The 68,903-nt window shown below is 43.5% G+C and overlaps 6 protein-coding genes and 1 long non-coding RNA gene across 10 annotated transcripts; 3 read left to right on the top strand and 4 right to left on the bottom strand.

Annotated features, from left to right (window-relative positions):
* Nucleotides 1-562: 562 nt before the first annotated feature.
* Nucleotides 563-6,767, bottom strand: LOC115130926 (RDS/peripherin-like protein xRDS35). The gene is made up of 6 exons (XM_029662512.2): nucleotides 5,913-6,767; nucleotides 3,239-3,481; nucleotides 2,751-2,938; nucleotides 2,214-2,460; nucleotides 1,910-2,071; nucleotides 563-1,368 (listed from the first exon to the last, which is right to left on the bottom strand). Exons 1-6 carry the CDS (start codon nucleotides 6,060-6,062, stop codon nucleotides 1,306-1,308), a joined length of 1,053 nt encoding a protein of 350 aa, XP_029518372.1. The 5' UTR covers nucleotides 6,063-6,767; the 3' UTR covers nucleotides 563-1,305.
* Nucleotides 6,768-8,185: 1,418 nt separating this feature from the next.
* Nucleotides 8,186-14,240, bottom strand: LOC115130928 (uncharacterized). Its single transcript, XM_029662514.2, has 7 exons — nucleotides 13,658-14,240; nucleotides 11,947-13,519; nucleotides 10,388-10,416; nucleotides 9,907-10,035; nucleotides 9,707-9,773; nucleotides 9,059-9,166; nucleotides 8,186-8,851 (listed from the first exon to the last, which is right to left on the bottom strand). Exons 1-7 carry the CDS (start codon nucleotides 13,951-13,953, stop codon nucleotides 8,186-8,188), a joined length of 2,868 nt encoding a protein of 955 aa, XP_029518374.2. The 5' UTR covers nucleotides 13,954-14,240.
* A 6,373-nt stretch (nucleotides 14,241-20,613) lies between these two features.
* Nucleotides 20,614-24,292, top strand: LOC115130929 (uncharacterized). Its single transcript, XR_010464149.1, has 2 exons — nucleotides 20,614-23,341; nucleotides 23,493-24,292. It is a non-coding gene; the product is annotated as an uncharacterized LOC115130929 (long non-coding RNA).
* Nucleotides 24,293-27,936: 3,644 nt separating this feature from the next.
* Nucleotides 27,937-46,969, top strand: scyl1 (SCY1-like, kinase-like 1). Of its 2 annotated transcripts, none has more exons than XM_029662517.2 (18): nucleotides 27,937-28,318; nucleotides 29,670-29,810; nucleotides 30,143-30,265; nucleotides 30,832-31,052; nucleotides 31,422-31,512; nucleotides 31,671-31,826; nucleotides 31,991-32,149; nucleotides 37,697-37,804; nucleotides 37,923-38,036; nucleotides 38,213-38,368; nucleotides 39,056-39,244; nucleotides 40,589-40,664; nucleotides 41,787-41,993; nucleotides 42,195-42,340; nucleotides 43,939-44,034; nucleotides 44,364-44,666; nucleotides 44,871-44,949; nucleotides 45,092-46,969. In XM_029662517.2, the coding sequence occupies exons 1-18, from the start codon at nucleotides 28,211-28,213 to the stop codon at nucleotides 45,214-45,216; spliced, it is 2,598 nt and encodes an 865-aa protein (XP_029518377.1). In that variant the 5' UTR covers nucleotides 27,937-28,210; the 3' UTR covers nucleotides 45,217-46,969. The 2 variants fall into 2 exon arrangements, with proteins under 2 accessions (XP_029518377.1, XP_029518376.1); XM_029662516.2 differs by having other exon boundaries at nucleotides 27,938-28,318; nucleotides 45,089-46,969.
* A 258-nt stretch (nucleotides 46,970-47,227) lies between these two features.
* On the bottom strand, nucleotides 47,228-51,382 carry LOC115130932 (phospholipase A and acyltransferase 4-like). 2 transcript variants are annotated; one of them, XM_065019852.1, is made up of 6 exons: nucleotides 51,262-51,382; nucleotides 50,857-50,972; nucleotides 50,398-50,506; nucleotides 50,114-50,250; nucleotides 49,692-49,823; nucleotides 47,228-49,472 (listed from the first exon to the last, which is right to left on the bottom strand). In XM_065019852.1, the coding sequence occupies exons 2-6, from the start codon at nucleotides 50,869-50,871 to the stop codon at nucleotides 49,338-49,340; spliced, it is 528 nt and encodes a 175-aa protein (XP_064875924.1). In that variant the 5' UTR covers nucleotides 50,872-50,972; nucleotides 51,262-51,382; the 3' UTR covers nucleotides 47,228-49,337. The 2 variants fall into 2 exon arrangements, with proteins under 2 accessions (XP_064875924.1, XP_064875923.1); XM_065019851.1 differs by having other exon boundaries at nucleotides 50,857-50,931; nucleotides 51,262-51,381.
* Nucleotides 51,383-58,341: 6,959 nt separating this feature from the next.
* Nucleotides 58,342-62,348, bottom strand: LOC115130933 (phospholipase A and acyltransferase 3-like). 2 transcript variants are annotated; one of them, XM_029662520.2, is made up of 6 exons: nucleotides 62,245-62,348; nucleotides 61,831-61,905; nucleotides 61,372-61,480; nucleotides 61,088-61,224; nucleotides 60,666-60,797; nucleotides 58,342-60,430 (listed from the first exon to the last, which is right to left on the bottom strand). In XM_029662520.2, the coding sequence occupies exons 2-6, from the start codon at nucleotides 61,843-61,845 to the stop codon at nucleotides 60,305-60,307; spliced, it is 519 nt and encodes a 172-aa protein (XP_029518380.1). In that variant the 5' UTR covers nucleotides 61,846-61,905; nucleotides 62,245-62,348; the 3' UTR covers nucleotides 58,342-60,304. The 2 variants fall into 2 exon arrangements, with proteins under 2 accessions (XP_029518380.1, XP_029518381.1); XM_029662521.2 differs by having other exon boundaries at nucleotides 61,831-61,946; nucleotides 62,245-62,320.
* A 96-nt stretch (nucleotides 62,349-62,444) lies between these two features.
* ints5 (integrator complex subunit 5) lies at nucleotides 62,445-66,213 on the top strand. Its single transcript, XM_029662515.2, has 2 exons — nucleotides 62,445-62,695; nucleotides 62,969-66,213. The coding sequence occupies exons 1-2, from the start codon at nucleotides 62,616-62,618 to the stop codon at nucleotides 65,931-65,933; spliced, it is 3,045 nt and encodes a 1,014-aa protein (XP_029518375.2). The 5' UTR covers nucleotides 62,445-62,615; the 3' UTR covers nucleotides 65,934-66,213.
* The last annotated feature ends 2,690 nt before the right edge of the window (nucleotides 66,214-68,903 follow it).

Genomic DNA, 68,903 nt, shown 5'->3' with positions numbered 1-68,903 from the left:
AACATCCTACTTGTAAAATAAAGCTGTTGAATGAACATTGTCGTAAAACACAGATCAGAGTGAATTAACCATTTGACAAAGAAACAACAATAAACAGCCACTACAAATTAAAACATGTTTGCTATGTGTAAGATAGTGCACGTTTATAATACAAGCGACATTTATTTTTTGTTTGTTGTCAAAACACAATGGAAAATGTAATTACAACTTTCTACAGGACCACACTTTGACGTGAACTTTCTCCTAACCCTGTCCATTGTTGAGGTATGTTTGATAGTCATACATCCCGAGTGTTCCTGTTGCTGTGCAGAGAACTGTTGTAGCAGTAGCATATGGATTAGCTATATAGGATTATGAAGGTGTTATGAGAGCTGGCAGCCCAGATTACATTATACAGTCACTCCTCTCCATACCGTCATAAACCTACAGTAGCCTAGGCCTACTGTATCACTGGCATCACTTTCAGTCATTACACACACCATCATCCTATACCTCTGGGTGAACTGAAATAACCCAATTCAGTTGAATGTTTATCTAGTACAAAAAGACTCAACTCCGCAAATCCATTAAAAGCAACTAACTTTAATATATTCAATGCCAGATGCCAACTTCACATGTTACTTAGCAGTGCGTTAACAAACTCTATAGCCAGGCCAGTATCCAATTGACTGTAGGCCTTCTTCACACTGGGTGAATGTTTGTATTATTACGTTATTACCTGTGTGATTTAGATTTTGTCTGATCCAAATCAAAGATCAGAACATCAGTTTATGTGATTTTTCATTTACTCGTGTACCAGTATGTGAATATTGTTTTTGAATATTTACAAAATGTATGTGTGTGTTCTTGGGTGCTTTTCAGTAGTTTGACTTTGTTTGTTCTTGACCACATGAACCATCACCCTCCCCCGCAATACTTGATGTATTGTCCATCAGGAGCAACAGGACACAACATTGTCTCAAAGATTATCATTCCAAATTCTGTCCATTTTTTTTTTAAACTATGGATTGTTAGATCTTGTCATGTCTAGTCTGTGCGGAGCATGATAAAATAAGATTAATGATAAAATAAGATTAATGATAAAATAAGATTAATGATAAAATAAGATTCCCTATGTATTTTAGTGCTCATCCATTGTTGCAGTATAAATCAAGCCAAAAAGATCAGTGCCTGTCAAACCCAACACAGAGCGCTATAGCTAGCCAAACATTAGCCTGGTCACAGGCAAGACCATCATGAGGTCACATGACAATACAGCCTCACTCCCCTTCTCAAACCCATATATTGTTACATATTATCTTTCATCTAGCTGGACGTGGCTGCCTTCTCGCCGTCCGCCCCAGCTTCTGCCTCGTCACCTGCCTCCACCTGTATTGATAAAGAGACGGGACACGTTAGTGAGATACAACCAAATGCATTACCCAAAGCATTGCGGGTACTGTAGTACATCATACAACACTGACATAAATGTTTTGTGTAGGACAGGTACAGATGTAGGATCTTCATTTTATTACTCTTTTGTTGCTGAGAATTTTCCTGCACGGCAGGAAATGCAAACTTGTGGTGTATTTGAGTTTTAAAAAGGCTTCTCAAGTTTGTAATTTCCACTTTGAAATTTCAGACTTGATTTGCACTAACGAAAAATGTATCAACCCCTACAAAAAATGTCCATTAATTATAATCTACATAATCATTTACATTTCCTGTTGCTGCAGGATTATTCTCCTGCTGTAGCAAACTGGCTCAAATTTAGATCCTAAATCTGTATGATTGGTCAGTCAGATCCAATAGGGGCATTTTTTTCATCTCTGTTTATTCTCCATCTATCTGCAACATTTAGAGCGTTCCACATCCCTGAGCACACCCCTGACATGTTTCACAGAGCATTATGGGTACTGTAGTTCACTACCTGTCCGAACTGCAGCAGTTTGAACACAGTGGTCTTGACATCCATCAGGGTCTCCTTAACCCCCTTCGCCAGGATGTAGCCCTCGCTGTCAGCTTCGGGGTTCTCCGGGTCCACGCCCTCCAGAGACGTGTGCAGGTACCGCAGGCTCACCAACACTGATATCTGTGGAGATGATGTTACAGGGGTCAAGGTTCAACTCAAAGCCAAGGTTACAAAATGTATATCTAAAGCCACCTTATCACAGGGGTAGAGGTTGATGGTAACAAAATCACCAATGAAAACTACTGTTTGTGCATATGTATACCTGCACGGAGATGACCGACAGAATCCCGGGGCCGATGGTGTTCATGAGGCCCATGTAGTAGTCGACCAGCGCCTGTCTGCAGCCGCGGGTGTACAGGTTCAGCTCCTCACTCTGGTGCTCATAGTTGTAGTGGGCAGTGTTGTCAGTCAGGTGGTTCTGGAGACAGGGCCGAGGGGAGCCGGGGTTACAGCAGCTGAAGGGGACTCCATCCATCAGGTAACGACCGTCCACGTTGCTACGCACACGACTGGAGAGGAGTAAACGGTTTGATTGAGCGTTTTCCTTGTACATTTTTACCTTACATAAATGACACTGGCTTTAATGATGGATGACACGTCTATGAGATGGCACTTGGAGACATGGTGTATGGAAATCACATGTGAGTCATCATCACCTCAGATAAGTCAGACAACTATGGTTCGTGGGCTTCACCTCTCCTCTCCACCCCCCTCTCTCTCACTCCAACTCCATTCCCCTCTCTCCCCCTTCCATCCCACTCTCTCCCCCCTCCATTCCTCCCCCTCCACCATCTCTCACTCTTTGACTTCTTTAGAGGTGAAGTCCAGGTATCTGTTGCTGATCCACTGCACCTCGAACCAGTCCCTGTAGTTGGTGTTGCCGCAGCAATGCAGTTCCATTTGCAGCCTGTCGATGGTCTCCTTCTGGAAACAGCGGCCCGGGACGTCCGTGTCCCGATAGAACCGGATACCGTTCCTCAGGCCCACCTGGGATTGGACAGAGATGATGTCATAAAAATACCAGGAAGTACTCATGGGAGCCAAGGCTTGTTCTCAATTAATCTTTCCTGGATTCCTCAGTTCTTATGTCCTTGCCTTCTTCTCAAAACGAATTGAAGAGGGTTGGGGGGACCGTGACCTTTTCCTCCAATACGGTTGTGGCGCAGGCGAGGAGATAGGATGCGAGGAATCACAGAAAGACTAATTGAGATAGGACCCGAGTGTTGTCATTATGTTATTCGGCATTTACTGTCTCATCCTTCTTCATCCCATCTCAGAGGCCCTTACCTTGAGTGACTCCTCGAGGTGTCCCTGCAGGGCATAGCTGAGCACCACAGCAGACAGCAACCAGACACACACCATCCAGGCCAGGCCATACCAGGGCAGCAGGAAGGGCTTCCAGGGAGGGAATCGGGCAGAGTCCAGGGAGTCCTGACACACCCGCCCAGCAAACAGGTTGATCCCCATGGTTACCAAGCCCACCAGCATCAAGATGTTAGGCACCACGTGGATCTCTGTGTTGTCCATCACCTGGAGGGTCAAAGGTCAAACCTAGGGTCACTTTACTATACCAGTTATAACAAAGGCAATATACTAGTTACAACGCAGTAATAAACTACATCTAAACAATCTATCTATGTTACATTACAGAGCTAAGCACCAGAAGATATGTTCTGCCATGTACCATTCCATGATGATGTTTCCATTTATGTACGTTCATCTAAGGCAATATGAGTCAGAGTCAGCACCCTACATAACTACTTCTAGTCCACTTCAGTACTATGACACTGTAGGTAAAGTGCAATCAACTACATCATTTGTCTGTTTTTTCTGTTGTATTGGTGTTATTGAGTTCAGGAATGTTGTTGTTCTTTTTCAGTAACATTCATGTAACATGTAACAACTTGTCAGATCCAGAAAATCAATGAGCGTTGAAGCTCGGCTTTGTCACCAGCGGAGGCACCGAAAAACGATGTTTCCTTTTTGAAAAGCCCCAGATTGAAGCCACCCGTAGTCAATGGTTCATTGGAGATACACTGTACCGGTGCACCCTACATATCTGAGTGATAGGTTACGGCTTCCAAAATGTCACAAGTGTGAAGCTTCAACCAACCCCTCTCCCTCCCCCTCCCTCCCTTCATACATACAATCCATACACAGCATGAGTCATGAACACAGCCACATACATACACACAACTACACACCAATATGCCCCCCCCACACACACACACCAATACACCCCCTTCCCCCCCACACAATGCCATACAACACTCCTTCCGTGGCCTCCAACTGCTCTTAAACGCTAGTAAAACCAAATGCATGCTTTTCAACAGATCGCTGCCTGCACCCGCATGCCCGACTAGCATCACCACCCTGGATGGTTCCGACCTTGAATATGTGGACATCTATAAGTACCTAGGTGTCTGGCTAGACTGCAAACTCTCCTTCCAGACTCATATCAAACATCTCCAATCGAAAATCAAATCAAGAGTCGGCTTTCTATTCCGCAACAAAGCCTCCTTCACTCACGCCGCCAAGCTTACCCTAGTAAAACTGACTATCCTACCGATCCTCGACTTCGGCGATGTCATCTACAAAATGGCTTCCAACACTCTACTCAGCAAACTGGATGCAGTCTATCACAGTGCAATCCGTTTTGTCACTAAAGCACCTTATACCACCCACCACTGCGACTTGTATGCTCTAGTCGGCTGGCCCTCGCTACATATTTGTCGCCAGACCCACTGGCTCCAGGTCATCTACAAGTCCATGCTAGGTAAAGCTCCACCTTATCTCAGTTCACTGGTCACGATGGCAACACCCATCCGTAGCACGCGCTCCAGCAGGTGTATCTCACTGATCATCCCTAAAGCCAACACCTCATTTGGCCGCCTTTCGTTCCAGTACTCTGCTGCCTGTGACTGGAACGAATTGCAAAAATCGCTGAAGTTGGAGACTTTTATCTCCCTCACCAACTTCAGACATCAGCTATCTGAGCAGCTAACCGATCGTTGCAGCTGTACATAGTCTATTGGTAAATAGCCCACCCATTTTCACCTACCTCATCCCCATACTGTTTTTATTTATTTACTTTTCTGCTCTTTTGCACACCAATATCTCTACCTGTACACAACCATCTGATCATTTATCACTCCAGTGTTAATCTGCAAAATTGTAATTATTCGCCTACCTCCTCATGCCTTTTGCACACATTGTATATAGACTCCCCCTTTTTTTCTACTGTGTTATTGACTTGTTATTTGTTTACTCCATGTGTAACTCTGTGTTGTCTGTTCACACTGCTATGCTTTATCTTGGCCAGGTCGCAGTTGCAAATGAGAACTTGTTCTCAACTGGCCTACCTGGTTAAATAAAGGTGAAATAAAAAATAAAACACACAGCCACACACTAATACGCCCCCCTTCCCCCCCACACACAGCCACACACCAATACGCCCCCTGCCCCCACACACAGCCACACTAATACGCCCCCCTTCCCCCCACACACAGCCACACACCAATACACCCCCCCTTCCCCACACATACACACAAAGCTTGTCCGAATTCAAGCCAACTGCATAATGACAGCCGAGTGTGAATGAAGCTTTGATAGGTGAAGGTGTGTGAGACGGACGCCACACTAAGAGATAACACAGTGGAACCAGCCAGGATAGACCACAGAAACAGTAGTGACACAGACAGTTGTGTGTGAATGAAGCTTTGATAGGTGAAGGTGTGTGAGACGGACGCCACACTAAGAGATAACACAGTGGAACCAGCCAGGATAGACCACAGAAACAGTAGTGACACAGACAGTTGTGTGTGGTGTGTGTGCCGAGTGCCAGAAACATGTGTGTGTGTGCCGTGTGAAATACAACAGTTGTGTGTGTAATTTGCCATGTGTGAACAGGTGTGTGTGTGTTATAGTTTGTGTGTGTGTGTGTTATAGTTCCAGCCAGTACCTCTGCCCTGCGGAGCAGCTCGGTCTTGAGGTACACTCCCAGGGAGAAGGTGAAGGCCCCAGCCAGCACGGCCAGCCAGGACAGCAGCCACAGACCCTGGGCCAGACGCACACGCCTCTGCAGGGGGAACTGCAGCTTCAGCAGCACCATGGCTGGTGCTCACAACAACCAACACAGCACACAGAGAGAGAAAGCGCGAGAGGATAGAGAAAAGGACAGAAGGAGGAGATGTTGAGATAATCAAGTAGAGAGAGATAGCAGTGAAGGATGAGGAAAGAATATTGGTAGGTTCAAAGAAGGAAAGTTCTGGGCAAAAAAACAAGGTGGACTACTGCAATTCATAGGAGTAGGTTATGCGAAGGTTGTTGTATTAGACAGACAGGTACGGCTTGGCCTTTCCAGGGTGCGTTGGTGAGTTATTATCAGGTTGATCTCCTGTAAGTTGTTCCTGTGGGCTGAGATAAGAAGGGAGACCTGTCTGGTGTTGAAGGACAGGTTCAGGTTGGGACGATAATCCAAAACTTTCACGTAGAAAGGAAAATATTAGGAATCTCCGTAGTAATCCAATTGAAGTTGTGAGACAAAAACTGAAGGCCAAGAAAATAATGAATCTAATAGATATTTGATAATCCACGTCCTTTTTTGACAGCAAAACTATAATCCTTCAAATCATCAGGTTATGGTTGCACCACGACAGTGACTCTTCGATTCACACAATAACTGACGATGACAACCCCAGTTTGTTTTGGATGGAACCCCTCTGGTGTGGTCTGTGAGTGGTCAAGGTGCATCCTTAAATTCCTGCTGTGGCCATGGTGGAGGACACGAACTGGCCAATGTCGATTGTACAGTATGGATATGGTAATCCCCCATCATAGTCCTTGGGATCCTATTAGGAGAGGAGCACCAATAGGAAAGCAGGCCAGTGTCTGATCAGCAAACCTGTTCTGGGCCTACAGGTTGGATTTGACGGGTAGACTCACAGGGAGTTGAGACAGAGGATTGGGAGGGGGGGCAGGGCTATATTTTATACAGGTAGATAGAGAGAGATGGATAAACGCTTACAGGCCGAGGGACTGGGGGAGAGCGATATACATACACTGAACAAAATTAAAGTGTTTCATGAGCTGAAGAAAAAAAATCCCTGAAATGTTCCATATGCACAAAAGGCTTATTTCTCTCAAATGTTGTGCTGAGGAGTATTTCTGTCTATAATAAAGCCCTTTTCTAGGAAAAAAACGAATTCTGATCGGCTGGGGCTGGCTCCCCAGTGGGTGTGGCTGCACCTCTGCCCAGTCATGTGAATGCCATAGATTAGGGCCTAATGAATTTCTTTAAATTGACTAAATTTCCTTAAATGACCTGTAATTTAGTAAACTCTTTGAAATTGTTGCATGTTGCGTTTATATTTTTGTTCAGCGTAGGTTAGAATAGGAGAGAGAGTGGTGGCTTAACACCGGAAGTGGGTAATGTTCAGTAAAGACAAATCAAGAAACCTTGCCAGACATCTTTAGAATCAGTCCTTTTATTGATCTACAACATGAAATGTATTTGGGGAGGATGACAGCAACTGTATTCAGTTTTAGCTAAGAGAGTTTATTAGGATGTACAGCATAGCATTCATAAGTAGGGCCCTGTGTTTTGGACAATCATGTCACATGACCTGGATTTGAACCTTTATTTAAAGCATTTTCATCAAACTGTCCACTTTTCTTTTTATGTCAGATGGTGCAGCAGCATCCTCAGACAATTACTTTCATTGTTGGTGTAATTAATATCTCTGGATAAGGCTTAATATAAAGGTTCAAATCTAGGTCATGTGACATGATAGTCCAAAACACAGTGGGTAGCAGCTGGATTGATGTTTTTCAGATATGAAGGTTACTTCATTGGCTTACTGGAGCTTACAAAATAGCGGTCATTGTTATAAAATAGAAAATTCTACTCACTGTCTAGACACGAACCAAAAACTATTTCAATTCTGCATCACTTCATAAGGGAAAGAAGGAACTGTATCACATTGTAAACTTTAAACAATTATTATATTCTGTGAGTATGCAAATGAGTTGTTTAAGTCTAATACTTTCTTTACCACTGCACAACAAGACATTTGGGAAGGAAGAATGTAATACTTACAATGCTATCACTCAAATGTATAGTGACATTTAGCGAGTCAAATAAATGCAGAACTATAGGCCTGAAACCATCACAAAGAAACCATCACAATTTGAACAATCCTAGCCTATGCAAGATTAGATTACAATTACAGAAATTCACAGGTTCCTTTCACTCCGCCCCCCTCTCGTCAGTTCCTCCTCCTCCTCCCCGTTGGCCTTGTGCCCCCTCCCCCCACCTCCACTCCCATCCTCTGGGTGAGTCAGCTGGTGCAGGAAGTCATCTAAAACCCTCTGGGCCGTCAGATAGGACACATCAACAACAGCACCCTGCTTACTCTCAGCTACTCTCCCTGCCTCTGCCACACACCCCTTGACAGCAGGCACACGGTAACCCTCCCCCCCTGTACCCAACTCCACCAGAGGGTAGGGGTTGGGAGGGGTGTCAGTGTGAGGTTGGTAGTTGGAAGGCCGGGGCTGTCTTTCTGCTTGGCTGGCAGCTAGCTTCTTATATATAGCCATACTGATGTCAGCGATTGAGAAAGGGGGACTCATCGAGCCAGAATCCTCATTTCCTGTCTGACCTATCACCCCAAACCCCTCCTCCTGCTTCCAGGGCATAAAAGCAGTGACCTTTTGTGGACCCGCCTCAAACTCCCTCAGTCCTATGCTTGACCAATCAGACGGCTTCTGCTCCAGTTTTGGAGCCGGTGATTCGATGTCTCCCGTAGATTGGCCGGTTTTCAAGGCGTTCTTCAGGAACTGCTTGACAGCGTCTCCAGAGTCAAAGTGCTTCTCTAGGAGCTCCTTGATCAGACAGGGAACCTGGAGGACAGCACAGACATCCTCTCAGTTCATACAATTACAACAGACACAGAGAAACCAGTAGTGGAGTTACAAGAAATGATCATGTAGGTAGCAATGAGCTGAACACGAGTTTAGGAGATTATGGATTCAGTGTTTTAATGTAAGGCCACTATCAACTTTACAAAGAAAGTGTGGGTTTTGCACAGTAGATGGTGCTGTGCTCACATTGATGTTCTCCAGAGAGGCGATGGTGTCATTGGCCTTCTCCAGCTCTGTGCTGAGATGGGCGATACGCTGCACCATATACTTCCTCTCAGAGCTAAGGCTCTCAGTCTGCAGGGATAGAACAGAGTACATGTTCACTACAGATGGTATAACAGTAGTACTAATTGTGCTCTAAGTCTTCAACAACTGAACAGAGGACATCAGTCAACACAACACTGTTTGTTGTAGAGGTGACAGAGCAGGAGAAGGATATTCAGAACAGTGTATGTTTCTATGTCTCTCTCTCTCATGGACTTGGGAGAGGCAAAGGTCAAGAGCCATGCGCCCTCCGAAACACAACCCAGCCAAGCCACAATGCCCACTTAACCCAGAAGCCAGCCGCACCAATGTGTCGTAGAAAACATGTCAGCGCGCACTGCCCCCAGCCAGCCACAGGAGTTGCTAGTGCGTGATGGGACAAGGATATCCGGCCAAACCCTCCCCTTGTGCGGGTCTCCCGGTCGTGGTCGGCTGCTACAAAGCCTGGACTCAAACCCAGAATCTCTAGTGACACAGCTAGCACTGCGATGCAGTGTCTTGCACCACTCGGGAGGCCACTCTCTCGCTCTCTTTTGACTCTCCATCTTTCATGTTTGACCTGATTCTTACCGCTGAGTGCAGTTTCTCCCCCAGAAGGCTGTTGGTGTGCTGGGTACCTGTGTGTGTGTCCTGGAGCCTGCAGCAGAGAGAGACAGCATCATAAGCAGGGGTCTGGCTATGAATTCTGGGCCTATTTTGTACGCCCGTCCACCTATAGCTCCTCCAATGCCAGCCTCCACTGCCGTCATCATATTATCATGAGCCCTGACCTCTTGAACTTCTCCTTCATGTGGCTAAGCTCCTCCCTGGCCCTGGCTAGCTCCACCTCCAGGCTCTCGATGCAGACCACTGTTTGCATCAGGTTCTGGTGCAGCTCAGCATTCTCCTCCTGCAGTGTCCTATTTACACACAGGAGGATCATGGGAGATGTAGTTTTCTTTTTAAAATGCAGTCACATTTCCTGAGGAGGCCATTCTAGCACATTAGATGCAGCTCATGTCAGCTTCTAGAGATTTCACATAGCCGAGGCAATCCAGACTGAACGCCGTGCGTTGTACCATTGTTACACACATTTTTCATACAGTTTATCTGAACATGTTCTTCATCCATCTTTACTGATGGAGGTGATGAGAGAGCTCTGGAAGCCATTAGTGCAATCCATATCCAGTGACATTTCCCAATCAAAAGCATGCTCTTTAGAGTGCATCGATAAACAGAGAGGAGAGGAGGAGAAAAAAAAATCACACTCACTGGAGTTCGCCTATGTCATCCGTCAAGGCCTGTGGAGAGAGACAGCAAAAGAGAAGATTAAAGATAACTCTCATTGAAAATGACAGAGAGAATAATAGGGACATAACAGGGCGAAAGGGATTGTTTATTGAACTTGAGTTCATACGCTCCAAGAAAAGCTATGGATTGTGTGTCAGATATGGATCAGTGACGTTAATAGAGCCAGAGCCACAGCAGGGTTACTCTGGCCCTCTCTGTGCTAGCTGGTCCTCTCTGTGCTATTTGGCCCTCCCTGTGCTAGCTGGTCCTCTCTGTGTTAGCTGGTCCTCTCTGTGCTAGTTGGCCCTCCCTGTGCTAGCTGGTCCTCTCTGTGTTAGCTGGTCCTCCCTGTGCTAACTGGTCCTCTCTGTGTTAGCTGGTCCTCTCTGTGCTATATGGCCCTCCCTGTGCTAGCTGGTCCTCTCCGTGTTAGCTGGTCCTCTCTGTGCTAGTTGGCCCTCCCCGTGCTAGCTGGTCCTCTCTGTGTTAGCTGGTCCTCCCTGTGCTAGCTGGTCCTCTCTGTGCTAGCTGGCCCTCTCTGTGCTAGCTGGCCCTCGCTGTGCTAACTGAACCTCTCTGTGCTAGCTGGCCCTCTCTGTGCCAACGGGCCCTCTCTGTGCCAACTGGCACTCTCTGTGCTAAATGAACCTCTCTGTGCTAGCTGTCCTTCTCTGTACTAGCTGGTCCTCTCTGTGCAAGCTGGCCCTTTCGCATTGGGTAGCGTGTTATTCCAAATGCAACAAACCGCCTATAAAGGTTACTTGATGTGGACAAGCGTCACAGACAGAGGATGACGCTTGAGTTCTCCTTATATAACTGATACTTTGTGGTTTAGGACACTAACTGACACTCCCTGTGTGGTTTGAATCACTTTGAGAACATTTTTTATTTTACTAGGCAAGTCAGTTAAGAACAAATTCTTATTTTCAATGACGGCCTAGGAACAGTGGGTTAACTGCCTGTTCAGGGACAGAACGACAGATTTGTACCTTGTCAGGTCGGGGATTTGAACTTGCAATCCTTCCGGTTACTAGCCCAGCGCTCTAACCACTAGGCTACCCTGCCGCCCCATTAAAGAATTAAAGAACATTGGGACAAATCCTACTTGGGTATCACAACGACATCAATGCATGATTTACCTAACTCTACAGTTAGGACCTACTTTCTATAGTATGATTTACCTAACTCCACAGTTAGGACCTACTATCTATAGTATGTATTTAGACTCTCTGACTCCATCGGCATACAGATGTAGGATCTTAATTTGATCACTCTTTTGTTGCTGAGAATTTTCCTGCAGAGCAGGAAATACAAACGTGTGGTGTATTTAAGTTTTTCAAAGGCTTCTAAAGTTAGACATTTTCACTTTGAAATTTCAGACTTGATTTGCCCTAACGAGAAATGTATCAACCCCTACAAAAATGTCCATTAATTGTAATCTACATAAGACATTTCCATTTACTGCAGGATTATTTTCCTCCTGTAGCAAACTTGCACAAATTAAGATCCTACATCTGTAGTTGACATCCGTTATTTTTCACCCTATATGAAGTAGGACACCAGCGGTAGGTTGACTGGCTGTGGCGGTCATTCTGCTCAGAGTTGGGGCTGGCCGCGTCTTGTTCTCTGTTCCGGGACGAGTCCGACTTGCTGGAGGGAGACTCCGACTTTGGCCCTTGTACTGGAGGAGGGGAATGTGTGTGGATCAGGGCGTGATGGGGTAGCTGGGGCTGCTGGGTGTGTGGAGATGAAGGTGGGCTATGGCTGGGCCTGTGGCTCTGATCAAGGTGTTTGTAGCTCCGGTGTTTGTGATGGCTGGGCTCAGGGCTGGAGCTGACAGTGCCATCTGTAAGAAGCGGGCCATACCGCCCATGCCTATTACCAACAGGACCCTGGAAGTCAGGCAGGGAAGCTGGTTCGTCTTCATAGCCAGCTGGTGGGTGGGGCGGGTAGGGTTGGCTGGAGTGGAGGGTTGGGGGGCTGCCTAGACGAGGAGTGTGGTTCTTGCTTTCATACCCAAACTTTGCAGGGAGAGATATTTTCTGTGACCGTGCGTCAGAGGCATTCCTCAGTTTCCTAGGCAGAGCCTGCGGTTTAGTAGCCGGCTCCCTCTCTTCCCCCTGCCCATCTCCCAGCTTTTTCGAGGGAAGCTGGGGCTGACTTTTCGGTTGAGATTTGGGGGAAGCTGGGGCTTTGGCTGGACCCGGTCCTACGGTCTCAATAGGAACCCCCAGAGTATTGAGACGGGCGGGGCTGATGACCTGTTTAGTGATCTCATCCAGGAAGGCAGAGAACTGTATCTTCCCCTTCACCATGCTCTGCCTGGCTGCATCCTTCAGAGCATCCACATCCTGCTTCCCCTTGGGCCCTGTCGCCTTGTCTGCCACCCGGGGGGACAGCACCTCCATGGACTTGGCCTTGCGGATGTCCCGTGGCGCCTCCTTGTTTTTCAGGATGCCTTTACTGGGGAGCTGGATAAAAGACACCGCCCTCTTCGGCCCAGCCAAGACCTCTTCACTGAAGGCCAGGCTCCGGCCCAGGCTGGCTGTCTTGTAGAGGGATCCGTGCTTCAGGTGTGGGGGTGTCCGTACTTTCCCTTTGTCCGTTCCTGTGTTCTGCAGCAGCCCCTCTTCACTGCGGCTGTGGCCTCGGTTTAGCTCGGAGTAGCTGGGCTCTCGTCCTCCCCTCCCCAGGGCCCGAGGATGGGTCCCAGGACTGCCTCCTCCGTGAATTCGCCCCTGTTTGACAGTGGCAGACACCTGCAGCTCGCTGTCGTCATCACGGAACTGTCGTCCTCCCGCAATGTTGGAGCAGGACATGGTATGCTGCGGCCGGCTGACGTGCTTCATGGAGAACTTGTCGTCAATGCCGGCCTCAGAGGACCATTCGGTGGAAGAGTCGGGGGGGGAAGATGAGAGGGAGGAGGAAGATGCTCTGGAGAGGGTGACGGTGGTGTGGTGGTCCGACATCTCGTCATCGTGATGAAGGTGCTGAGGATGGTGATGGTGGCGTCTAAGGGGTTGCTCCTGGTCATCTTGGGGATGGTTACCATGGGTATGGTGGTGACCGTAGCTTTCACTGCTGCGTCTATCATTGTCCCGTAACCTGCTGTAGCTGATATTGAGAGATTAAGTAGTAATGATGTATTCATTCAATAACCACACTCAATTATAGTCTTCATCAAATGTGCATTCCTCATAACTGTTTAAAAAAGGAAACTTTAATAAAAGAGAAACTCAATAATGATCCTACCTGTGTGTCTCCCTTTCTTGATCCCGGTGCTGGTGGTAATGATCGGGGTTGTGATGGCAGTGCTTCCCTGGTTTCATCCCACCTGGAGAAGGACTATGAACAGGAGTGAAAAACTTCTCCATCATTTGTCTCTTCCCTGCAGGGAGGTCGTCGATGCCCTCCTGATGTCTCTCCTGTAAAACATAGTGTTGATCAGCTTCTGCTCTCTGTCTGGGGCTGCGGTCCCTGTCCCTGTGCCCGTCTGATGGTAACCTCTTGGGTCTAACTGCTCCCTGTCTGTCAGCCTCAGAGATCATAGCTCCAGAAGATGAACAACCATCACTCTGTCAGCTGGTTACCGGTATTACTTATGTTCTGTATGAATGAGCAATTAATACGAAATCCTTCAAGATATGTGCACCACAAATGCCTACATTTCCAAAATGGGTCTAATTTAAAAGAAAATCTGAAATGTTTCCAAATATCTAACCCAACGCTGTTTCTGCTGAAAGGGGAAAGTAATTATCTCAATGAAGTATCCAGCTGTTAAGTTATTCTGGACAGTTTATCAGCCTCTCATCTTGGTGCTATCCATCTGTCTCCCTCACCCTCCAACTCTAGAATAGCTGCGTGACAGTGGAAGAAATATGCCACATCCCTGACCCAACATCAGTCAAACTGCATCGAATCCTGATGTAGTGGTGTTTCATCGAACCAATTGAAAGCGCGAGACAGACAATTGTCCTTGTGAAAGCAGAACCGGATCGAACCGACACAGCTGGAACAAGAACATTAGTGCAGTTCATTTAGCCGATTGCTCTGGATTATTGATATAAATTTGGGGTTACCCTTGGCCTCTAGCGGCGCACTTACAGGCCTATTATCATTGATGATTATGGATTATATGTAGGCCTTGTCCCCCAGTTTCACTACAGTCAGTCTGAGAGTAAGGTAGGGCTTGTCAAACATGAAACACATGCAGCCTAGGGGCCATTTTGTAGCCTGCCATCTGGTTGAATGTGGGCCCAGACTTGTACTCCCAACTCCAGCTGCCTAATAGAAGTGAATTCACATGTAATTCTGTTGAGGCCGACACTATACCGTGACAATAGGCTACTAAATAGAGGCATGTAAATCAACTTTTTGTTTGCCAATGTTTGGCCCTACAGACCATTATGTTTTACAAATGGCCCCCCAAATTACTTTGACACCCTTGATGTCAGACCTATCAATTTAAAACTCACGCATCATCAATGACCATTCAATGCAAATTTGCGGTAACAATTGTTTGTTTGTGTGACTCACACCCATGCCTAACAGGGACTAGTCATTATCTATATGCAAATAAGGTGGAAACTGAAACAGCTTATTTACCACATTTGTTAACTAAACAAAGCCTAAACAAAAGCTTTAAAAAGTCACAAATATATCCTGTTTAAACCCCCACCAGACAAGACATGGTTACATTGAATCTTTTCAGTTTATGATGAGATGCTTAAACTACCAACATCCAGAGGACAGAACTACACTCCCTACTCTCCCCGATCAATAGATTAGTTGCCTAAGAGAGCAGGCTGCCCAGTCCTCTAAAAATGAAAACACAATGACTGATAGTGTTTTTCGCCTGGAGCGACTGATAGATTGTGTCATTAAAAATGTACATGTTCAGACACAACCCAGTCTGTTGTATTGTATTTGTGTGTGTGTGTGTGTGTGTGCGTGTGCATGCTTTTTGTATTTGGGTGTACTAGATTGTGTGATGTATGTCTTGTTTGACATGTGCTATAATAGGCTAGGCCATTGTTCTTTTCTATGTAGGCTACACTCTTAGAAAAAAAGTTTCCCAAAAGGATTCTATGGCTGTCCCCTTAGGAGAAGAGAAGCCTTTTTTGGTTCCAGGTGGAACTCTTTTTGGTTCCATGTACAGTGCCTTCAGAAAGTATTCATACCCCTTGACTTACTCCACATATTGTTGTGTTACAGCCTGAATTCAAAATGGATGAAATTGATTTTTCAATACCCCATAATGATAAAGTGAACACTTGTTTTTAGAAATGTTTGCAAATGTATGTATTGTATTGAAAATTAAATACAGAAATACAGTTACATAATTATTCACACCCTTGAGTCAATACATGTTAGAATCACCTTTGGCAGAGATCACAGCTGTGAGTCTTTCTGGGTAAATCTCCAAGAGCTTTGCACATCTGGATTGTACAATATTTGCACAATACAATTTTTAAAAATTCTTTAAGCTCTGTCAAGTTGGTTGTTGCTCAGTGCTAGACAGCCATTTAAGCTGATTTAAGTCAAAACTGTAACTAGGCCACTCAGGAACATTCAATGTTGTCTTGGTAAGCAACTCCAGTGTATATTTGGCCTTGTGTTTTATGTTATTCCTCTAGGATTTTGCCTGTGTTGAGTTCTATTCCGTTTCTAATTATCTCCCAAAAAACTCCCTAGTCCTTGCCGATGACAAGCATACCCATAACATGATGCAGCCACCAAAATGCTTAAAAATATGAAGAGTGGTACTCAGTGATGTGTTGTGTTGGATTTGCTCCAAACATAATGCGTTGTATTCCGGACATAAAGTTAATTTCTTGCCTCATTTTTTGAAGTTTTACTTTAGTGCCTTATTGCAAACAGGATGCATGTTTTGGAATATTTTATTCTGTACAGGCTTCCTTCTTTTCACTCTGTCATTTAGGTTAGTATTGTGGAGTAACACAATGTTGTTGATCCATCCTCAATTTTCTCCTATCACAGCCATTAAACTCTGTAACTGTAACTGGCCTCATGGTGAAATCCCTGAGCGGTTCCCTACCTCTCTGGCAATTGAGTTAGAAAGGACGCCTGTATCTTTGTAGTGACTGGGTGTATTGATACACCATCCAAAGTGTACTTACACTGAACACAAATATATAAAATATGCACAAAAAGGATATTTCTCTCTAATTATGTGCACAACTTTGTTTACATCCCTGTTAGTTAGCATTTCTCATTTGCCAAGATAATCCATCTACCTGAGAGAATGATTACACAGATTAAACAGAATAATCATTACACGGGTGCAACTTGTGCTAGAGACAATTAATGGCCACTCTAAAGTTCAGTTTTGCCACACAACACAATGCCACAGTCTCAAGTTTTGAGGGAGCATGCAATTGGCATGCTAACTGCTGGAATGTCCACCAGAACTGTTGCCAGACCATTTAATGCTCATTTCTCTACCATAAGCGTTGTTTTAGAGAATTTGGCAGTACATCCAACCGGCCTCACAACCACAGACCACTTGTATGGCGTTGTGTGGGCAGCTTAACTAGGTCTTTCCTTGCAGCACTCGACCACACCACTGGACAATAACCAAGATCAGACAAAACTAGAACCTGCAGGACTTGCTTTTTGAATCTGTTGGGTCAAAAAAGCAGAGCATCTCTTTAGTACGGAGAGACCTCTCCCCATCTTTACAACCATTGAATCTATATGTTCTCGACCATGACAGTTTACAATCTAAGGTAACACCAAGTAATTTAGTATCCTCAACTTGTTCAACAGCCACACCATTCATTACCAGATTCAGCTGAGGTCTAGAACATAGGGAATGATTTGTACCAAATACAATGCTATTAGTTTTAGAGATGTTCAGGACCAGTTTATAACTGGCCACCCATTCCAAAACAGACTGCAACTCTTTGTTAATGGTTTCAGTGACTTCATTGGCTGTGGTTGCTTTTGCGTATATATGGTTGAATCATCAGCATACATGGACACACATGCTTTGTTTAATGCCAGTGGCAGGTCATTGGTAAAAATAGAAAAGAGTAAAGGACCTAGAGAGCTTCCCTGTGGTACACCATGCTTTACATTTGACATAAGAAAACCCTCTGCATTCTATTAGATAGACAGCTCTGAATCAACGATTTGGCAGAGGTTGAAAAGCCATAACACATACAGTACGTTTTGTCAACAACAAGTCATGGTCAATAATGTCAAACAGCTGCACTGAAATGTAATAGTACAGCTCCCACAATCTTCTTATTATCAATTTCTTTCAACCAATCATCAGACATTCGTGTCAATGCAGTAGATGTTGAGTGCCTTTCTCTATAAACATGCTGAAAATATGTTGTTAATTTGTTTACAGAGAAATAACATTGTATTTGGTCAAACAATTTTTTCCAACAGTTTGCTAAGAGCTGGCAGCAAACGGATCGGTCTGCTGTTAGAACTAGTAAACGCTGCATTACAACTCTTGGGTAGCGGAAATGACTTTGGCTTCCCTCCAGGCCTGAGGACAAAGACTTTTCTCTAGGATCAGATTAAAGAAATGGCAGATGGGATTGGCTATAGAGTTAGCTACCATCCTTAGTAGCTTTCCATCTTAGTTGTAAATGCCACGAGTTTTGTTATTATTGATTGATAACAATATTTTTCCACCTCTCCCACACAAACTTTACAAAATTTAAACTTGCAATGCTTTTCTTTTTTTATGCATGAGTACAATGGCTCGCTGTTTGTTGTTGGAATTTCCTGCGTAAGTTTGCCCACTAATTGGCAACATCAAATGATTTTGGGATGACTACGCCATCTGATTTGATGAAAGATGGAGTTTAATTTAATTTCTGCCCATAACTTTAATTTAAAGTATTCCAATTTTTTTTCAATCATTCTTTGTATCATTGATCTTGGCTTCATAATACAGTTTCTTCTTCTTTTTGTTGAGTTTAGTCACATCATTTCTCAATTTGCAGTAGGTCAGCCAGTCAGATGCGCAGCCAAACTTATTGCCACTCCTTTTGCCCCATCTCTTTCAACAATACAGTTTTTCAATTCCTCATCAAACTATGGAGCCTTAACAGTTCTAACAATCAGTTTCTTAACAGGTGCATGTTTATCAACCATTTCATAAATTCATCAAGTGCAGCACCTGGATTCTCCTTATTAATCACATCAGTTCCAACAAATGTTTGTAACATAATCCACATAAGAGTCACAGCAAAATATTTTTTTATGATCTCTTATACACTATTTTAGGCCCAGTTTTCGGAAATTAGGCTTTTCTGGAAATAGCCACTATATTGAGATCACTGCATCCAGTGGGTACGGATACAGCTTTAGAACAAATTTCTATAGTATTAGTAAAAATGTGATCAATAGATGTGGATGATCTTGTTCCTGTAGTGTTTGTAAACACCTTGGTAGGTTGATTAATAATCTGAACCAGTTTACAGGCACTGGTTACAGTGAGATGCTTCCTCTTGAGTGGACAGAATACTTTCTGAAGGCACTGTAGAAACATCTTGTGGACAGGGTTCTACATGGAACTCAAAAAGGTTCTACCTGTAACCAAAAATTGTTCTCCTATAGCACCTAGATAGCACCTTTTATTCTAAGACTGTACTCTCCTTCATCAACCTGCTAGACTAGTCTGTGCTTGTCCCTTATGATTTCATTGTGATGTATTTTTTTTAAAATTGAAACTTTATTTAACTAGGCATGCCAGTTAAGAACAAATTCTTATTTACAATGACGACCTACACAGGCCAAACCCAGATGACTATGGGCCAATTGTGTGCCGCACTATGGTACTCCCAATCCCGGCCGGTTGTGATACAGCCTGGAATCGAACCAGGGTGTCTGTAGTGACACCTCAAGCACTGCGATGCAGTGCCTTAGACCGTTGCGCCACTCGGGACAGCCTACTCAGATCCAATAATAGGCTTTGGGGCCTCCTGCATTGCTTTGAGAGATGATTAATTCCTAGTTTGATCGCCATCACGACATCTAACTAGTGAGTGATGCAGGAATTCTGTGAAGTAGCTTTGTGCCATCTGGTGGTGAAGGCAAACTCATTCCTATGCCCTCCAGAGTGCAGTCTGTACTTTTCCACACAGATTCACAATCACATACTGAGACTTTTGTTAGATTCTCAAGATTCTTTTGTAGAATCTTCTAGATTTGAGAGGCAAAAAATGTCCTTGGTGAGCTGATATTGATAATTGGGTGTCTAAAAAGACAGATTGACCTAGATTATTGAAACATTTTGTTGTGCCAAGATATCTAATGGAAAAGCTCATTACAAAACACAAACAACCCTGCTGATGAATAGATAGATAGTGGTTTGGTTGCTGATGTAGGCTACATTAATTATCATCACTTTTCTTTTACAGCATATCAGGTTTGTTATGGGCTACTGTAGCCATCTTGAGTTTTTTTCTGATGATGTTATATTTGGAATGCCAATGATGAGTCATTTTACAGCTCCTCAGCTTCTTTTTGTTAAAGTAAAAGGAAACTGGTTTGCTCTCCCACAGTTATCAACTAGCTCTTCTACAAATGTCTAGTTGTTACATTGTTTAAAAAACGGGTGTGATTTATTGGTTGGTAGGCTACATAGTGTTCGACATTAAGCAAATTCAAATTCAGCAATGCAGTATATGGGAAGTAGACCCGGTAGAATGAACCAGTGAATTCCAGTTTAATCCGGGTTGTATGGACTGTTCACATCTTGCTATGTATTTATCCGAGCACCAAATGCGTTGACGTCAGCTGTTGTTATTCAAAAAGTATGTCGAATGACTCCCTCTTACAACAGAAGCCTTTGTAACCCGCGAAATGAGAACACGTCATAATACATAATGGTAATATTTACAGTACTGTATTATGGTTGGCAAGTTTGACGCTGTTTTTGAAAAATGTACAGTACATAAATTGGTTGGTTCATGGTTGAGATGAAAGCAATGCAAGTACATTTTGATAGACTCCCACATTTACCAAAACCCTTTTTCATGACCATACATTACAATTAGTAGGTTTGTTCGCTTATGTTTCACGGTGAAGTAAAAAGGGTGTAAGTAAAAGTACGCAGCCATTTTATAAATCGCGACAAATGTGGCCCTATTTCGTGAATCACTCGGTCGGAGGTATTCTCATTGTGACGTTTGCCGCATCACAGCTCGTGTATAAATAACACCCGCAACCCCCCTTCCAACTCAAAACTCTTTATTGATGCCGTTTTAGTGTTCTGCGGCGACTGACGGTTCGTTTTCGTCAAGATGTATTTTTTCCTGAATAGCTTATTAGTTTACTTTAATTTTAGAAGTGACGAATGATAGCTAAGACTAATATGTAACAGGTCTCGTGTGACTGTAGTATGGTAGTTTAAAGTGATCAGATAAAGTAGCTATCTAACGTTACCTGCTAGCTTGTCTTTCGACGCCTACATTATTTGTTGCCTCAGCTTTTTTGCGATGGTTGCTTTTACTTGAGTACTGAATTACTTACGATTCGTATGCAATAAGATTAACATAGCTATAAGAAACGATCAAGCTGACGTGTCCGTTCTGAAAGATGAAAGCCACAACAAGGTTATCGTTAGGTGGCAGGGTATTGTTGTTATCCTCGTCAGTTACGTATTTAAACACAGAATAATTGTTATTTCAGCTGAGTTGGCATATCTTTGCTAAGTAACAGCGAAAATGTGACATTTGTTAACTACGGTACCTAGCAAAATGCGCGTGTTGTGGCGCAGTTGTAGGCGTGATTTTTTTAAAAATCGCGGCGTTTGACGATGTTGTGGAGAAATGGCTGCCGGGGTGACTCACTGCTGGTGCAGCTATCTGAAGTAAAACTGTTTTAAAGCTCATGAAAGAATCAGGTTGTATAAGTGTAATTGAAATAACCAAGTTACAAGACCAGAACCTTGTGAAGGGAGTGAAGCCGTTAGAATAGCCAGCTAAATATTTGAATAGAAATTGAGCGTAGGTCCCACTTATCCGAGGCAGTATACTTCAATGTGTATACTATTTAATTAACCTAAAATGAAGACTAGTTTGCAAGAGAAATTTGAGCCCTTGGGAATGGGCAGTAAAATATACCACTTACAAGACTGCCATCTTGTGAAGACACGGATAGTGGCCAGCTAAATATTTGAAGATCAAGTTGAGTGTAGGTCCCTTATATCCGAGGCAGTTGATATACTTCAGTGCGTTAGAAGTGTTGGTTGCGCATCAGGAAAAACAATTTTATAGTGAAAGGGGAACCAAGGTACAAGACTATCCGTTCAAAAGTTTACTCTTTGATTCTAGCCAGAAAAAAGTTTTATCTAAACTGAATAAGTACTGGTAGTTTGTCTCAAATCCGTATAGGCAACATGTGAAATAACCAAGTTACTGTTCTTGAATCATATGAGAAGTTGTGAAGCCTCTTGAATAGACAACTGAATATTGTAAGTTGTGCTGCAGTCGCCTTTTGATCATTTGAGTTATATTTATTGATTTTATTTATTTTTTTAACCTGACGCGAAGTACAATATGTGCTTATGTTGTGAAACTTTATTTCAATAGCAAACAAAATATTGGAAGATTATTTAGGCCAACAGTGCCTGTTTGTCGGTCATTTAAGCTGCTTCAAGAAGTAAAAATGTTTTGAGCCTAAAATGAACAAGATGTGCTGCCGGTTACATTTCCAAGTACATCAGTTGCTTTGCTAGCACTAGTGGTAGGTCAAGGAGGTGCAGGCTCGTGACGTTGCTTTGTCACGCTTCAGATTTGGTAAACTTTATCTATACACAATTGGTTCTAGTTGGCGAAGAAAAGAAGATTTTGCTGTAGAAGAATGGACTGAGGTTTTTTTTTAAGGGGTGGGTGGGCACTTAGTTAGTATGCAGTGTATCAGATGAGGAAGGACGACTTCAGGATCAGGCAAGAACCAGGCAGAGGGAAACTAGGAGGACCAGCGGGGAGCCAGGCAGGATCCAGGTGGATCGCGGGAGGAGCAGACTGGACCCAGTTGAGCGAGCGGAACGCAGCAGTTTTCATCAGAGGGAGCGCGCCAGATGGCAGGGTAGCGAGCTGAGAGCGGAGCAGTCCCAGGTCAAGCGTTGCCCCAATGCAGCCAGTGGGTCCCAGCAGAAATGAGGCAGACGAGTAAAAGGGTCAACTAGCTTCGCAAGTGACAATAAGTGTTTGTATGATGGGTAGCGGTATCGAGTAATGTTTAACTAGGCCAACATCTTTGAAATTAGTCCATATTAAATCTGTCAACACATTTTCTCGCAAAGTTTTCTTCCTCTTTCAGGTAAAGTGTTAATTTTCCTGGTTGTGGCCTCTTCCTGTGTGATGTCTGCTGTGATGAGTCCCCCTTGGCCTACTTGGTAGAGTGCACTGGCGAGAGGACTGTCTTAAAGGATTTCACCCTCCTGCAGCGCAGATGTAGTACCCCCCTGGGCGGAGGAGTTTCTTCATTGAGTTCAATAGGTCTACTCCCCTGAGAAGTGGTCTACATGGGAGTGTTGAGAGTCGAAATTCTTCTGTACGTTCGTGCTGCTTTGGTGCTGAGCAGCTACATCTGCTGGTTAAAGTGAGCAGTGAGTTTAAATGCATGCGATGATCATGTGGGGAGTAACTATTTCCCTCAAATATTGATATCAAATTTCTATTTGCCTCTTTGTAATGGTAACTGAAAGGGATTATCCCTGCATTTCATTTGTAGTATTGGTCAAACGTGCATTTGTGGATGGTGGGGGGGAGACTTTCCAAGTTCTTCTTTTCACAGGCTCGCACGCACCCTTAAAGCAAACCTGACCATCCAAGGGAGTCCCTCTTTAGTACTGCCCACCACATTCATGAAAACGGTTGAGCACGTTCCCGAAACAGATAATTCTAAGGATGGATCAAGGGAAATCTCTGGTGTTAAAATCATGTAGGAAGGTATTTTGTACTGGTTTTCTGTAGCGAGTTAATCATTTGCATATACTGTTTTTCTTCCAATATTTTGTAGGGATACACACTTGGTTTCTGGGAGGGTTGTGGGGGTGTTAATCAAATATTTCCTAGAATTTTTTTTCACACAGCTCCGTGTAAAGCAGCATTTTAAAGATCCAAATGATTAGCGTTGATGTTTGAGGAGCAAGGAGTCAACCCAGTGGTCCACGTCTTTCGGGGTTCCTTTTGCCTTGTGGTGTGGATATTCCTTGGTGTCTACAATGATGTAGCAGGAGGCGGGCCACCTCTTGGAATGTGAACTTGCGGTGTTCTCCCAGGGAGTGTGGTAACTTAACTTTTAGGCTGATTCATTTTATATCCTGGAGTTGAAATTTGCATTTGGGGTTTCTGGGGTCAGGGGAGGGCTTAACTGTGACTCTTCCAGATTATGACCCAGCCCTCAATGAAAGAGACTGGAGGTCTACATCTCCCCCGTCTTAAGGAGAACAGCTGATGCCTTGAGGCCAGTGGTATTTAATTGTTTCTTGTGTAAAGTTATTGTGTACGTGAATTTGTGTAAATTGTATTTTAGCAACTGTTAATACAATTTTGATGGTGGGTTGGTTACTGTATGGGTGGGAATGGTGGAAGTCTTGTTTTCCCTTTTGCGTTTTCCAGTGTGCTGTGTCCTACGCTTTCAGTACTGAAGATCAACAGGAACGCCCCTAACTCATTGTATGTCAAGGTTTACTATTGCTTCAAAACACCTCATTAGGTCTCAAGTAAGGTCCCTTACAAATGTTTTCACATTTTATATTTCATTAATGACATTTGGCACCTTGCCTTAATTGCACGCCTTTGCAAATTAGTTAAATGTTTTGTATTGATGCAACTGAACATTGTCAAGGAATTATAATTGGTAATAAATGCATAGCTTTTTCTGACTGAAGACAGTTTTGGTATGCATTTGTTATTCTGGGGGACTATTGTGTTGGGGGCTTTTCTTGTGCTTTTTCAGGTATGACTTAGCTTGGTGCTTTTAGATCACGGAAGTGACCTGGGCTTGATGGCAGCTCTTACAAGTTGGAAAGTGACTGTTTCAGATAAGTTCAATCCAGCTTGTATGTCCAAATGTGGGAATTTTTTACATGGCACCTGGTTGTCTGAAGGGGCCCTATTGCTGCCGTAGTTGATTTGTCTTCAATAGAGAAGAATCTACTTAGCGATACAACAACACTGCCGCTACTTGTGGTATGTAGAAGTTGCACTGCTGTGCTTTCACTGAGGGCAAATCTCTTCTGGTGGAGACTTTTCAACTCAAACTTATGCTAATTATAAAGCATATTTTGTCTACGGGTAACAAATGTCAGTGCTGTGAGGGTGGGTATAGGGCTGTTTGTTTTTGATCTTTCAGAATTACAAAAGCCCAAACGAAGACTGCCATCTACCCGTGACATGACCACAGGAATCGCCCCTCCTTTGAACTCTACACAGGCAGGACCGTTTGAACACCTTCATTACATTAGACTATTTCTAGTTAGCTTTTGACTCCTCAGCTACCAACACTTGTGCAACTGTGCAAGGAGCAAGCAGTCTTGTATCGTAGTAGCCTTCCATTCCTCTTCAACTGCATTTTTGGTTTTCCTTTGCAGCTGTCATGCAACTGTGACAGCGTTCCCAAATTAAGGTAGCTGAGGAACACTGCGCAACTGTGCAGCTGTAATTTGGACTGTGCAATTGTTTTGCTTTTGGATTGGTAGTTGAGGGCTGGGGGGGAATTCTGCACTTTTTCTCAACAGAAATCTGAGTGCGTCTTGGTGAAGCACGAATGAAGTCTTCTGACCTGGCGCACGTAGTAAGGTGTTGGTGTACCTTTTCAGTCTTCATTTCAAATCGAACTCCAGACCCATGCCATGTTTTAGTTTGGTTCAATGTACATCTTGAACTGGCTTTCTATCGTTAATAACCATCATCAAGCCATGCTTTCACTGGCATATGCCCTTTTCTTAGGCTCCGAGCCCTACTGCTTTGCATCTTTAAAGTAAGTTGAGTAAAACGTCATGTATGTTATGTGAGTACTGTGGTGGTTTGTGTAGAAACCTCTTTGTTTCAGATCATTATCTTGTCTCACTGTCCGCCGACTGCGCCTCCATCTGAATGTAACGCCGTCGCAGGAAACTCGGCAAATGAATGTGTCCCCTGAATGACGTACCTACCATCTACCCCCTCCGCGCTTGAGCTTAGTCAAACCCCACCCCCACACTCAACGGTCTTCAGACTCCTCTCCCTCTGTGCTGTCTGTGCTCCTTTCCTTTCTCCCTTTTGGTTTCTCAGGTGACAATTTCTCATCCGATGCAAAATAGTCATGAATTGGCATCTGTTCTGCCTCTAACTGCGTGATGGAACACTGAGAACCCAGTCACTTTAAGATCAAGAGCCACAAGCTTGTCTTGCTGAAAATTGAGCATCACTTCAGTTTCTTGGTTACTAAGTTAAGTCGTTTTGGTTCCCTTTTGATTTTGAACACATCATGGCTATGTTTTAACACAACCTTTTGACTGCATGCATATCAGCTCTGCATAACATTTTGAACTTCAAAATGCGCAACAACTTTCATATAGTTCATGTGTAAAATAGGCACATTCCAGTTGATGTTGGGTGGGTGCAACACTTTCTTCCTTCCTTTCAGATACCTCTTGAGTGAACTTGTCATTACTGGGTGCTTGCAGCTGCAGGGAGTCACGGGAAGTGTCTTGGTTTGATCCAGTTCTAGGAAGTTGAGAGCAACAGTGTAGAGAAACCGGTTGGTTGTGGTTTGTACTGTTTCTATCAGTCAAAGTAAACAACAGCTTAAAATATTTTCAATTTCGGGGATCTGTTTTGGGGAGGGAGGGGGGTAATTGTTCCTCTTTTGTCTTTACAGCTTCAAATCTAACAGCCCAATCTTTGTGAGTTTTACTGACCTCTGAATCTGGACCAATGTCAGTGATAAGATCTACACCTACGTTGTGACTTTGTCTTACTGGTATCATGGATAAAATGTGGAATTGCTCTAATGGCATTAAGTGTCTGGGTTTGCTGGGGATGGGGAAACCAGTTGTCTTTTCCTCTAGTTTCAGGCTTGCGACGATGCTAAAGTCCTCGGGTTCGTGTAGAGCAGCAGGTGCAAGGGTTTTTCTTTTCCTGGGGGAACAAACCCTCTGGTTTTTGTTCTTCCAGGTTTTGCTTTTTGTCCTTGTGCAAAAAAAGCAAAAGACTCCGGTGGTGGCACTCCTGATAGTCCTCAGGATGGGGTTCAATTCCCTGCGGTGTCTTTGCTTTTCTCAACCTGCTGCTTAGTTGGGTAAGCCAGTGAAAATGGGAACCTAGGTAGTTAAAGTATGTTCTAGGGTCATATTGTGAATTAATTTTTTTAATCATTCAAGTATTACCTCTTAAAATATTGACAGTTGCCATAGTTATTGAGGCTGTTTAGTATGTGCCCCTTGTGGAAACTGTCTCCATCAATAAAATTCTCAATTGCAACCAAATATGAACTGTTCCAAAAATGTTTCTACTTAGGTTTGTTTCCAACCCATAAATGTCAAGAAACTGGTTTCTACTGGAATTTATTTAGTTTAGTCATTGGTTGAGACATCATGACTTGCAGTTCAAGAAATGAGTGTAATTTACTTTATTTTATGAATAAAGTCTGAACTGTACAAAATTGTGCTGTCATACCTCATTACAATGTCTTCAATATTGACTTAATTCCCTGGATTTATTTGGGTTATACATTACAATTTTACTTGACATGTTTTGATGTGCTTTTCATATTTGACAAATCCAATTTGTGGCCTGAAGTATATTTTCATTACGGAGTAGAATAAGCCTACATAACCAAGGAATGGGAGTGTATTTATTTATCATTTTTAATTAACCAGGTAGGTCAGTTGACCAAGTTCTGCCCCCTCGCCCCGACCTGGGCGCGAACCAGGGACGCTCGAAGCATCGTTATCCCATTGCGGCCCTTGCAGATAAGGGGAACCACTACTTCAAGGTCTCAGCAAGTGACGTCACAAATTGAAACTTCACTAGCGCGCACCACCGCTAACTAGCTAGCCATTTCACATCGGTTACACATACATATTGTAATTATTTTTTAGAATATTCTGTGTTGACGTCAAGCGCCTGTATTAAATAGGTTGCAGCGATGCTATGCTACTAGCCCATTTGATGAATATCCATCCGAGACAACTGATATAAAGTGTGTTTTCTCATAGTTGACGGAATGTCACGTGTCCTACATATTTTATTTTACCTTTTTTACTAGGCAAGTCAGTTAAGAACAATTTTTTTTATTTTCAATGACGGCTTAGGAACAGTGGGTTTAACTGCCTGTTCAGGGGCAGAACGACAGATTTGTACCTTGTCAGCTCGGGGATTTGAACTTGCAACCTATCATTACATTCGTAACAACTTAACCATTACGAAATGTATATTCGATCAAATAAACCTCACGTAGCAAATAAGCCATTCATGTTTTGAGGTTGACTAAATTCGACACTGACCTCCATACAAAAACCGTTGCCTGGTAGTCGAAACAACGCAACCTACTGGTTGGAGACATATTTCCAACCGAGTTGGACCTCATTGCTGTAAAACGACAGGGTCAATGTGGTCCCATGACCATGGAGACAAACATATTTTATTTGTTGGTATTAAAATATTAATTCTGGAAGAAAGAAGTCAACATTTGAGTCACCGCTCATTGTTTTTCCAAGGTGTGGAACGTAAGGATCTGATTTCTCTGGGGTGGCCAGCTTGCTAGCAGGCTGCGGTTCGCCATAGTTGTTGTTTACTTGATGTAGGCTGGAAGATATCAGAGATGTGGGCCTTTTTCGCTCGGGATCCAGTCAAAGACTTTAATTATGAAATTTTACCTGAAACTCAAGAAACGTCCGGAATATGGACACTACATCGGGGCAAACGAAAGGTAAATCAAATTGTGGGGGCAGAAATATATTTTAACAGAATAATTATGTCTTGTTAGCTAGGCAACGTAGCGGTTAGCTGATACAAGGCAAGGTCTCGCTAGCTAGTTATTTTTGGGATGAAATTGTATGTAATTTCCATACAAGATTATCACTATCATATATATATAACATTGTCAGGATATTTATCGCCTATAGAAACTAAAACAGCACTGTTAGCTAACGTTACTGCTAGGTTAGTATAGATACCTAACTAGTAGGTTTTGTTTATGAAGGGCCACGTCAATCTCCGCTAACTAACGTTGGCTAGCCAGTCACTGTTGTAACCTAACGAGCTAACAACGTCAGCTAGTTACAAGCGAAATGTATTTCGACCAACTAATTTCATGGAGTGGTGTAAAAAATAATTTCAAGTACTAGCGTTACTTAAGTCGTTTTTATATTTTTGACAACTTTAACGTTTACTTCTACATTCCTAAAGAAAATAATATACTTTTTATTCCATACATTTTCCCTGACACCCAAAAGTACTCGTTACATTTTGAATACTTTAGCAGGACAGGAAAATGGTCCATTTACGCACATATCAAGAGAACCTCCCTACTGCAACTGATCTGGCGGATTCATTAAACACGCTTCGTTTGTAAATTATGTCTGAGTGTAGCCCTGACTATCCAAAAATAAATACAAAAACAAGAAAATGGTGACGTCTGGTTTGCTTAATATAAAGAATTTGACATTATTTTTGCTTTTGATATTTAAGTATATTTTAGCAATTACATTTACTTTTGATACTTAAGTATATTTTAAAACCAAATACTTTTAGACATTTACTCAAGTAATATTTTACTGGATGTTTTTCACTTTTACTTGAGTCATTTTCTATTAAATTATCGTTACTTTTACTCAAGTATGACAATAGGGTACTCTCCACCACTGATATCATGACTAATAATGATGTTTGCACAGTGTCAGTCTTGTTTTGACTGGTAGCTAACTAACTAGATGCTAACATTATCTAGTTCGTTCGTCATCAAAGGTTGCATTGTTTCCTTTACTTATTGTTCAAAGCCATGGGAATGCAATGGTAGAACCTTTGATGGCAGACTTGCCTAGGTGTCGTTCTGTGTTTCACCTGAAATAGCTACTAGACTGAGACAAACCGTGTCTTGACATGACAACAACACTTATTGCAAGGTACAGAACCAAACAACACCTCTCCTGTGAGTGTGGTTGAGGCCTCTGGCCTCACCAAGGAGACTGTAACTTCATCTCCTAAACCACAATAACATCTCTCCTCATACCAATGATGAAACATGACATCATCACATTTTGACATCTCTCTCTCTTCAGACAGGTGGGGAGCCAGTATCAGTGTTTGTGTACGAGGTGTCAACCGGGACAGAGGAACAGACCCAGCTAGCAAAGGCAGCGTTCAAACGCATGAAGACCCTTCGACATCCCAACATCCTGGCCTACGTAGATGGATTGGAGGTGTGTGTCTGTCGATGTGTTTCACCCCAAATACATATAGTGTAACATCACAATATAGTTGATATTTAAAAGGCAAACAACACTCTTTTTTTCTGTCACTATTGTCACATTCTTTTGTATCTGTTTTTATTTTCATTGTTTTTCATGCAGACTGTGGTGAGTATCGACTGAATCAATTAGTTCCCCTGTCTACCAGTTCTATAGAGAAACAGTAGCTAGTGTGCTAGTCGTTGGTGTACTCACCATATAATAGAAAAATACTTACAAGACTGGAATGCACATTTTAACCAATCATGAATGCATTCATGTTGTCTCTTTCTGGTGCCTTGCAGACAGAGAAGAGCCTGTACCTGGTCACAGAGCAGGTCACCCCCCTGGCAGCCCACCTGAAGGCCCAGTCAGACCGGGGGGGCTCTGGGGATCTGGAGATGTCCTGGGGCCTTCATCAGATTGTGGTCAGTAGACTGGAGGAGAGATGAGTGCTCTGATTTCCTCATGTGTTTCTGTATGTTGAGTTCTGCTTGTCCTTTATCAAGCCTCTTCCACCTCTACTCCATTATCCTTCTCCCTTCCTCTGTCTCTCTCTTTCTCTCTATCAATCTCTTTTTCAATGGAAAGGTGACTCTCCATCTTCTCTGAGAAGGCCCTTTTCTATGTTAATCATGCAGTACTGAATGTTCTCTAAACACCATCCCGAAAGGCTTATAGGAAGTCACAACATCAGCTGCAACAGAATAACACAGTCTCACAGATACATTATCAGTGTGTCCCAGGCCCAGAATGGAGCCAAAATGTAACCATAACATTCAACACTGGCAGACAGTTGATACTGGCAGTTAAACAGGTCGAAGGTAGAAACATCAGTACTCCGTGACAACAGATGATTGTAGACTAACTTCCCCCAAGGGAATACTTCTGTCTACGTCTTCCCATACCTAAAATCATGTTTAATACATAGCAATCCATATCATCAGTAAATAAATTAAAATAATTGCTCACACACGCTATTCTCCCCCTGTAGAAAGCCCTTAGTTTCCTGGTGAATGACTGCCACCTCCTTCACAACAACCTGGGTATCTGGTCTGTGTTTGTGGACCGAGCCGGAGAATGGAAGCTTGGCGGTCTGGACCACATGACCCCAGAGAACGAGGACGGCTCCACATCACTACCCTCTGCTAAAGCTGTTCACTCTGACATGGACAAATACGACCCCCCTGAGTCACCAAACGGTGGAGAGAAATGGTGAGACTGACAGACAATCAGTTAAGAATGAGAGGGTGTAAAATACTGATTTCATTGCAAATTGTATTGCTGGTATCTCACATACAAAGGTTTTAGTTCAATGCTTGATGTATTCTGAAGATACTTAATATTTGTAGTATGAAGTATATCTCTTGGGCTCCCGAGTGGCACAGCGGTCTAAGGCACTGCATCTCAGTGCAAGAGGTGACACTACAGTCCTTGGTTCGAATCCAGGCTGAATCACATCCGGCCGTGATTGGGAGTCCCATAGGGCGGCTCACAATTGGCCCAGCGTTGTCTGGGTTTGGCCTGAGTAGGCCGTCATTGTAAATAAGAATTTGTTAATAAAAGAATATCTCTGTGTTCCAGGGCTGGGGATGTGTGGCGGCTGGGCTGTCTGATCTGGGAAGTGTTCAATGGTCCACTGCCCCGAACCTCCTCCCTACGCTCCCTCGGAAAGGTACCCTCCTCCCCCACCCTTTACCTTCTAACATTTTACCAGAGCATCACACATTTTAAGGAAATCCTAAAGTGATTCTAATATCATCCTGTCAAAATATCAAAGGTCATGAATGAATTGGAAGTGATTTAAATGTATTATGGTATGTTGTCCCTCAGATCCCTAAAGCATTGGTGCCACACTACTGTGAGTTGATAGGGGCCAACGCCAGGGCCCGGCCAAACCCAGCTCGCTTCCTCCAGAACTGCAGAGCTCCTGGAGGATTCCTTAGCAACAGCTTTGTGGAGAGCAACCTTTTCCTTGAGGAGATCCAGGTACAATTCCTAACCTCCATCTCTGCTATAGAAAAAGCTTGACACGATAGAGATGACACAGCTTTCATTGAAATGTGTTGGCTTTTCGATAAAATGTTTTATTCTGTGAAGTGTGAAATATCTATGTATCTTATGTCTATCTAACATATATCTATGTGATCCAGATCAAAGACCCAGCAGAGAAACATCAGTTTTTTCAGGACCTGAGTGAGAACCTGGACTCATTCCCAGAGGACTTCTGTAAGCACAAGGTGCTGCCACAGCTACTCACCGCCTTTGAGTTTGGCAATGCTGGTGCTGTCGTCCTCACACCTCTGTTTAAGGTATGTGTGCTGTGGAGGCAGCGAGGAGGGATTCAGAAGGAATCACCGGCCTGGCATTGAATTGCTCCTCTGTTTTATGCAGAAGTGGGAAAACTATGTAATATCTATGTAAAGCATAATCATTGGAAGTGGTTTGAGTTAAAGCCATTTCTTCAGGGGGAAAGCTTTTGGCAACTAATGATTTCCCACCCTTCCTCAATCAGTCAAATATATTCTACTAAGCCCTTTTTACAAATAAAATGTTATTGGTCGCATACACATATTTAGTAGATGTTATTGTGGGTGTAGCGAAATGCTTGTGTTCCAAGCTCCAACAGTGCAGTAATATCGAACAATTCACACATCTAAATTAGTAAAAGAATGGAACTAAGAAATATTAGAACGAGCAATGTCCGAGTCCGTGTGTGTATATAGATAGATAGATATAGTACCAGTCAAAAGTTTGGACACACCTACAAATTCAAGGATTTTTCTTTATTTTTACTATTTTCTACATTGTAGAATAATACTGAAGACATCAAAACTATGAAATAACACACATGGGATCATGTAGTGACCAAAAAAGGGTTAAACAAAATATACACTGCTCAAAAAAATAAAGGGAACACTTAAACAACACAATGTAACTCCAAGTCAATCACACTTCTGTGAAATCAAACTGTCCACTTAGGAAGCAACACTGATTGACAATAAATGTCACATGCTGTTGTGCAAATGGAATAGACAACAGGTGGAAATTATAGGCAATTAGCAAGACACCCCCAATAAAGGAGTGGTTCTGCAGGTGGTGACCACAGACCACTTCTCAATTCCTATGTTTCCTGGCTGATGTTTTGGTCACTTTTGAATGCTGGCGGTGCTTTCACTCTAGTGGTAGCATGAGACGGAGTCTACAACCCACACAAGTGGCTCAGGTAGTGCAGCTCATCCAGGATGGAACATCAATGCGAGCTGTGGCAAGAAGGTTTGCTGTGTCTGTCAGCGTAGTGTCCAGAGCATGGATGCGCTACCAGGAGACAGGCCAGTACATCAGGAGACGTGGAGGAGGCCGTAGGAGGGCAACAACCCAGCAGCAGGACCACTACCTCCGCCTTTGTGCAAGGAGGAGCAGGAGGAGCACTGCCAGAGCCCTGCAAAATGACCTCCAGCAGGCCACAAATGTGCATGTGTCTGCTCAAACGGTCAGAAACAGACTCCATGAGGGTGGTATGAGGGCCCGACGTCCACAGGTGGGGGTTGTGCTTACAGGACGTTTGGCATTTGCCAGAGAACACCAAGATTGGCAAATTCGCCACTGGCGCCCTGTGCTCTTCACAGATGAAAGCAGGTTCACACTGAGCACATGTGACAGACGTGACAGAGTCTGGAGACGCCGTGGAGAACGTTCTGCTGCCTGCAACATCCTCAGGCATGACCGGTTTGGCGGTGGGTCAGTCATGGTGTGGGGTGGCATTTCTTTTGGGGGCAGCACAGCCCTCCATGTGCTCGCCAGAGGTAGCCTGACTGCCATTAGGTACTGAGATGAGATCCTCAGACCCCTTGTGAGACCATATGCTGGTGCGGTTGGCCCTGGGTTCCTCCTAATGCAAGACAATGCTAGACCTCATGTGGCTAGAGTGTGTCAGCAGTTCCTGCAAGAGGAAGGCATTGATTCTATGGACTGGCCCGCCCGTTCCCCAGACCTGAATCCAATTGAGCACATGGGACATGATGTCTCTCTCCATCCACCAATGCCACGTTGCACCACAGACTGTCCAGGAGTTGGCGGATGCTTTAGTCCAGGTCTGGGAGGAGATCCCTCTTTAGACCATCCGCCACCTCATCAGGAGCATGCCCAGGCATTGTAGGGAGGCCATACAGGCACGTGGAGGCCACACACACTACTGAGCCTCATTTTGACTTGTTTTAAGGACATTACATCAAAGTTGGATCAGCCTGTAGTGTGGTTTTCCACTTTAATTTTGAGTGTGACTCCAAATCCAGACCTTCATGGGTTGATACATTTGATTTCCATTGATCATTTTTGTGTGATTTTTATTGTCAGCACATTCAACTATGTAAAGAAAAAAGTATTTAATAAGAATATTTCATTCAGATGTAGGATGTGTTATTTTAGTGTTCCCTTTATTTTTTTGAGCAGTGTATTTTAGATTCTTCAAAGTAGCCACCCTCTACCTTGATGACAGCTTTGCACACTCTTGGCATTCAAAAATATAAATGAAACATGCAACAATTTCCACGATTTTACTGAGTTACAGTTCATATAAGGAAGTCAGTCAATTGAAATGAATTCATTAGGCCCTAATCTATGGATTTCACATGACTGGGCAGGAGCACAGCCCTGGTTGGGCCTCGGAGGGCATAGGCCCACCCACTGGGGAGCCAGGCCCAGCCAATCAGAATTGGCTTTATTAAAGACAGAAATACTCCTCAGTTTCATCAGCTGTCCAGGTGGCTGGTCTCCGAAGATCCCACAGGTGAAGAAACGGAATGTGGAGGTCCTGGGCTGGTGTGGTTACACGTGGTTGTGAGGCCAGTTGGACATACTGTTAAATTCGCTAAAACGACAGAGTTGTCTTATGGAAGAGAAATTAACATTCAATCTCTGGCAACAGCTCTGGTGGACATACCTGCAGTCAGCATGCCAATTGCACACACCCTCAACTTGACATCTGTGGCATTGTTTTGTGTGACAAAACTGCACATTTTAGAGTGGCCTTTTATTGTCTCCAGCACAAGGTGTAACTTTGTAATGTTCATGCTGTTTATAATCAGCTTCGTGGAAATGCCACACCTGTTACGTAGAAGGATTTTCTTGGGATAAATGTTCTCTAACAGATGTAAACAAATTTGTGCACCAAATTTGAGAGAAATAAGCTTTTTGTGTGTATAGAAAGATTCTGGGGTCTCTTATTTCAGCTCATGAAACATGGGACCAACACTTTAAATGTTGCATTAATATTTTTGTTCACATGATGGGATGTATCGACATGATGGATAGAATATGTAGTATGTCTGAAGAAGACGTGTGTGTGTGTGTGTGTGTGTGTGTGTGTGTGTATACACACACAGTTGAAGTCGGAAGTTTACATATAAGTTAGCCAAATATATTTAAACTCAGTTTCACAATTCCTGACATTTAATCCAAGTAAAAATTCCCTGTTTTAGGTCAGTTAGGATCACCACTTTATTTTAAGAATGTGAAATGTCAGAATAATAGAAGAGAATGATTTATTTCAGATTTTATTTCTTTCATCACATTCCCAGTGGGTCCGAAGTTTACATACACTCAATTAGTATTTGGTAGCATTGCCTTTAAATTGTTTAACTTGGGTCAAACAATTTCCCACAATAAGTTGGGTGAATTTTGGCCCATTCCTCCTGACTGAGCTGGTGTAACTGAGGCCGGTTTGTAGGCCTCCTTGCTCGCACATGCTTTTTCAGTCCTGCCCAAAACTTTTCTATGGGATTGAGGTCAAGGGCTTTCTGATGGCCACTCTAATACCTTGACTTTGTTGTCCTTAAGTCATTTTGCCACAACTTTGGAAGTATGCTTGGGGTCATTGTCCATTTGGAAGACTAATTTGCGACCAAGCTTTAACTTCCTGACTGATGTCTTGAGATGTTGCTTCAATATATCCACATAATTTTCCATCCTCATGACGCCATCTATTTTGTGAAGTGCACCAGTCCCTCCTGCAGCAAAACACCCCCACAGCATGATGCTGCCACCCCCGTGCTTCACGGTTGGAATGGTGTTCTTCGGCTTGTAAAGCCTCCCCCCTTTTTCCTCCAAACATAACAATGGTCATTATGGCCAAACAGTTCTATTTTTATTTAATCAGACCAGAGGACATTTCTACAAAAAGTACGTTCTTTGTCCCCATGTGCAGTTGCAAACCGTAGTCTGGCTTTTTTATGGTGGTTTTGGAGCAGTGGCTTCTTCCTTGCTGAGCGGCCTTTCAGGTTATGTCTAAAGACTCGTTTTACTGTGGATATAGATACTTTTGTACCTGTTTCCTCCAGCATCTTCACCTGGTCCTCTGCTGTTGTTCTGGGATTGATTTTGCACTTTTCGCACCAAAGTACGGTCATCTCTAGGAGACCGAACGCATCTCCTTCCTGAGCGGTATGACGGCTGAGTTGTCCAATGGTGATTATACTTGAATTCTATTGTTTGTACAGATGAACGTGGTACCTTCAGGTGTTTGGAGGTACGTTTGAAGGTAGGCCTTGAAATACATCCACAGGTACACTTCCAATTGATGTCAATTAACCTATCAGAAGCTTCTAAAGCCATGACATCATTTTCTGTAATTTTTCAATCTGTTTAAAGGCACAGGCAACTTAGTGTATGTAAACTTCTGACCCACTGGAATTGTGATACAGGGAAATAATCTGTCTGTAAACAATTGTTGGAAAAATGACTTATGTCATGTACAAAGTAGATGTCCTAACTGACATGCCAAAGCTATAGTTTGTTAACAAGAAATCTGTGGAGTGGTTGAAAAACAAGTTTTAAAGACTCCAAACTAAGTGTATGTAAACTTCCGACTTCAACTGTATACATACATACACACACACTACCGTTGAAAAGTTTGAGGTCACTTCGAAATTTCCTTGTTTTTGAAAGAAAAGCACATTTTTTGTGCAATTTAAAATAACATCAAATTGATCAGAAATACAGTGTAGACATTAATGTTGTAATGACTATTGTAGCTGGAAATGATTGATTTTTAATGGAATATCTACCTACATGTGTACAGAGGCCCATTCTAAAGAAACCATCACTCCTGTGTTCCAATGGCATGTTGTGTTAGCTAATCCACGTTTAGCATTTTAAAAGGCTAATTGATCATTAGAAAACCCTTTTGCAATTATGTTAGCACAGCTGAAAACTGTTGTTCTGATTAAAGAAGCAACAAAACTGGCCTTCTTTAGACTAGTTGAGTATCTGGAGAATCAGCATTTGTGGGTTCGATTACTGGCTGAAAATGGCCAGAAACAAAGAACTTTCTTCCGAAACTCGTCAGTCTATTCGTGTTCTGAGAAATGAAGGCTATTCCATGCGGGAAATTGCCAAGAAACTGACGATATCGTACAAGGCTGTGTACTACTCCCTTCACAGGGAGTAGTACACAGCACAAACTGGCACTAACTAGAATAGAAAGAGGAGTTTGAAGCCCCGGTGCACAACTGAGCAAGAGGACAAGTACATTAGAGTGTCTAGTTTGAGAAACGGACGCCTCACAAGTCCTCAACTGGCAGCTTCATTAAATAGTACACGCAAAACACCAATCTCTGAAGAGGCGACTCCGGGATGCTGGCCTTCTAGGCAGAGTTGAAAGGGAAAAAAAGAAGCCATATGTCAGACTGGCCAATAAAAAGAAAAGATTAAGATGGGCAAAAGAACACAAACACTGGACAGAGGAAATCTGCCTAGAAGGCCTGCATCCCGGAATCGCCTCTTCACTGTTTGACTTTCAGACTGGTGTTTAGCAGAAGGTTCCTTCTTCCATCTCTCCCTGTTCTTTCTGTGTCTGTCAGGTGGGTAAGTTCCTGTCTGCGGAGGAGTACCAGCAGAAGATCATTCCTGTCATTGTAAAGATGTTCTCCTCTACAGACCGGGCCATGAGGATACGACTGCTTCAACAGGTACAGAGTACCACACGTCAGAGTACAGAGACAGCCATTACACCAGAATGAATGTTTGCTGCAGATCTCTTGTTTTATTCCTCTTTCCAACCCCGTCCTCATCTCTCTTTCCTTTTAGATGGAGCAGTTTATTCAGTATCTAAATGATGCAGCGGTGAACTCGCAGATCTTCCCTCATGTTGTTCACGGTTTCACAGACACAAACCCAGCCATCAGAGAACAGACTGTCAAGGTATAACTGGCTCACCCAGTCTGTTAGACTGTGATTAACATACTCACACGACCTGATGGCTTCACTCACTTCTTCATTCAAGTGGAACTGACAGGGTTCCTTCCCTGTGGTTAATGGTGTTCCCAACGCTCTGTTCTTGTTTTTTTTATGCCTCCGTCTTTCTTTTCGTCTCCCAGTCCATGCTGCTGCTGGCCCCCAAGCTGAATGAGAGTAATGTGAATCAGGAGCTGATGAGGCACTTTGCACGACTGCAGGCGAGAGACGAGCAGGGACCAATCCGCTGCAACACCACCGTGTGCCTGGGAAAGATCGCCCCCTACCTCAACGCTGGGGTAACTCACTTTCTCTCTTTACCCATCTCCCCTTTTCTCTCCCTCTGCCTGCCCATTTATTCTCTCCCTCCCTCTGCCTGACCATTTATTCTCTCCCTCTGCCTGCCCATTTCTTCTCTCCCTCCCTCCCTCTGCCTGCCCATTTCTTCTCTCCCTCCCTCCGCCTGACCATTTCTTCTCTCCCTCCCTCCGCCTGACCATTTCTTCTCTCCCTCCCTCCGCCTGACCATTTCTTCTCTCCCTCCCTCTGCCTGACCATTTCTTCTCTCCCTCCCTCTGCCTGACCATTTATTCTCTCCCTCCCTCTGCCTGCCCATTTATTCTCTCCCTCCCTCCGCCTGACCATTTATTCTCTCCCTCCCTCCGCCTGACCATTTATTCTCTCCCTCCCTCCGCCTGACCATTTATTCTCTCCTCCCTCCGCCTGACCATTTCTTCTCTCCCTCCCTCCGCCTGACCATTTCTTCTCTCCCTCCCTCCGCCTGACCATTTCTTCTCTCCCTCCCTCCGCCTGACTATTTATTCTCTCCCTCCCTCCGCCTGACCATTTCTTCTCTCCCTCCCTCCGCCTGACCATTTCTTCTCTCCCTCCCTCCGCCTGACCATTTCTTCTCTCCCTCCCTCTGCCTGACCATTTCTTCTCTCCCTCCCTCTGCCTGACCATTTATTCTCTCCCTCCCTCCACAGACGCGGCAGCGAGTGTTGATCTCTGCGTTCTCTCGGGCCACTAAGGACCCGTTTCCCGCTTCTCGGGCGGCCGGGGTTCTGGGCTTCGCAGCAACGCACAACTACTACAGTGTGACGGAGAGCGCAGCACGAGTACTGCCAACGCTCTGTACCCTCACTGTTGACCCTGACAAGAACGTTAGAGATCAGGTGAGAAGCACTACAAACACCTTACACCCCTCACACAGTGAACCATAGGACTGGGACATTTAACATTCTCTTTAGAAATATTTCACAAAAACACAGGCTAAAGCTGCTTCTCCAATAGAAATCCCAATCACACTTGTAGGCGATGTCATGGCAATGATGACTAGCTAAGCTCATACGTAGAAACGCATCATCAGCTCTAGCAGTTGTCTTGCACCGAGTTGCTCCTGTACAGGTCGTCAAATCAAAAGCACTCCTTTGGTATTGTTGTTTTTGACGAAAATGAAAACGTGTCACTCACGAAGTTAAAGTTGTGCCTTTTTAGATTTCGAGAAAAGGAACAAAATTGACTTCTCAAACCCCAAACCACGGCCTGATCTTGATCACAAGCGTTCCCGGAAGTCTCACAATGTTGCACCTCTGGATTTAGAAACTCTGTGATTTCACCCTGCAATATTCCATCTGCAATTGTGTGTGACAATCTTTTTTTCCCTACACTCATTGCAACATTCCATCTGTTATCGGGTTTCCATCCAACCTTTTTACACGAGTAAAGTATGTCGTATAAAAGAAAAGGTTACGACAGGCCTGATGGAAACTGCAAATTTGGCAATGAACTTTCCAAATGTCGACACAAAAATATATACTCGATATGGTGGGATGTTTTTGTCTAAGATGTAATTATGCTAGATGTCCGTGGATGCGCTTTTATGTGCAAATATTGATATAATAACCATCATATCGAAGTAAACTTGAAGTCATGCGATGACATGTTGTATGCTCCTCCCACTATGACTCGGGAAAGCATGAAGTTTATTAGGTTACAGATTAAATAAGTTCTGATGAACTTCACAGGGTGGTGAAAGTGCACGGTGATGAGCTTGATGCTTCTTTCTGATAAATATTGAGGGTTGTAATTCTGGTGACATGATCATCTATGCTTGGCTGCTGTTTGACAAATAAGAATAATCTCGTTCTGTAGTCGATAAGACTCATCATGTAGGCTATATACCCACACTGGATCTGCCAGCTGTTCGTTAGCGCACATGCCAATACCAGAGTGGGGACATTCACTATATAACGCAACATTTCTGGTGACAAAACCATCAGTAGAGTTGAAAATGCGATGGAAACCCATTTAACTTGTATTTTTTATTCGGTACATGGTCATTTTTATGTGCACTACATCATCACACACATACTTTTATCCACAACAAGTTAATTTGATGGAAACACATCTCTAGTGGGAAAATCTGCGTATTTTATTTATGCATATTTTAGAATATTTGCATGAAAATCTGTCACCAATTGGATGAAGAAAACAAAATTCTGTCCTTCCTCCCTCAGGCGTTCAAAGCCATCAAGAGTTTCCTGACAAAGCTGGAGACTGTTTCTGAAGATCCAACCAAGCTGGCTGAAATAGGTCTGTAAACAAGCACTGTTCTCACATTAAAGGGATACTGCAGGATTTTGGCAATGAAGTCCTTTATCTGCATATCTGCATATGCATTTTTTGTCTTTTTTTTTGTGTTCAGTATTTTATTTGAATTTTATTTCATCTGTATTTAGCCAGGTAGACCAGTTGAGAACAAGTTCTCATTTACAACTGTGACCTGGCCAAGATAAAGCAAAGCAGTGCGACACAAACAACAACACAGAGTTACACATGGAATAAACAAACATACAGTCAATAATGCAATAGGAGAAGTCTATATACAGTGTGTGTAAATGAGATAGGATAAGGGAAGTAAGGCAATAAATAGGCCATAGTGGCGAAATAATTACAATATAGCAATTAAACACTGGAGTGATAGATGTGCAGAAGATGAATGTGCAAGTAGAGACACTGGGGTGCAAAGGAGCAAAATAAATAACAGTATGAGGATGCGGTAGTTGGATGGGCTTTTTACAGATGGGCTATGTACAGGTACAGGTATATGTGAGCTGCTCTGACAGCTGGTTTTTAAAGCTAGTGAGGGAGATATGAGTCTACAGCTTCAGTGATTTTTGCAGTCGTTCCAGTCATTGGCAGCAGAGAACTGGAAGGAAAGGCGGCCGAAGGAGGAATTGGCTTTGGGGGTGACCAGTGAAATATACCTGCTGGAGCGAGTGCTATGAGTGGGTGCTGCTATGGTGACCAGTGAGCTAAGGCAAGGCAGGGCTTTACCTAGCAAAGACTTATAGATGACCTGGAGCCAGTGGGTTTGGTGACAAATATGAAGCTAGGGCCAGCCAACGAGAGCATACAGGTCGCAGTGGTGGGTGGTATATGGGGCTTTGGTGACAAAACGGATGGCACTGTGATGGGCTGCATCCAATTTGCTGAGTAGAGTGTTGGAGGCTACTTTGTAAATGACATCGCCGAAGTCAAGGATTGGTAGGATAGTCGGAATGGTAGGATAGTCAGTATGAAGGAAGTTAGATAGCATTCACTCATGAAACTAACTAGCGCTAGCTGTACCTGAAGACTTCCAGTCATTGCGCTATGCTCGTTAGGAATCTGAGTACAGCCTTTGAGTGTCTACTTATCTCCCATTCACCCTAGAAAAGGATGTGATGTCATCAGCCCAGCCGGCGGGGGCAGCAGCCAGTTGGGCAGGCTGGGCAGTGACGGGGGTGTCCTCTCTGACCTCCAAGCTCATCCGAACCGGCCCGGGGGCAGAGGTGGGCGGCCCGGCCAACAACACACCTGTTGCTGCTGGTACTGCCTCTCCTCGCACAGGGAACCCTGTGACAGATGGGGTACCCGTGGGTAAGGAACTGAGTAATGAACATGAAAACTCTTATTCACTCAGATCTTATATATGTTTCTGTTTAGGTCATTGTGTAGATTAGGGTGGCATCCCCCACAGAAACATAGGATGAACTGGCAAAGCTGTACCCATCAGTCCACAACTTACATTCACCTTTCACCTCACCGTTCTTTTCATCCCTCCATCTCTCCTTCCTCCAGGCTCTGAAGTTAAACCACCAATGGCCTCCATGACTCTACCCTTTGCTTCTGGCCTTGCTATCCAATCAGACTCCCCTAAGGTGACAGAGAAGGACGAGGAGCCAATTGGAGACCATTGGGATGACGAGGACTGGGGAAGTTTAGAGGTACAGTTGAAGTCAGAAGTTTACATACACTTGGGTTGGAGTCATTAAAACTCGTTTGTTAACTGTGCCTTTAAACAGCTTGGAAAATTCCAGAAAATGTCATGGCTTTAGAAGCTTCTGATAGGCTAATTGTACCTGTGGATATATTTCAAGGCCTACCGTCAAACGTAGTGCCTCTTTGCTTGACATTATGGGAAAATCAAAATAAATCAGCCAAGAATTCAGAAAAAAAATTGTAGACCTCCACAAGTCTGGTTCACCCTTGGAAGCAATTTCCAAATGCCTGAAGGTACCACATTCATCTATACAAACAATAGTACACAAGTATAAACACCATGGAACCATGCAGCCGTCATACCACTCAGGAAAGGAAGGAGACACGTTCTGTCTCCTAGAGATTAATGTACTTTGGTGCGAAAAGTGAGAATCAATCACAGAACAACAAAGAACCTTGTGAAAATGCTGGAGGAAACGGGTACAAAAGTATCTATATTCACAGTAAAACGAGTCCTATATCTACATAACCTGAAAGCTCGCTCAGTAAGGAAGAAGCCACTGCTCCAAAACCGTCATTAAAAAAAACAGACTATGGTTTGCAACTGCACATGGGGACAAAGATCATACTTTTTGGTGAAATGTCCTCTGATCTGATTAAATAAAAATAGAACTGTTTGGCCATAATGACCATCGTTTTGTTTGGAGGAAAAAGGGGAGGCTTGCAAGCCGAGGAACACCATCCCAACCCGTGAAGCACGGGGGTGGCAGCATCATGTTGTGGTGGTGCTTTGCTGCAGGAGGGTCTGGTGCACTTCACAAAATAGATAGCATCATGAGGATGGAAATTATCTAGATATATTGAAGTAACATCTCAAGATATCAGTCAGGAAGTTAAAGCTTGGTTGCAAACGGGTCTTCCAAATGGACAACGACCCCAAGCATACTTCCAAAGTTGTGGCAAAATGGCTTAAGGACAACAAAGTCAAGGTATTAGAGTGGCCATCACAAAGCCCTGACCTCAATCCCATGGAAAATTTGTGGGCAGAACTGAAAATACGTGTGTGAGCAAAGAGGCCTAGAAACCTGACTCAGTTACACCAGCTCTGTCAGGAGGAATGGGCCAAAATTCACCCAACATATTGTGGGAAGCTTGTGGAAGGCTACCTGAAACGTTTGACCCAAGTTAAACAATTTAAAGGCAATGCTACCAACTACTAATTGAGAGTATGTAAACGTCTGACCTGCTGGGAATGTGATGAAAGAAATCAAATCTGAAATAAATCATTAATTTTCTCTACTTTTATTCTGACATTTCACATTCTTACAATAAAGTGGTGATCCTAACTGACCTAAGACAGGGAATTTGTACTTGGATTAAATGTCAGGAATTGTGAAACTGAGTTTAAATATATTTAGATAAGGTTTATTTAAACTTCTAACTTCAACTGTAATTGACATGAATGGGATTTGGGTTGGGATTTGACAGCTGGGACCGAGGAACATCAACTGTCACTGGACATGGGAAACATGGAGATAGTGTTCTGTTTGATCAATTAAGTTATTAAAGTCTGTCTTTCTCTCACTCTCTCGCCCCCCCCCAGGACGCAGAGAAGGTACAGGCAGCTGACCCAGATGACTGGAACTCTTCTGATTGGTCAGGAATGTCATCAGTCAAAAAGAAGGCCAGTGTCAGAGGAGTACGTATCTGGTTTTATTTAGACCTAAGGGTTATTCAGGGAGGCAGAGTGTTTGAAAAAAAGTCAAAGATGATGGCACTGTAAAGTAACTACCACTCACACTTTTTGAGGAAAAATGTACTTACTGTGATGTGTGGTTGTCTCACCTAGCTATCTTCAGATGATTGTACAAACTGTATTCTCTCTGGCTGTGTCTGCTAAATGACAGGAATGTATTTACATATTCCTCTGCAAAGTGCTGAAAGTTCCAACCAACTGAACAGTGGTCCATGATCTAAAACCGTTATAGTGCTGAAACTTCATTCATTGCTGTCTCCGTCTCCGTCTAGGTGTCTCTAGCCTCCTCTGAGGCAGTAAAAAAGCAGAGCTCTGATTGGAGCAGCTCGGGTTGGGATGCCGACGACAGCTGGTCCAATGAGAAGGAGGCTGACATCCAGGGTCAGAGTTCACCGGGAGAGGATGGGTGGGGCAATGACTGGGAGGAGGGTAGGACTGCGCCAGCCACTAAGAGTGCTGCTTTGCCGGAGGGGGTTCGGTTAGCCAGCGAGTATGACTGGGACATTAAGGGAGACACACAGACTGACTTCCTCGCCAATGTGTCTCAGAGAGCAACGCCCACCCCCACTGCTATGGTGAGGAGAGGAGGGGGGGCTTTATAAATAAAATACTTTGACAGGAGTAGGCCTTTTGTTTTGAAGAACTGACAAGCAGGTGTGTCAAAATGGAAAAGTTTGGTGTTGATGCTAAGTGGGGAATGGATTTGATGTGGAAATGGAAGGACGGCACGTGTGTTTTAATGCATGTGCATTTTGCATGTGTTTTCTGGTTCATGCTAGGTTGGTGATGGCTGGAGTGCAGAGCCTGCTGGAGACTGGGGAGCCGAGGAGAGCTGGGAGTCTGTGGGCGGAAGTCCAGGTGAGTCTCAACCTGCTCTAACATCTCTACTCCATTATTTATCTCAATGATCTGAAACCAGGGAGTCATTTAACAAGATGCTATTCATGTTATAAGCCTCAAGACAGACGATAACAGATGTCTCTCTCTATTTCCTAAGCAGGCCTAAGCAAGACAGAGCTGGCCAAGAAGAAGCGTGAGGAGAGGAGGAAAGAACTGGAGGCCAAACGGGCAGAACGCAAGGCAGCTAAGGGTCCTCTCAAACTGGGCGCTCGGAAACTGGACTGACTGGGAAAAAAAGGAGGGCTGGCGGAAGACGGGAAGCAAAGCAGACCGTGTGCTGTGATAAATTTTCCCTGACTCCCACAGAGAGGACTGTATGGCAGGATCAACATTCCATAATCAAAAGAACAAGAGAAACTGTGAACTGGACGACGGTGCAAGCTGCTTATTGTTTGAGAAAGGGATAAGAGACAGGACTCATCCAGACTATTCTGGGGTTTAAACATTACATCACATATTTACGTTGTAAAGACGTGTATTTGTCTGAAAAGGACTGTGACAAAAAAAATCTGAACATGTTTTTATAAATAAATGATATCAATGTTGTAATTTCTGGTGCAATAATCCAGACATACTAGATTTATTCACCACAGTGGGTGTTGCAGCTGCACAGCACACCTAGAGGTCACACAAGGACATACTGTATATTTATACCTTCCGACTAGGCGGCGTCACCTCCTTGTATTTCTAAGATAAATAATCAGTCTCTGTTTCTGGACAGGAACTGAGTCTGTTCCTCCTCTTGGTGTTCTCGTGTCCCAGCCTGAATCCGGAACCTTCTTGCTCCTCTGTGCCTTAGTTATTGGGAGTACACATTCCTACAGTCGACTGCAGTCCACTAGATAATTACACTTCTCATACACAAAGAGCTGAAACTTAACACTACCTTCATTCTCTAAGAATATAAAAGAACTATATATTCATATTAAGAGTATATAATGATATTAAACTGTAACGATATTAGACAGTGCTCTAGAACATTTATTAGGATCCATCAGCCTTAACCCCAGACACATGGCTCCTATTCAACCCTCATGGAATCATTCTGGTACTCAGACTTTGTACTTTACCTGTCCCCAAACACAATGCACATCAATCATTCCAGCTGACCCATAACATGATAATTACTACTGTTAGGCTAATTATACAATTATAAACAGATTCCAGTCAAATTGTCTAAAAAAATGATATAAAGTGTGTGTATATGCTGAATGTTTATTTGACATATACACATAAATGGGTTATGAATGTTTTATATGAGCTGCAGAAATAAGACTGATAGTCTTCATGCATGGGTCTGTATTTGTGACTTACCTACCAAACGACATATGGTACTTCCCTGAAGGGTAATGCTGGGACACGTTCAGCAAGGCACAACGTTGTGGAACAGATAGAAATATGTTATGTAGAACAAACATGCCTCTTGCATAGAATAAGAAATCATGTCATGTCTATTCATGATATTTCTATCTTCAACTGAACGTGGACCTGGTCTCTGTTGATGAACTGTACTTCACTGTACGCAGATGAATAATATAGACCAGGCTACATCCCCTCTGAGCCAATCAATTATTATTATTAGTGATGGTGGGTTGACTGACTTGAAGCCAAACTATTGAACATGGACAGTGTTATCATGAAATTTTACCTGTAGATTCCTCCTATATATTTATGGAGTCACTGAGTTATTTAATATCAAATCATAAAGTGCAAAATAATTCTGTCCATCAACTATCTTGTTAGAGTTGGCTGGGTCAAGGGAAAGGGAAGGTTCTGTTTGTGCCTTTGTTTGATGGCAGCACTATTTACTGGTGTTCTGTGGTCAGATGAGCTGTGCTGTGATTTTTAAATATGTTGTGGATAGGGAGGGAGGGAAGTTCATATGGAAGAAGACAGTAAAATCAGATGCATTGTTTTATAAAGGTGGATTCTTGTGTACCATGTGAACAATTCCTAAATAAACCATGACAATAATATACAGTCTGTGTTTTATGTGAAAGCGTGTGCAGTGTTTTACAAAGATATTCAGAACAATTTCTACTTCTGCCAAGAGTCAACATCCAAATCCACTGAAGTTCCTTCTGGGACTTGCACCAACAGAGGTGTTTATTTTGTTTACTGAGACAAGTATAAGTTAAGTAGACCCCAAACCTATAAGAGACCAAACAATGCTTATAAAAACATGTACAAACTGTTAGCTTCTAATTTTCAGAGTACAAACTCAATGGACACTATGAAAGCTTAAAACCAAGTTTATTCTTCCCAGAGGGTCAGTACAGCTGCATTAAACAAAAAAACATGGTTTCACCCATGGTAGTATACATACCCCACTTTGGGTGGAGTCTCCTCATTATCGCCAAACATTGCATCATTATTTCTAGGCAGGGAGCTGAGTGATCTGGGCCTTAAACGGTTCCTCCCCTTATCAGTACTGCCACGTGACTGTGTTCCCTGCAATCAGCCCCTCCCAAGCATCATTACGGCACCCCTCATATGTATCTTTTAGAACTAATGATTAATAATAGTTCAAGCTCAAAAACCAAACCTATCAAAACTTATATCCAAGAGGATGTTAAGACTTAATCGACTAAGCTAAAATGCTAATAAGGTTCAGTTTATCAATATACTCTTCAAACTCAAGTTTTTAAAGATCAAACACCAGTTAATATTTCAAATTTTTTCTATCCAAAATTTTGTTAAAATCAAATCTAATTTTATTGATCACATACACATGTTTTGCAGATGTTATTGCAAGTGTAGCAAAATGCTTGTGTTTCTAGCTCCAACAGTGCAGTAATATCTAACAATTTCACAACAATAAACACAATGGACACAAATCCAAAGTAAAGGAATGGAATTAAGAATATATAAATATTTGGACGAGCAATGTTGGAGAGGAATAGACTAAGATACAGTAGAATATACATATGAGATGAGTAATGCAAAATATGTAACATTATTAAAGTGACCAGTGTTCCATTATTAAAGTGGACAGCGATTTCAAGTCTATGTGTTTTGGGCAGCAGCCTCTAAGGTGCTACTGATGGCTATTTAACAGTCTGATGGACTTGAGATAGAAGCTGTTTTTCAGTCTCTTGGTCACTGCTTTGATGCACCTGTTCATAATGCTGTCAGTCATTACGAAGCGATACAAGCAGCATTAGATGTATCCACTTCAACCCTAACCAGGAGTAGTTCTGTGGGTCCTTTTATTTTGTTATTTAACTAGGAAAGTCAGTTTTAGAACAAATTCTTATTTAGCCAAACCCTAACGACGCTGGGCCAATTGTGCGCCGGTTATGATACAGCCTGGAATCGAACCAGGGTTTGTAGTGATGTCTCTAGCACTGAGATGCTGTGCCACTCGAAAGCCCTGGGTCCTTTAGACAATTTGCTTCATGATAGAAACATTAGAACTTCAGTGGAATACCATTTTATCCCATTATAAAGAGTCTACATAAATATGTTAAAACTTTAGTAGGGAAACTTCATAGGTACTTTACACCACTGCTTAAAAATTCTTGAAAGTACTACTTAAGTAGTTTTTTAGGATATCTGTACTTTACTATTTATATTTGACAACTTTTACTTCACTACATTCCTAAAGAAAATGGACGTTTTACTCCATACATTTTCCCTGACAGCCGAAAGTATTCATTACATTTTGAATGCTTAGCAGCACAAGAAAATTGTCTAATTCACACACTTATCAAGAGAACACCCCTGGTCATCCCTACTGCCTCTGATCTGGTTGACTCACTAAACACATGCTTTGTTTGTAAATGATGTCTGAGTGTTGGAGCATGCCCCTGGCTACCCAAAAATTAAAAAACAAGAAAATGATGCAGTCCGGTTCTTTCACTTTTGATACTTAAGTACATTTTATCCATGACATTTACTTTTTATACTTCAGTATATTTAAAGCCAAATACTTTAAAACTTTTACTAAAGTAGTATTTTACTGGGTGACTTTCACTTTTACTTGAGTCATTTTCTATTAAGTTATCTTAACTTTTACTCAAGTATGACAACTGGGTACTTTTCCCACCACTGCTTATAAGTAACTGACAATAAAAAAAATAAAAAAAACAGCTAGTTTAGTCTAGCAGCCTGTAAGGTTATGGCCCCTCCAAGGCTGTATACCTTGGAATTATAACCAGACACTTTTCCTCCTTTTGTGCTTTCAATTCATGTCTGTGGAACTATAAAAAATATTATGGAAATACTTAACCCTTCCTTCTGAAAGCCCCAGAATTATACAAGTGACGATGGCAGTACTGTAGTTAAAAAAATAATCTATTAGGCTTATTGGTGACTGGCTGCTCAGGAAGCTATTATACAGTGGGTCACTTATATTCTTCTTTTTCTTCATTCTTCTTCTTGCTTCCACCTCCAAAGATGGCCGCTGCGATACCTGCAACAGCAAGGACTCCGAAGCCCACCATTGCAGCCATTCCCACAGTTTGCACAACCTGACGAACCTGGGCAAAAAAAGACTTAACATTAATTTGAATGAATGAATGACTGACTGATTCAGAAACAGTATCACAGCATAGATGCTTTGAATGTATAACAACAAGTACACCAGTTACTCTACACTCACGTGTGTCTTGACCAAGTTGAGATTGTTATTACTACTCACAAAAATACTACGCTGAGCACAGTACAACTAGCGCTGAGCACCAGTCCACTGTACCTACCTGTCGAGACTCAGCCTTCCCATATCTCAGATCTGTGACAAAGTGCTCACAGTTTCCCCTGAAGACACAGTAGGGCATCTCCTGGTCCACATAGGCCTGGGCTTCCCTCAGTATCTCATGTATGGGTCTGACCTATAATGATAATATAATACATGCCATTTAGCAAAACAACTTAAGCCGTTTTGCAGACCCTTTTATCCTAAGCGAACTTGCATGCATACATTTTTATAAGGGTGGCCCCATTGGTAATGGAAAACACTATCCTGGCATTGCAAGCTCCATGCTCTATCAACTGAGCCACACAGGATCACACAGTCTGTGTCCCACATGGCACCTTATTCTCTACATAGTTCATTACGTTTGACCAGAGGCCCATGGGGTGCCATTTGGGACACAGCCTTACTGTACTTACTGCTACTGACCTGGTACTTCTCATCCAGCTGGTTGTTTACGCACCACTGATCATGCCCCACCACGTCCCAGATCTCTTCCTTCTTCACCTTAGCCTGGTCACTGAGCACAGACATCATGCTGTTGGCCCCGGCCCCAGGTCCCTCGGCTGGGGAGCAAAGAGACATGGGTGAGGGAAAGGTCCAAGGGAGGGGGTGCACAGACAAGACATCATCAGTGTCAAAGTTGAGTTGAATGTACTCTATATCTATAGTATATACATTGTTAAGTACACTATATCAAGAGTATTACTCACAGGGTGGGGCCAGGTGAACAACAAAGCCATCACCAACGTACAAAGCCCAGTGCTGGTAGTTCCCTCTGAATATCTCTATCAGATCCCCTGGCTCCGGCTTCTTATCATACTGTGAAAAATAAAATAAAATGATGAAACCATTAAGAATGATTTAGCAATCTGTGTATTGGCACAATGTTGCTAGACACCATCTTGTTAAAGTGCCAAGTATGCAGTTCTGAAAGGGAAAGTTCTCAGATCAGGGAACTATAAAAAGTTCTTCAGTCATGACTCATAGTACATTGTACTATGTCATGACTGCATAGTACAAACACAATGTAAATATGTTCTAAACAAACAGATAAGACTACATAGAGACAGAGGACAAGAAAAGGTACAAACACAATGTAAATATGTTCTAAACAAACAGATAAGACTACATAGAGACAGAGGACAAGAAAAGGACTGGACTTTACTTACCAATGTTGGAGCCATGGTTACTGTTATTTCCTTTACACAGCTTTGATTTCCCTTCACTGAGCTTCGATCTCAACCCTTTATGTCAAAATGAAACCAATGGGTTATATTTAGGGGGCCTGTTACCAAAACACAGGAGCTCACAGAATATTAGGCAATCTATTGACAAATACATTGAACACTGATTTCATTTAATTGTTTTGGTGTCTATAAAAACATGAATTATGCAACGAAATAGATCGCTAGCTAACTGACCACAGACAGCACACAACAGAGACAGTGTTTGCGTTCTGTCAAGAGTCATGGTATGACTTTCGATCCCAGTTAGCTACCTAGCTATTTGTAATCTTCCTCACACACGTATTTCTGGCCAGATAATTTAAATACATTTAAATGCATATAACTTACAGTAAGTTCGGTGTCGTGGCCTCGATGTTGCTTACTTTCACTTAGAACACAGAAGTACAAATCAGACGTCAACTTATTTTTCTTCCTCGATGAGGTTTAACTTCTTCCTCGATGAGGTTTAACGGCGGTTGGCATCCAATAAATGTTTCATTACCGCCACCTAGTAGACCGGAGTACAACTCCCTTATACTTTGCTTGAAAACATATAAATAAATAAACTATTACCCTAACATCTAACACTACACTCACAATTTAAAAAAATAAATAACATAGTAATAAAAAATAATAATAGTAATTTTGTGACCCCAGAGAGTCAGGACACCCGTTTAACGTCCCAGCTGAAAGACAGCACGCTACATAGGGCAATCACTGCCCTGGGGTATTGGGATATTTTTTAGACCAGAGGAAAGAGTGCCTCCTACTGGCCCTCCAACACCACTTCCAGCAGCATCTGATCTCCCATCTAGGGACCGACCAAGACCAACTCTGTTTAGCTTCAGAAGCAAGCCAGCAGTGGGATGCAGGGTGGTATGCTGACGTCAAGTCTCGCACACCCAAAAACCTCTGCAGCTGCCACCACAACCTACATTTTTTGTGACTTTACGTTCCATCCCTGCAGTACAGTTGACAACCATTACTATAAATTCTAAAAATCCAATCTTACTGAAATATAAACTCAGCAAAAAAATAAACGTCCCTTTTTCAGGACCCTGTCGTTCAAAGATAATTCGTAAAACTCATGCTGCAAGGAGGCATGAGGATTGCAGATGTGGCCATGGCAATAAATTGCAATGTCTGTACTGTAAGACGCCTAAGACAGCGCTACAGGGAGGCAGGTCGGACAGCTGATCGGTCTCGTGTAACGGATGTGAAACGGCTAGCTAGTTAGCGGTGGTGTGCGCTAAATAACGTCACTTGCTCTGAGACCTTGAAGTTCCCCTTGCTCTGCAAGGGCCGCGGCTTTTGTGGAGCGATGGGTAACGATGCTTCGTGGGTGACTGTTGTTGATGTGTGCAGAGGGTCCCTGGTTCGCGCCCGTGTATGGGCGAGGGGGCGGTCTAAAGTTATACTGTTACACTGGCAGTGGCAGTCCACGTGTCATAACACCTGCACAGGATCGGTACATCCGAACATCACACCTGCTGGACAGGTACAGGATGGCAACAACAACTGCCCGAGTTACACCAAGAACGCACAATCCCTCCATCAGTTCTCAGATTGTCCATTATACGCTGGACTGAGGGCTTGTAGGCCTGTTGTAAGGCAGGTCCTCACCAGACATCACCGGCAACAACTTTGTCTATGGGCACAAACCCACCATCGCTGGACCAGACAGGACTGGCAAAAAGTGCTCTTGGAGCACTGGGTCTGTGGAGGGTCTGAGCTTGGTCAGCATCAACGGACTGATCTTGTTGTCATTGCAGGCAATCTCAACGCTATGCGTTACAGGGAAGACATCCTCCTCCCTCATGTGGTACCCTTCCTGCAGGCTAATCCTGACATGACCCTCCAGCATGACAATGCCACCAGCCATACTGTTCGTTCTGTGCTTGATTTCCTGCAAGACAGGAATGTCAGTGTTCTGCCATGGCCAGTGAAGAGCCCGGATCTCAATCCCATTGAGCAAGTCTGGGACCTGTTGGATCGGAGGGTGAGGGCTAGGAACATTCCTCCCAGAAATGTCTGGGAATTTGCAGGTGCCTTGGTGGAAGAGTGGGGTAACATCTCAAGGCAAGAACTGGCAAATCTGGCGCAGTCCATAAGGAGGAGATGCACTGAAGTACATAATGCAGCAGGTGGCCACACCAGATACTGACTGTTACTTTAGATTTTGACCCCCCCCCCTTGTTCAGGAACATATTATTCAATTTCTGTTACTCACATGTCTGTGGAACTTGTTCAGTTTATGTCTTAGTTGTTGAATCTTATGTTCATACAAATATTTACACATGTTAAATTTGCTGAAAATAAACACACTTGTCAGTGAGAGGACATTTCTTTTTTTGCTGAGTTTATATAATTTGTTGGCCTATCCCTCTGTACTGGTACAGATCTACTACTCACACCACTCCTCTCAGGATCTCACCTCCTTGACCCATCTTCCTCTACTTTCTTCACTGCCTCAGCATATGACAACTTCCTCACTACTCTAATCCTGGAAACCTCAACCTGCTTCTCTCACATGGGACATTTTTGATCCCCATCCCCATGGGCACCCCTAAAATTAACACATACCACTACATCCCCAAAATCTCGACACCTGTAACAACGTAATGTATTCGGTACAAAAGCTTGTATGCGATAACTTATATATCCTAACATCACTTTGTCGGGCAAAGACACAACATCAACATTTTAAAAAACAGACAACGATTCTGTTTCAGCACTCACCCCACCCTGTTTGCGACGTACCAAACAACGCGTATCACAAAGACCGGGAATCTTCCCTTTCAGTTGGTCAACTTTTACATTTACCTCTACCCCAGTTACCACTCCTTTCATTGGCGCCTTTTTCTTGAGAGTAAAACAATTCACATCTCTTTCCCTCATTCGTTTAATGCGGAGCGCCTGCTCCCTCTGACCAGCGGAAACACAAACTATTAACACAAGACCACTTCTGGTTAACCTCACCGATTCCACAGCACCCAACTCTGTTTTCTCCCTGAAACCACAAATGGATCAGCCAAAAGGCATCAGGCGTCAACGATCAACTGACTCGAGGGGCGTCTCTGCTGGGAGCCTGCACAATGACGTAGGTTTCAAAGTACTCCGTCAGGCCAGTAGATGGCAGTAAATATATTTTTTCTGCATTACCCCCCGAAAGACACGATAGAATAAGAAAATAAAGCCTTCCGCTTTTGGAGTGTCCTTTTGATATTTTTCCTGAACGTTACTTAAAAAATATCATAATATTTCAGTTCTAGAGTTGATTATTCGTAGCTTGTTGCTAGGGGAGAGTTGTTCATGTTCTATTTTAAGTTTGGGAAATTGAAAGATGTCTGCCTTGTTTGATGGAACACTTGGGGTATCTGTACTTTACTACTGTCACGTGTGCACCTCTCCAGCCTCTAGGTCATCAGGCTGCTCATTATGGCACACACCTGTCACCATCGTTACGTGCACTTGCGCATCATCAGACTCACCTGGACTCCATCATCTCCTTGATTACCTGCCCTATATATGTCACTCCCTTTGGTTCCGTCTCCAGGTGTTTCTGTTTCATGTCTGTGCGTTGTTTGTGTTTCGTATAATGTTCTGTTTATTTATTAAATATTCACTCCCAATACTTGCTTCCCGACTCTCAGCACGCACATTGTAACTACTTTATTATTGATATTTTTCCAACTTTGACCTAACTACATTCCTAAGGAAAATAATGTACTTTTTACTCCATATATTTTCCCTGACACCCAAAAGTACTCGTTACATTTTGACACAAAAATGGTCCAATTCACACACTTATCATGAGAAGGTCCCTGGTCATCCGTACTGCCTCTGATCTGGCGGACTCACTAAACACAAATGCTTTGGTTGTAGGAGTGTGCCCCTGGCTATCGGTCAACAAAAAGAAACAAGAAAATTGCTTAATATGAAGAATTTTAAATGGTTTATGCTTTTACTTTTGATACTTAAGTACATTGAGCAATTCCATTTACATCTGATACATCTGTCTATATAAGGTTCCCCAGTTGACAGTCCATGTCAGAGCAAAAATCAAACAAGATTCTCTGGTCTGATGAAACCAAGATTGAACTCTTTGGCCTGAATGCCAAGCGTCACGTCTGGAGGAAACCTGGCACCATCCCTACGGTGAAGCATGGTGGTGGCAGCATCATGGTGTGGGGATGTTTTTCAATGGCAGGGACTGGGAGACTAGTCAGGATCGAGGCAAAGATGAACAGAGCAAAGTACAGAGCTATCCTTGATGAAAACCTGCTACAGAGCGCTCAGGACCACAGACTGGGGTGAAGGTTCACCTGACAACAGGACAACGATCCTAAGCACACAGCCAAGACAACACAGGAGTCAAGTCTCAGAATGTCCTTGAGTTGCCCAGCCAGAGCCCGGACTTGAACCCGATCGAACATCTCTAGAGAGACCTGAATATAGCTGTGCAGCGACGCTCACCATCCATTCTGACAGAGCTTGTGAAGGTCTGCAGAGAAGAATGGGAGAAACTCCCCTAATCCAGGTGTGCCAAGTGTCTTGACTGTCCTGATCAGGTCAGGTTACAGGAGACCACAACCCTACAGATTATCTCTCAACCCCAACAGAGGAGGAGAGATCTAGGGTTCTGAAGATGTGGGGGTTTTATGACCCCTCACGCACCTGGTAAATCTCAGGCCACAGACAAATTCCTTTGTCCTGTTACTAAGGAGAACCAGCCTCAGAACATTAAACATGAAATAAATGGACTTTGGAACAATGGTTTCTGTCAGCCACAATGGTGGTCATGACGATAGATGGAATATGAAAATGTATGTCATTTTTGTTTTGTTATAAAAGGTTAATAGATGACGTTGTTACGCCCACTTCTGACCCAATGGTATAAAACCTGTGAGTAAAGAATTTACAGACAAGACTACGTGACCCAAGCTGCAGCCAAGGTCTAAAAAGTCAACGAACCCAAAACGCAACGCAAGTTTAAAGACAGAGAAATCTTTTTCTACCCAAGCTACGGTTGAGTAGCTGTGTCTAAGCGGGTGAATTCAAGTCGAACCACCCAGCCTCCATCTCCCATCGAATCGTGGTATCTACACTGTTTCATTCCTATGCTGTGCACTCTGAGCTACAGAGCTGTCTGTCATCAGAAGACCCCTTCCAGAGTAAGGGTGAGGGAACTGTCACGTTCGTCGTAGTGAGAAGACCAAGGCGCAGCGTGAATTGAATAATGTTATCTTTTAATGAAGACGGACACTAAACAAACTACAAAAACAACAACACGAACGTGAAGCTATACTAAAAAAATGTGCAGACACAGGCAACTAGACATAGACAATAACCCACAAAATACCCAAAGAAGATGGCTGCCTAAATATGGTTCCCAATCAGAGACAACGATAAACAGCTGCCTCTAATTGAGAACCAATCTAGGAAACCATACATAAACACCTAGATGGTAAACAACCCCATAAACCTACAAAACCCCTAGACAGTACTAAAACACATACATCACCCATGTCACACCCTGACCTAACCTAAATATATTTTAAAAAACGAAGAATTCTCAGGTCAGGGCGTGACAGGAACAGACTCCTAAGCCAAAAAGGACACTGACATCATGAGGACGACCAGAAAGGTGCGCAGGAGAAGTGCGTCATCGAGCAGTCTGAACTGTCCCCTGAACGGTCCACACAGAGAATCCTCGGAGGTCTTCCCCACGTAATTACATCATTATATTCTGACCCATAAGAGCGGCAGTTTGGGGCAAGGCTAGGGTTAGAATAGCATAGCTGACAAATTCACCCAAATGTATATTTCTCTCGTGTACTTTCTTTTTTCTCTCTCTCTTTGAAATCCCCATTTTGGGTAACACGCCCCATAGTGTGTTGGCCCGTTATGCTAAGTTCTAATCAATAGCCTATAATGAGTTTTGTCTATGTGTATCTTTTATCATCATTTTAGCTTTCTAGTCAATAAATATTCAACTAAGATTGGTGTGGTACGAACTCATAGGTGAGACCCGGGTCCGTGCAGATTCACGGACTATACGACGTTCAGAACGAGGTTGTTGAGGTAACTGGTTAATTAGCGGCTGTTGTAAAATCGATATTCTGATATTCTTTGAGTTAATTTGGGAAATAGAAACTCAATAAAAACTAGTTTTTCCATGGTGCCCCAGGTTAATGAGTTAATAATTGCTTGATTCAGTTAATCACGCAATAAGAAACTTTAATCATTCGATGAGCAACAGTCGTCACATTAACTAATACAACACAAGCTTGTAGCGTCATACCAAAGAAGACTCGAGGATGTAATCGCAGCCAAAGAGCTTCAACAAAGTACTGAGTAAAGGGTCTGAATACTTATGTAAATGTCATATTTCAGTTGTTTATTTTAAATACATTTGCAAAAATGTCTAAAAACCTGTTTTTGCTTTGTCATTATGGGGCAGTGTGTGGAGATTGAGGGGGGAAAAACAATTTATTCCATTTTAGAATAAGGCTGTAATGTCAATTAAGTGTTTTTTAAGTCAAGGGGTCTGAATACTTTCGAATGCACTATACACGTTCCGACTAGGCGGAGTCACCTCCTTGTATTTCTAAGATAAATAATCAGTCTCTGTTTCTGGACAGGAACTGAGTCTGTTCCTCCTCTTGGTGTTCTCGTGTCCCAGCCTGAATCCGGAACCTTCTTGCTCCTCTGTGCCTTAGTTATTGGGAGTACACATTCCTACAGTCGACTGCAGTCCACTAGATAATTACACTTCTCATACACAAAGAGCTGAAACTTAACACTACCTTCATTCTCTAAGAATATAAAAGAACTATATATTCATATTAAGAGTATATAATGATATAAAACTGTAACGATATTAGACAGTGCTCTAGAACATTTATTAGGATCCATCAGCCTTAACCCCAGACACATGGCTCCTATTCAACCCTCATGGAATCATTCTGGTACTCAGACTTTGTACTTTACCTGTCCCCAAACACAATGCACATCAATCATTCCAACTGACCCATAACACGATAATTACTACTGTTAGGCTAATTATACAATTATAAACAGATTCAAACGGGCTCAAGTCAAATTGTAGATTCCTCCTATATATTTATGGAGTCACTGAGTTATTTAATATCAAATCATAAAGTGCAAAATAATTCTACCCATCAACTATCTTTTTAGAGTTGGGTAGGTCAAGGGAAGGTTCTGTTTGTGCCTTTGTTTGATGGCAGCACTATTTACTGGTGTTATGTGGTCAGATGAGCTGTGCTGTGATTTTTAAATATGTTGTGGATGGGGAGGGAGGGAAGTTCATATGGAAGAAGACAGTAAAATCAGATGCATTGTTTTATAAAGGCGGAATCTTGTGTACCATGTGAACAATTCCAAAACAAAACCATGACAATAAAATACACAGTCTGTGTTTAATGTGAAAGGCTGTGCACTGTTTTACAAAGATGTTCAGAACAATTTCTACTTCTGCCAAGAGTCAACATCCAAATCCACTGAAGTTCCTTCTGGGACTTGCAGTGGGCCAACAGAGGTGTTTATTTTGTTTACTAAGACAAGTATAAGTTAAGTAGACATTTAAAAATATAAATCAAAGAGGATGTCAAGACTAAATCTACTAAGATAAAATGCTAATAAGATTCAGTTAATCAATATTTAATAAACAAACTCTTCAACTCTTTTTTAAAGATGAAACACCAGTTATGATTTCAAATATTTTCAATCAAACATTTAAATAAAGTAAGAATTTGTTCAAATCCAATTTTATTGGTCACATACTCATGTGTAGCAGATGTTATTGCGGGTGTAGCAAAATGCTTGTGTTTCCAGCTGCAACAGTGCAGTAACATCTAACAACAATACTCACAATGGACACAAATCCGAAGTAAAGGAATGGAATTAAGAATATATAAATATTTGACGAGTAATGTTGGAGAGGAATAGACTAAGATACAGTAGAATATACATATGAGATGAGTAATGCAAAATATGTAACATTATTAAAGTGACCAGTGTTCCATTATTAAAGTGGACAGCGATTTCAAGTCTATGTACAGTTGAAGTCGGAAGTTTACCTACACTTAGATTGGAATCATTAAAACTAGTTTTTCAACCACTCCACAAATTTCTTGTTAACAAACTATAGTTTTGGCAAGTCGGTTAGGACATCTACTTTGTGCATGCAGTCATTTTTCCAACAATTGTTTACAGACAGATCATTTCACTTATAATTGACTGTATCACAATTCCAGTGGGACAGTTTACATACACTACGTTGATTGTGCCTTTAAACAGCTTGGAAAGTTCCAGAGAATGATGTCATGGCTTTAGAAGCTGCTGATAGGCTAATTGACATCCTTTGAGTCAATTGGAGGTGTACCTGTGGATGTATTTCAAGGCCTTCCTTCAAACTCAGTGCCTCTTTGCTTGACATTATGGGACAATCAAAATAAATCAGCCAAGACCTCGGAAAGAGTGTATGTAAACTTCTGGCCCACTGGGAATGTGATGAAAGAAATAAAAGCTGAAATAATTCTATCTACTATTATTCTGACATTTCGTGTTCTTAAAATAAAGTGGTGATCCTAACCGACCTAAGACAGGGAATTTTTACTTGGATTAAATGTCAGGAATTGTGGAAATGTATTTGGCTAAGGTGTATGTAAACTTCCAAATTAAACCATTTATAGGACAGCAGCTTCTAAGGTGCTACTGATGGCTATTTAACAGTCTGATGGACTTGAGATAGAAGCTGTTTTTCAGTCTCTTGGTCACTGCTTTGATGCACCTGTTCATAATGCTGTCAGTCATTACGAAGCGATACAAGCAGCATTAGATGTATCCACTTCAACCCTAACCAGGAGTAGTTCTGTGGGTCCTTTTATTTTGTTATTTAACTAGGCACGTCAGTTAAGAACAAATTCTTATTTAGCCAAAACCTAACGACGCTGGGCCAATTGTGCGCCGGTTATGATACAGCCTGGAATCGAACCAGGGTTTGTAGTGATGTCTCTAGCACTGAGATGCTGTGCCACTCGAAAGCCCTGGGTCCTTTAGACAATTTGCTTCATGATAGAAACATTAGAACTTCAGTGGAATACCATTTTATCCCATTATAAAGAGAGTCTACATATGGCCCCTCCAAGGCTGTATACCTTGGAATTATAACCAGACACCTTTCCTCCTTTTGTGCTTTCAATTCATGTCTGTTTAACTGTAAAAAATAAAAATATTATGGAAATACTCAACCCTTCCTTCTGAAAGCCCCAGAATTATACAAGTGACGATGGCAGTACTGTAGTTAAAAAAATAATCTATTAGGCTTATTGGTGACTGGCTGCTCAGGAAGCTATTATACAGTTGGTCACTTATATTCTTCTTCTTCTTCATTCTTCTTCTTGCTTCCACCTCCAAAGATGGCCGCAATACCTACAAAGGCAAGGATTCCGAAGCCCACCAGTGTGGCCCCTATTCCCACAGCCTGACGAACCTGGGCAGAAAAAGACTAACATTAATTTGAAAGAATTGAATGAATGAATGACTGACTGACTGACTGATTCAGAAACAGTATCACAGCATAGATGCTTTGAATGTATAACAACAAGTACACCAGTTACTCTACACTCACATGTGTCTTGACCAAGTTGAGAATGTTATTACGACTCACAAAAATACTACGCTGAGCACAGTACAACTAGCGTTGAGCACCAGTCCACTGTACCTACCTGTCGAGACTCAGCCTTCCCATATCTCAGCTCTGTGACAAAGTGCTCACAGTTTCCCCTGAAGACACAGTAGGGCATCTCCTGGTCCACATAGGCCTGGGCTTCCCTCAGTATCTCATGTATGGGTCTGACCTATAATGATAATATAATACATGCCATTTAGCAAAACAACTTAAGCCGTTTTGCAGACCTTTTTATCGTAAGCGAACTTGCATGCATACATTTTTACAAGGGTGGCCCCAGTGGGAATGGAAAACACTATCCTGGCATTGCAAGCACCATGCTCTATCAACTGAGCCACACAGGATCACACAGGCTGTGTCCCACATGGCACCTTATTCTCTACATAGTTCATTACGTTTGACCAGAGGCCCATGGGGTGCCATTTGGGAAACAACCTTACTGTACTTACTGCTACTGACCTGGTACTTCTCATCCAGCTGGTTGTTTACGCACCACTGATCATGCCCCACCACGTCCCAGATCTCTTCCTTCTTCACCTTAGCCTTGTCACTGAGCACAGACATCATGCTGTTGGCCCCGGCCCCAGGTCCCTCGGCTGGGGAGCAAAGAGACATGGGTGAGGGAAAGGTCCAAGGGAGGGGGTGCACAGACAAGACATCATCAGTGTCAAAGTTGAGTTGAATGTACTCTATATCTATAGTATATACATTGTTAAGTACACTATATCAAGAGTATTACTCACAGGGTGGGGCCAGGTGAACAACAAAGCCATCACCAACGTACAAAGCCCAGTGCTGGTAGTTCCCTCTGAATATCTCTATCAGATCCCCTGGCTCCGGCTTCTTATCATACTGTGAAAAATAAAATAAAATGATGAAACCATTAAGAATGATTTAGCAATCTGTGTATTGGCACAATGTTGCTAGACACCATCTTGTTAAAGTGCCAAGTATGCAGTTCTGAAAGGGAAAGTTCTCAGATCAGGGAACTATAAAAAGTTCTTCAGTCATGACTCATAGTACATTGTACTATGTCATGACTGCATAGTACAAACACAATGTAAATATGTTCTAAACAAACAGATAAGACTACATAGAGACAGAGGACAAGAAAAGGTACAAACACAATGTAAATATGTTCTAAACAAACAGATAAGACTACATAGAGACAGAGGACAAGAAAAGGACTGGACTTTACTTACCAATGTTGGAGCCATGGTTACTGTTATTTCCTTTACACAGCTTTGATTTCCCTTCACTGAGCTTCGATCTCAACTCTTTATGTCAAAATGAAACCAATGGGTTATATTTAGGGGGCCTGTTACCAAAACACACGAGCTCACAGAATATTAGGCAATCTATTGGCAAATAAATTAGAAACTGATTTCACTGTGTTTTGGTGTCTATAATAAAACATTATGCAACGAAATAGATAGCTTGCGTAGCTAGATACGTTCACTGACCACAGACAGCACAAAACAGAGACAGTCTTTGCGTGCTGTCAAGAGTCATAGTATGATGTTCGATCCCAGTTAGCTACCTAGTTATTTGTAATCTTCCTCACAAGTTTTTCTGTAAAGATAATAATTGAAATACATTAAAATTATTATACTTACAGTAAATTCGGTGTCGTGCGGATGTTGCTTGCTTTCACCTCGAACACAGAAGTCAGAAGCGTCAGCTATCAGCTGACTCAAAAAAATAAAACAAATCAGAGCGGCGTCTCTGTTGGAAGCGTGCGCGCTGACGTTGGTTTCGAAGTACTGTGTCAGGCCAGTAGATGGCAGTAAATATATTTTTCTGCATTGCCGCTCGGTAAACATGATAGAATAATAAAATAAAGATTTCCGGTTTTGGAGCGCCCTTTTGATATTTAGACCGAACATTACTTAAAACATATCATAATATTTCAGGTGTAGAGTTGGTTATTCGTAGCTTGTTACTAGGGGAGAGTTAATGTTCTATTTTCAGTTTGGGAAGTTGAACGATGTCTGGCTTTTTTGACGGAACTCTCCTGACAGTCACCATGCAGACCTCTCTCGCTCACTCACCGCAGAATGCACTTAGGTTTGTTGCTTAGCATAGCTAGCTAGCCAACCAGCCAGTAGTAGTAGCTACAGTATGTGGCTGATTCCCTACTATACCAGAAAGTTATAAGGCTGTTATTATGCTAAGGGTATTGTGGAGAGATGTGGTTAGCATTTTTCAATTATATTTATGAAATATTCTAGTCAGAGAATAGAAAAATTCAACCAATTAGAATCACATTTGTTAGTTTATAGATTTTTTTGCAACTGTGAACTTTTATTGTGAGTGTGTGTGTGTGTGTGTTTTGTGTAGCCCCCAGGAGCTGTCCCAGGAGATCAAATCCTTCATCAGTGGCGTGGACCAGACCCAGGGTCGTAAACTCAGCGTCCGTGAGCATGCCCGCTGTGCAGTGCGTCTGCTACGATCCGTGCCTGCCTGTCGTGGGGCGGTGCTTGAGCACCTAAGGGGCGTTTACAACGAACATGTATCAGCCTTTCTTCACAATCTGGAGGCGGACGGCGAGGGCGACGGGGACTCCAACCTGGAGGACGTCATCATGGAGGTCCATGGCGTCCTGGCAGAGTTCATCAGGCTCAACCCCCGAGCCTGGGCTCCCCTCGTCTCCACCTGGGCTGTAGACCTGCTGGGGCAGCTGAGCTCCAAGCATGCTGGTCGCAGGGCAGCTCCCCAATCCTCCAGCCTCAACGAGCTGCTACAGCTGTGGATGTCCTGTGCAGCTACCCGCTCCCTCATGGAGGCCTATACCCAGTGCCTGGCGGCCATGATAGCCTGGTGTCCTGATCAATGTGTGGACGCTCTCCTGGACACCTCCGTGCAGCACTCCCCCCACTTTGACTGGGTGGTGGCCCACATCGGATCCTCCTTCCCGGGCACCATCATCAGCCGCGTCCTGGCCTGTGGCCTTAAAGACTTCTGCTCCCACGGAACGGCTGACAAGGGTCAGGGAGACAAGAGCAACCGAGTGCCTAAGATCGGCTCTGTGGTGGGGATCCTGGACCACCTGGCGGCGCGGCACTCTGACAGCATCCGGCAGGAGCTGCTGAGGATGTTCCAGGAGAGCCTCAGTCCCCCGACTATACCCCCCAGCTCTGGGTCCACCTCCTGGGAGCACTCAGCTCAGCTACGCCGAGGCGCAGTGCCCTTCCTCCTCCAGCTGGCGGCGCTGTCACCCTCTCTGCTGGGCGCCGTGTCTGCTGAGCTGGTGGAGTCTCTACGGCCTCCAGTCTTGCTCCAGCTCCAGGCTGTTCTACAAGGGCTTCCCAGGGACGAGCTGGACAACATGATGGGGCTGGTTGTTCACCTCATCGCCCAGAGCCCTGCTGGAGGGGCACGCATCCTCCGTTTCCTCGCTGACACGGCCACCCCCGCATCCGTCATTATCTCCGGCCCAACGCCTTCCCCTCACGAGGGGGTCCGGGAGGCCTGCGACCGCCTCCTCCAGATGCTCCTGCTGCATCTCCACAAGCTGGTCTACACCTGCTCAGAGGGGGACGACGGCTACTACAGCCGCCCCCACTCTCCCTCCTCCCAGGCCCCCCGGGTAGTCCCCTTCCTGGACGAGATGCAGTCACACGTGGGAGAGCTGTGTGCCGAGACATTGAGGCTGGAGAGGAAGCGCCATCTCTGGCTGCACCAGCTGCTGTGTCTGCTGTCTGTGTACAGGGGCCCCAGTGTGGCCACGGAGGCCCTCTGTCAGTTGCTCACCCTGGCACGGAACCCAGACCAGCTGGCCCTGGCCTGGCAGCTCCACACCCCGCTGTCCACCTGCCTGCCAGGCCTCATCCCTGCAGCCGTGACCCGCTGCCTGGCCCAGATCCACACACACACCCTGGGACCCAAGCAGCTCTGCCAGCTCCTCCTCAACCTGGCCTCTGCCATGCAGAGTGTACAGGAGGAGGAGAGGAGGGGTCCTGGAGGCATGGGAGGAGGAGGTGCTAGTCCTCAGTCCTCCATGGCAGTGCAGGTTGGAGCAGCGGTCTCGGGACACCTCCATGATTTCTGCCCTCTGCTCCTCCACAGTGACCCGGCGGTATCCCACGCTGCCGTGCGGCTCCTGTCCTGCAGCCTCCTCCCCCGTGCCACCCTGCCTTCCCACCTGCTGCTCGTCTGTCGGGCCGCCGTCACACACTTCTTCCTGGCGCTGCGGAGGAGAGTACAGGCAGGGAAGGGGAGAGACGGAGGGCAGGGAGGAGATGCGGTGAACTGTTCGGTGCTCCTCCTGTCCCGTCTGGCAGGTTACTCCCCTCTAACCCTCAAATGTGTCCTGCTGCAGCTGGTGGAGGGAGCTCTACATAAAGGAAACGCTGACCTGTTCGGAGGGCAGAGCGAGGACATTAGAGGGGACACCCCCATCTCCCCGTCCTTGGCCCCTGACCGGGGGGGCTTCCTGCTGGACATCAACTGCAGGTTTGGCACTACGGTCAACTTCTCTGGCAGTGTGTGGTCTGTGTTCCATGCTGGGGTGATAGGGAAGGGTCTGAAGCAGCGCAGCGCTACGCCTCACCCCGACGCCTCCAGTGTCATACAGAACGTCCAGACTCTGCTGGCTGTCACCGTCCAGTGCTGCAGCGCGCCATCTGGGAATGGTTGCAACAGTGGCGGCGCCCGACACCAATCCTCCGTCGTTCCCGACGAGCCGCCGCCCATCAACGCTGAGGCGGCCAAAATGATGGCGGTGACGCTGGTGGAGTATATCTGCCCCGACGTGGCCAACGGGGAACTGTCATGGCCGCCAGAGGAACACGCCCGCACAACTGTAGAACGTGACATACACATCCGCCGCTGCTTCGAGGCCCACCCTGTCCTCTTCCCTTTACTCCATGTTGTGGCTGCCGGGCATCCTGCTCTCTGTTACTGTTCTGCGGTGCTCCGGGGCCTGCTGGCCACTCTGCTGGCCCACTGGGAGGCTTCGAGGGAGCCTTTGGCAGTAGACTCCCCCTGGCACCTCCAGGCCTCCTGCATGCTGGTGTCATGTATGGGCGAGGGCCAACTGCTGCCCCCGGTGCTGGGCAACGTCCACGAGGCCTTCCCCTACCTGACACCCTTTGAGGTGAGGCTTCTCCTCCTGGCTGTGTGGGAGTATGTGAGGGGCAATGGCCCCATGCCACAGAAGTTTGTCTTCTGTGCCGAGAAGGGCCTGTTCTGCCGGGATTTTGCACGGGACGGGGACGTGGCGAGATACGTAGCACCCATCCACAGTGTCCTGCATAAGAACATTGACCGGCTGGGGCATCTATGCTGGCGTTTCCAGCTCTGAACAAGGGAAGGAGAGAACTGAAGGAGGGATGGATGAATGAAGAGGATGCAAGAAGGGGACGCTTGGGATTGATTGTGAAAGATGAGGAAGGTGTGGTTATAGGTCATTGTGGAGATGTTGCTTTGCCGTTTTCTAAGTTTGGTTTTTGCTCTATCACTGTCATCTAGTTCTGTATGCACTCTGAAGCATACAGTGCCTTCAGGAAGTATTCATACCCCTTGACTTTTTCCACATTTTGTTGTGTTACAATGTGAGATATTAAAATGGATGTAATTGTCAACGTTCTACACAAAATACTCTTTAATGTTAGTGGTGGAAAAAGTACTCAATTGTCATACTTGAGTAAAAGTAAAAGATACCTTAATAGAAAATTACTCATGTTAAAGTCACCCACTAAAATACTACTTGAGTAAAAGTCTAAATGTATTTGGTTTTAAATATACTTATTTATCAGAAGTAAATGGAATTGTTAATGTACTTAAGTATCAAAAGTAAAAGTTTAAACCATTTAAAATTCCTTATATTAAGCAAACCAGATGTCACAGTTATAAAAAATAAAAAAAGATTGACGTATAGCCAGGGGCACACTCCAACACTCAGACATAATTTACAAACGAAGCATTTGTGTTTAGTGAGTCCGCCAGATCAGAGGCAGTAGGGATGACCAGGGACGTTCTCTTGATAAGTGTGTGAATTGGACCATTTTCATGTCAAAATATAATGAGTACTTTTGGTTGTCAGGGAAAATGTATGGAGTAAAAAGTACATTATTTTCTTTAGCAATGTAGTGAAGTAAAAGTCATATAAATAGTAATGTACAGATACCCCCAAAAACTACCTAAGTAGTACTTTAAAGTATTTTTTACTTAAGTATTTTATGCCACTGTGTAATGGCAAAGTGGAAGAAAAATTATAATATTTATAAGAATGAAACACTAATATATCTTGATTGGATAAGTATTCAACCCCCTGAATCAATACGTGTTAGAATCAACTTTGGCAGTTTTTACAGCTGAGTCTTTCTGGTTAGACTCTAAGAGCTTTGCACATCTGGATTGTACAATATTTGCACATTATTATTTTAAAGCATATACATAACATGATGCAGCCACCACCATGCTTTAAAATACGAAGAGTGGTATACAGTGATGTGTTATGTTGGATTTTCCCCAAACATAACGCTTTGCATTCAGGACATGAAATTCATTTTTCTGCAACATTTTTTTGCAGTTTTACTTTAGTGCCTTATTGCAAACAGGATGCATATTCTGTACAGGCTTCCTTTTCACTCTGCCAATTAGGGTAGCATTGTGGAGTAACTACAATGTTGATACATCCTCAGTTCTCTTATCACAGCCATTCAACTCTAACTGTTTTAAAGTCACCATTGGCCTCGTGAAATCCCTGAGTGTTTTCTTTCTTCTCCGGCAACTGAGTTAGGAAGGACTCCTGTCTTTGTAGTGACAGGGTGTATTGATACACCATCCAAAGTGTAATTACAGTTTTTCCCAATTGCTAAAACACAATTTTGCTAACTAGGCTGGTTTTATCAAAATACTTAACACAATTCACAAAACCACACACCCAAACGGCAAAAAACCTCATATATCCTGCAAAATGAAGCCCTGCAACCAAAACTACATATACCATTATCGAAATCAAACGTTTGCACGAAATGGCACACACTTCATTCATATAACCAGATGTTTGTCTAACCAACTACACACTGTTGAGCATAATGAAAAGCACTCTCATCTTTAGTATGCTTTGCCATGATACTAAAATAGTTCAAATTGTAGAAAATTCTTCAGATGCACAGAAATATTTGTAGATACACACACATGCTGTTGAAACATTTTTTTTTTTTTTTTTCACCAAACAAGTCAGTGCAACATATGCACAGCAGATATATTTACATTGGACTGAACCAAAATATGATCACAAAAAACACAGTAAACTGAAAAAGAAAAGGCAAGAAAAATAATAAGGCAGCATCTTGCTGCACAGTTGGTTCTGGCCACAACGCCTCGTCCACATCACAGGCAATATCTTCCCTTGCCAGACATCGAGGGAAGAAGCGCCTTGAGTGCCTTATCCATCCCTGAATCGCACCCACATCAATCTCATCACATGTCTCTTCCATAGCCTGCACAAGGGGCCTGCGCACAAAGGGCTGCCGGTCGTATACCTTCCACTACCATGCCGAAAACAACTCTTCTCTGGGGTTCAGAAATGGTGAGTATGGTGGGAGGTATTGCACGAGAAATGGTGGGTGGTCAACAAACCAGTTTTGGACCTGGGCTGCACGATGAAAGCTCACGTTGTCCCATACTACAACGTACCGGGTTCTTTGATGATCTGCATCATTCAGCTCTGGTGGTATGAGAATGTTGTGGAGTCTGTTCACAAATGTGAGAATATGGGCTGTGTTGTATGGTCCAAGGTTGGCATGATGGTGGAGGACACCATGCGTATTGGAGATGGCAGCGCACATTGTGATGTTCCCACCACGTCGGCCAGGAACATCTATAATGGCTCTGTGGCCAATGACGTTTCTCCCCCTTCTTCTGGTCTTTGCTAGGTTGAACCCAGCCTCATCTATAAAGAAGATCTCATGTGCGATTGCATGAGCATCCATTTCCAGTACTCCCTGAAAACAAAGAACAAAAGCAGTCAATATGGTGTTATCCAGTACACTGGGAAACAATGTTGCATGTAGTGTATTGCAGTCAATATTGTACTTACATCCACATATGCTCGTCTGACCTCTTTGTTTCTTTGAGAGTTTCTCTCAAATGACACCTTATAAAGTTGTTTCATTCTGATTTGGTTTCGCTTGAGAATGCGAGCCAATGTGGACAGACTGACTCGTTGAATGTTGTTGAATATGGTGTTGTCTTGGATGATGTGGCTTTGAATTTATCGTAATCTGATTTCATTTTCCAAAACCAAGTTTACAATGGCAGCTTC

The sequence above is a fragment of the Oncorhynchus nerka genome, linkage group LG6, assembly GCF_034236695.1.
Source record: "Oncorhynchus nerka isolate Pitt River linkage group LG6, Oner_Uvic_2.0, whole genome shotgun sequence".
Lineage (NCBI taxonomy): Eukaryota > Metazoa > Chordata > Actinopteri > Salmoniformes > Salmonidae > Oncorhynchus > Oncorhynchus nerka.
Note: the sequence above shows the minus strand (reverse complement) of the source record. Positions and strands in the feature narration are given on the sequence as shown.

Bases quoted from the DNA above. Each gene is read 5' to 3' on its own strand.
- ints5 (XM_029662515.2), top strand. From the start codon at position 62,616: ATGTCTGGCTTTTTTGACGGAACTCTCCTGACAGTCACCATGCAGACC. The intron at 62,696-62,968 runs GTTTGTTGCTTA...TGTTTTGTGTAG, and splicing joins TCACCGCAGAATGCACTTAG to CCCCCAGGAGCTGTCCCAGG.
- LOC115130928 (XM_029662514.2), bottom strand. From the start codon at position 13,953: ATGATCTCTGAGGCTGACAGACAGGGAGCAGTTAGACCCAAGAGGTTA. The intron at 9,774-9,906 runs GTCAGGGCTCAT...TCTCTGCTGCAG, and splicing joins ATGAAGGAGAAGTTCAAGAG to GCTCCAGGACACACACACAG. The intron at 9,167-9,706 runs GTAAGAATCAGG...CTATCCCTGCAG, and splicing joins GGGAGAAACTGCACTCAGCG to ACTGAGAGCCTTAGCTCTGA.
- LOC115130926 (XM_029662512.2), bottom strand. From the start codon at position 6,062: ATGGTGCTGCTGAAGCTGCAGTTCCCCCTGCAGAGGCGTGTGCGTCTG. The intron at 3,482-5,912 runs GTACTGGCTGGA...TTGACCCTCCAG, and splicing joins AGCTGCTCCGCAGGGCAGAG to GTGATGGACAACACAGAGAT. The intron at 2,461-2,750 runs GTGAGAGATGGT...ACTCCTCTCCAG, and splicing joins ACCTCTAAAGAAGTCAAAGA to TCGTGTGCGTAGCAACGTGG.
- LOC115130933 (XM_029662520.2), bottom strand. The intron at 61,225-61,371 runs GTGAGTAATACT...TTTGCTCCCCAG, and splicing joins TGTTCACCTGGCCCCACCCT to CCGAGGGACCTGGGGCCGGG. The intron at 60,798-61,087 runs GTCAGTAGCAGT...TTATCATTATAG, and splicing joins AGCTGGATGAGAAGTACCAG to GTCAGACCCATACATGAGAT.
- LOC115130932 (XM_065019852.1), bottom strand. The intron at 49,824-50,113 runs GTCAGTAGCAGT...TTATCATTATAG, and splicing joins AGCTGGATGAGAAGTACCAG to GTCAGACCCATACATGAGAT. The intron at 49,473-49,691 runs GTAGGTACAGTG...TTTTTTGCCCAG, and splicing joins GGAAGGCTGAGTCTCGACAG to GTTCGTCAGGTTGTGCAAAC.
- scyl1 (XM_029662516.2), top strand. From the start codon at position 28,211: ATGTGGGCCTTTTTCGCTCGGGATCCAGTCAAAGACTTTAATTATGAA. The intron at 29,811-30,142 runs GTGTGTGTCTGT...GGTGCCTTGCAG, and splicing joins CCTACGTAGATGGATTGGAG to ACAGAGAAGAGCCTGTACCT. The intron at 32,150-37,696 runs GTATGTGTGCTG...TGTGTCTGTCAG, and splicing joins TCCTCACACCTCTGTTTAAG to GTGGGTAAGTTCCTGTCTGC.